The sequence below is a fragment of the Enoplosus armatus genome, chromosome 6, assembly GCF_043641665.1.
Source record: "Enoplosus armatus isolate fEnoArm2 chromosome 6, fEnoArm2.hap1, whole genome shotgun sequence".
Taxonomy (NCBI): domain Eukaryota; kingdom Metazoa; phylum Chordata; class Actinopteri; order Centrarchiformes; family Enoplosidae; genus Enoplosus; species Enoplosus armatus.
The window spans coordinates 21,477,120-21,549,208 of NC_092185.1; the positions used below are offsets into that span (position 1 = coordinate 21,477,120).

The 72,089-nt window shown below is 41.2% G+C and overlaps 1 protein-coding gene and 1 non-coding gene across 2 annotated transcripts; both read right to left on the minus strand.

Annotated features, from left to right (window-relative positions):
• Window positions 1–17,808: 17,808 nt before the first annotated feature.
• On the minus strand, window positions 17,809–35,109 carry n4bp1 (nedd4 binding protein 1). The gene is made up of 12 exons (XM_070907190.1): window positions 34,798–35,109; window positions 31,870–32,097; window positions 31,314–31,487; window positions 28,610–29,121; window positions 27,621–27,978; window positions 26,864–27,199; window positions 26,010–26,245; window positions 22,102–22,232; window positions 21,739–21,835; window positions 21,116–21,223; window positions 20,219–20,320; window positions 17,809–20,107 (listed from the first exon to the last, which is right to left on the minus strand). The coding sequence occupies exons 1-12, from the start codon at window positions 35,107–35,109 to the stop codon at window positions 19,717–19,719; spliced, it is 2,985 nt and encodes a 994-aa protein (XP_070763291.1). The 3' UTR covers window positions 17,809–19,716.
• Window positions 35,110–52,867: 17,758 nt separating this feature from the next.
• On the minus strand, window positions 52,868–52,939 carry trnap-agg (transfer RNA proline (anticodon AGG)). Its single transcript has one exon. It is a non-coding gene; the product is annotated as a tRNA-Pro (tRNA).
• Window positions 52,940–72,089: the final 19,150 nt, after the last annotated feature.

The following is a 72,089-nucleotide window of genomic DNA, read 5'->3' on the forward strand; positions in this document are numbered from 1 at the left end:
TGCTGTAGTCCCTCTGCTGTATTATCTTCTCCATCGTTACACTACATCTGTTCACATTATCACCAGACAATATAAACATAATGCAGTCTGAAATTCAGCAGCATGAAAAAAAATATGGGCACAAAGACAACCTGCTGTGACACACGTACACACTGTGAGCTATAAAACAGCACTAGTGACACTAGCCAATGCCAAAAGTGTGTTATTAAAGGGGCAGGGCAGCAGATACAACAATGAGCCATCTGGGCCAGGCAGCAGTTCACCACCAGAGACCCAAACACTTATTCACGTACAGCCAGGGGTTTCCAAAGGGGAAGACAGTGGGAGGGAGGGGAGACAGATTATTTAGACCTTAAACATGCTTCAGCCATGCAAATGTCTGAAAGTTGTCACGCCAATAAAGCATCACTGAACTGGGATTAAGAGAGCAAGAGAAACAATAAGACTAGTGAGTAGGAGATGTAAAAAGCCCGCCTTGGCAGGGAGGATGTAAAACTAGAAGCTAGAATAGAGTCCAGCACAAGTCCACATTTCCATATGAAATGACTCCTGCTGTCATTTCCATTTACCGTCCGGCTGGTACTAATCCGATGTGAGTCGCTGAAGCAAGGCCAAAATAAAAGCAAAGAAATATTTAAAAAAAAGTACATGCTTTCATTACATTGAGTCTCCTTTTGTATTTAAAAGCAATATAATCTGCCATTTAACAATGCTTTGGAAGATCTAATCATGATACTTGATGAGATTTCACTGGTCTCAATCAGTTCATCATTGCAGAGTATAACCTGATGCTAATTCTGGGGTGAATTCAACATCTGTTTCCAGTCTCAAGACATACTTTGTAAATACTACTACTGTAAATGCAGAATGACCCCTGCCTTCTAAGTCAAGTGTTTCACTGTAGACTGTTCTATACATATCTGTAGGCACTTTATGTGCATCACTCTGACAGAAAAAGTAAGAGAAAAGGCTGGACTGCTATGTAATGTGTGAGTGAACAAGCCAATGGTCGTTTTTAATGTACCAGTTAGGAGATTCACTTTAAACTGGGCGGCCGTGGCTCAGGAGGTAGAGTGGGTCGTCCACTGATCACAGGTTTGATCCCCAGCTCCTCCTGTCCACATGTCGAAGTGAACCCCAAATTGCTCCCGATAATTGGCCAGCACCCTGTGTGGTAGCTTGCTACCATCGGTGTGGGCATGAATGGGTGAATGAGTGTCACGCAGTGTCAATAACCTTGTCAAGCTATATAAAATGTAGCTATTACTACCATTAAATAAGAAGTAATGCCACCTGGCTTAGAGCTAGATAAGTTAACAAAAGGAAACCACTTTCTCTTAAAACAAACAGAAGTTGTTTAGCGAAGACAGACACAGATCCTTGGCATCTGGTACAAATGTTTAGATTCACAAAGAGGTCTAGTCAGAGGAAAGGGTCAACTATAGATTAGTCCTTGGTTGTTAATAGGACTCCTCGGCGGAAACAGACCTGCTTGCTGACACACAGAGCAGAGACTTGGTTCAAACTAGGTGAATGACAATTTCCTCAATGTACTCTGCCGTCCCACTCTTTGCATACTACAAGCTCAATGAGCTGTGTTTTGTGACATTTTTAGATTTAGTTAGATCTTCATACAGAGGACAACACTACGTATTCAAACTAAGGACATTTTGTAAACTACGTGTGTATGTGTGTTATGTGTGTGTGCAGCAGCCAGCCCTGGCCCAACATTTAATCCCTGAATGAAATAAAAACAACACATAAACATTTTCTTTGGGGGGTAATGTTGTGCCTTCTTTTACTTTGGCAGTCGCCACTTTTCCACAGCAGGAAAAACAGCGGAGTAACAGTGCAGCTTAACAGCTTGTTACCATGGAGAAGCCACACAGAGCAGGGATATCAGGGCAGAGGCAAAACCCAACTCCACACACACTCAGACATAGATGTGCACCATGTGTACACACACACACACAAAGAGAGCGGTAAAGCAAGCAGGGACTCCCTTTGGCATTAGTAACAGATCTAGAATTACCTCACTGTTACAGAGCCAATGAGTCACTCTGACTCTGACTCTTACTCAGACACACACACACCTGTCATTCTCGTGAGGAAGAGGTGAGCTCTATTCACTGGACATGTGCAGCTGATGTTGTACCAGGACAGTCTGCTGTCAAGCTAGGACACACACACACACACACACACACACACACACACACACACACACACACACACACACACACACACACACACACACACACACACACACACACAAATAGAGTTGCAAAGTGGGAGGAGTAATTTTCTGCACCTCTGGTTCTGAAAGTAAAAGTCTCAAGTTCTTCCCATCGACCATGCTACGCAACTCCCAGTTAGAGATCTATGGCATGGATCGCCATTAGACTCTTCAAAAGGTATTCGTATACGTTAACTACCAAGGTGGGGTCCATGCAAGCCACAGCTTTAGACCCATCTACAGAAATAAGTTGTGCTGTCGGCCCTATGTTCAAAACAAAGTGCAAGGGAAGAAATGAGCCAGTAAAATCTTTGGTTTTTCCCTGTGCCCTTTAAATGAACAAGAATACTGATTTTGTTATTGTTATAAAACATTATTAAGAGTGTACTGTGGATGGGGAGTGACTAGTCAATAAACATCCTACACCAGGTTAATTGTCCTTAGCATAGATATTCATCACATAACCAGCCTCAATTTCTTCTCTATGGCGGAGAGATGGGGCACAAAAGGTAAGAACTGAAAACCTCTAGGGTTGATGCGGCAGGTGTCTGAACCATCAGTGCAAGCATGCACCACTGCAACCTCAACTGTCAGCGCACGTATACCATGTGGTTAAATCAGCCTCACAATGAGTGAAATCAGCCACCAAACACTGTACCCACAGATAGGTGGTAGAATTTACCTCTGAGGAGAAAAACAAAACACAGTGCTGAAAACAGGTTCTAACCTCTAACGGTAACAAGCTGCTCGGCTGCACTGTCCCTCAGTTGTTTTTCCTGTTGACTGAAACCGAAAGGCCACATACTAACAAAAGCAACACCCGGATCAGCTGGAGAACATCCCACTTGTGGACCTACCTCAGCTGCAAGCAGCCTATTTTCTCTGTTGAAGGGAAATTCAAATTGTTGAGGAATGTAAGAATGGATCAAAATTCAGCACGCTGCTGATGGGTGTGCAAATGCTACTAAATCCCTGTGAACAAATACTGCACTGGACATATGATAAAAACAATATTAAAGTGAGCTGTTATGGCATGATTCCTCAAGAGGACCACAAACACCAGGCTGAGAAGCTCTACATACAAATATAAACAGGAGAGCAAACGTTTCTACATATATACACAGTTTTGCAATTCACCTGACAAATGTGTGTTTTTGATTTTTTTTTATTATCATTATTTACAAATGTTTGAGTGTATTAGTTAGAGCTGCAACGATTTGTCAATTAACATTATACTTTGTGAGGATTTGCAGCTTGTCTTCGTCATATATGACAGTAAATCTAAATATCTTTGGGACTGTTGGTCAGTCAAAACAAGCAAACCGACAGTCTGTACAATTGTACTTATTTATTTTCTTGCATTTTACAGAGCATGAGGATTTTGTGAGGATGAGTCTTTCCTGGCCATGACATAAATCCCCATCATCTTGGCATCTGTCAACATCCATCCACATATGAAAACCGGCCCGGTGGCTACATTACCAAACGACTAAGCCTCTCTAAAAGCTACAGAGAACCCTCGGGTCACAACAAGTTCATCTCTGCTGCAGCATTACAGACAACCAACACTGCACAGTCAGCAAAAAACCAGAGGCCAATTTTTTGCTCAGGATTGTATGTGTGTGTATTTGCTATTTTTGCCGATCAGACCTCATCTCAAGACTGTGACGGCATGAGCAGACTGACTGATCGACACACCTGATTCGCCTGCTAGTTTCCAACCTCAACCTTTTACCACCTGACTTTAAACTGCACAGAGGTCTGACCAGTCAGAATAGTGGATGATACGCATCCCAAGACCTTTTAAAGAAAAGAAATTCCACTAGGATTTTGTGGTCTAGCTTTAGGGCAGGTTTCCATTTGGGTCTGGAGAGCAGGCTACTGCCTGGATCTATTCCCACTACCACATCTTGTACTTTGTTGTAAATGTGTGATGTCTGGATCCTGAATACTCTTTAGTGCAGTTTCATTGCAGCAAAGTCTGTGTGGTGTGTTAACAAGTTTCTTAATACAAAACTCTAGACCTCAAGTCCATTCCTCCGGACCCAGAGCATCAGTGGTTCTCATTTCAGTCAGGGGTTGATTTACACTTGGGATTAATGTGAAGTTAAAATACATGTGAACATTTTTACAAGCTGTGGGCAGATGTGTTGCAATTCCAATCTTTATTAACAAACCCCTCTTCTAATCAATGCATGCAGCTCTTGTATGCATGAAATCTATATTTTTTCCAAGAAGAAATATGCCAAACAATACTTTAAGCTTTTAACATGGTGCTCCATTTGGAAAGATGGTACCTGCTTTCGCTGCGTCTGTTTAAAAAACTGAACTGATGGCCAAATTACTTTTTATGGTCATTAAAAACATCCAAAATGGATGCCTTAATATTTCTGCTCCATTTCAACAAGCTGTCTAATATGCTATAAGGAATAATCCAATTAATGTTATACAAAATCATTAAAAGCAATTTGTGTGCCATTAATAGTGGTAATGAAACCAGCAATTTAGGGATGACATCGAGGCTCTTCATCTACAGTTTGACAACACAGTCAAATATTTAATGAATATTAAACAACTCAGACTGACTCAGGGTCTTCTCCAGGAAATTGGTTAGCACAGCTTACATCCTCTATAGCAGTGAAACTCCACTTTAATGCTCTGTGGGACACCCTCTCTTCTGAAAACCTGCTTTGTTGTAAGCACAGCATCTATGCATTTGTGTAATATGCTATAGGCTAGGTTTACCAGCGTTTGTGTATTTTCCTTTGATGAGATAGAGTCAATAGGAGAGCTGAAATCACATTCAAGTACCTAATACACATCCACATGCCACTGCCATAAATGTGATGTCAGACTATACTGCAGCTGTACTTGTTGAGTTCTCTATCTCGGTCAGCGCAGACCACATCTCTCTCTCTTGCCCTTAAGACATTACTATTTTTCCCTATACAGTCATTTCTGGTCATTCAAAATATTACCAAACAGGCTCACCAGCACAATCCTATGACTTGTACTACACAATCACAAATTAAAAGTGTTGCATTTTGACTGTGAGCAGACTGCTTAAGTGCTTCCCTTTAATGTGAATACTGTGAAAACTTTCAGCTTTAGGATAAAAAAACAACAACAACAACAACTTTTCATTCTATATTTCAATGAGTAAATCATATCTCATCACTGCATCGCGCAGGCCAACGGCAAGAGCTTTCAAACTCGCACACCTAACATATAGCCCCAGTTTGCGCCTTTCATGTTACCGCATTTTAACAAGTGAAGCTTTTGCATTGATGATGACACTGGGACTCACTTCCATGTATAAAAGTTACCACGCTGATGATGCACATCTTAGCCCTGGGCAACATCCTGTACATCTTGACATTCTTTCGAGTTCAGTAAGTTTGGTGACCTCAGGTAATTCCCAGCATAGATCCATCAACCTGAGCAGAGACCTTAATACACAGAACAACAAACAAAAGTGGTCAATAATGAGGCTCCCTTACTTGGCTGGACTAAGTTAATCATAAGGTTATAGTGTGATGCCATTTGAGTTTCTGACAGCATCGTTCAGCACACCGACAGGTGTCCACGTTACCAACAATCATGCCTTCAACTGCTGCACTCGCAATGCACAGAGATGAGCGTGAAACGTTAATAAAGCAGATCAGAGCCATCTCAGGGACAATAACAACTAAAAGCTGACATTCACTCGTCCTCCCCTTTGAGACAGGTCAAACACACACACACACAGTCACGGTGGACCTCTGTCAGCAGCCACAGTCGTTCCTTAGAGTAAACATTAGTCATCACTTCCTCTACAGCCATCACTAAACCAGGTTATGCCAGTAACGCTGCTATACAAAACAATGCCATGATGGGTTTCTGTTGACCTGAACTAACCTGCTTTGAAAGCAAAATGGCCTTGTCTGGTAAGGCAGACAACGGCGTAGCCTAGCTAGCATGAACTGTTACAGGCATACAAGGCCTTGTCTTGCCGTAAAGCAGTACCCCGTAGCGTACTAGCTAGCTGAATCGGAGACTTGTTAGCTTAGCAAGTGTGTGAACAAGCTGAGAAACAGACAGCTTAACGTTTTCCATGCACAGTTCAGTGGACGATAACAGCCGTGTTTACTCGCCAGGCATGCCAATCGACTGCACACAGCAGACAAGCGTGCATTTCAAAACGTCAGGACAACAAACAAGCTACCGACAGGGATACCCAGCTTTTTTCCAAGCACAGCTAGCTAACAGCCAACATTAGCACCGCGCTAATGAAGGAAGCTAGCGTCTGCTACAGCGGGGCTGTTGTTTTTCCCGACACACACCACACTCGAAAATCCGATGTTTCACTCGCCACGGCACACCCGCTTACCTCGGACGAAATATCCTTCAGATCACTGCAGATAAGTGGGTGAATGTACGGCGAGGTGATAGACACAGAGTCCCTCTTTATCGTCTTTCATTCGTTAGCTCGGTGTACACATTCGCACTGCTCCAGTAGCAGAGACGAGACGCTAGGCTTTAAGTACCAGCCGCTCCAGAGCGCGCACAGTTGTTGAAGTTTGTCGCGGGAGCGCGCTCTGCACGAATCACAGACTGTACAAATTGGTCCAAAATGGAAATCACAACATAATTTCAAAATAAATACATGCATACATTCCTGCCTTATACTTGATTTGCTACTTTCATGTTGTTTTAATCTGTTTCAACCAAAATAATGATCTATGAATTCATAAATAATCCCACCCTCCTAAACACACACACACACACACACACACACACACACCTGCACTATCCCACGAGAATCAATGTTGGCAGTCAGCAGTACTGTTTACGTTTCACATTTCTTTCACTTCTCCAATTCATAGGCAGTATCATAAATGAAATTTCCCTTTGCCTCTGTGTTGTATTGTAATTAAAGGAAAAGTGCACATATTTACCATTTTTACCTTTTCGTATCATGTAAACTCTTTTGAGAATCTTAATTGCACTAGTGTGCATAGGAAAGTTCTAAAAACGTGACATTTTGATCACTGTGTCCCTTAATGGCACATAGCATTTGTTTTAAGAAATTAAAAAAACATCAAAACAAAAACTCTGTGTGATAAAAATCCCCTTAAATAAGAGAGTTTGGGGAGCTATCATAATATTTAACAGCAAATTAAAAAAAAAGGGTAACTCCTAGCGCAGCAGTCTGAGACTATCAGCTGTGATAGTTTCCAGTTGCTTGCAAACACAAAACCAGTGGCTCAGCAGTTGAGAATGAAGCCATGTGATTCAGTCTTGATACTGAGTATACATGTAACTGGGTGAGATTAAGATTAAGAGGTCATGTCACTTCTCTATAGTAATCTGGATATAAGTGAGTCCCCCCACCACCACCAACACCACCACCGCCAGCATCAGGAGGGGGAGAGATTGGAAGAGAGGAGAGGAGTGTGGGGTGGGGGTGGGAGGGGCCACACAGGCTGGGATTACAGAGAAGGATTTGTTATGTAAGTGCATTGTCCCAGTAGGCTAGCAGCAGCCTGAGCGCATGAGAGGGCGAGAGAGACTCAGACAGCAAGAAAAGTGAGAGAAAGAACAGACTTTTTGTAAATATAATCCTATTGTCCTGTCCTCAACAATGGCTTAGGCACTGTAAGTATACTTCATACTGTAATCATACTGAGTAACAACTCACTCCAAACATACTGAGTACTCTTCTTGAGTATGAGTATGGCTATAACTAATAAAAATAAAACACTTTTCCCAAATTCACAAAGTGCTTTATAGATAAAAGCAGACAATGCGGTAGGCTACTATAAAGTACACCAAATAAAACAGGAGCATCAAAGCATCAAATGAAATTCACACACTTTAAACTCTGGTGGTTAGAATAAAGAGAAGACTATAAAATAACAAATATTGGTAATAAAAAGATTCCATTAATGCTTATGAAGTAGATTTTTTTTAGGAGAGAATTAAAGGTCTTTGCTAACCCGATCTTAACTGGCCAGTTATTCTAAAAACAAGGGGTGACAGTAAAGGTTTGGTCACCTCAGTGGGACAACCAGAAAGGCGGCATCTGAGCGAAGAGTGAGCTGGCACATGTGGTCTGAAATGTACCAGGGTGCCAGGCTAATCACTAAAATCGCAAAATCATTTCTGACGTTGGCAGGTAGCCAGCAAAGCAGTGCAATGGTTTGTGCAATATGATCCTATTTCTTGGTACGTTGTAGCTGCACTTTAGCAATAAGCTGAAGGCAAACGAGAGACAATGTCTAAGTACAGGGAATTGCAGCAGGGCAACAATGATGACAGTTTGTCGGTTTTACTGGAGAAATGTTTTAATCTTTGAGATTTTCACAAGTTAAAGAAAGAAAAATACAAAAACACAATGCACATGTTTACCAAGGCAATGCAGCGTTCAAAAGCAAAACAAGGATTTCTACAGTGCAAAGACCGATGTGATTCAGAATGTCAGAATTCTGGCAATATAGACCAATTGCATGGATGTCAGTGTTTTCATCATTGTACTTGAAACTTTTTACAGTACAAAGAAGGAATGAAACCACAGAGAGAGCAGCAAGGAGTATGTGGGAGAGGAGAGGGGTTGGGGGAAGGAAGAGAGAGGAAGTGGGGAGATCCAAACCCAAGAGAATGTTAAGCTGTGCTGGAATGCTGTTGGAATCGGAATTTCTGGTCGGACATAACAACATACTCTACATATTGTTTTATTTTGTCTTAACCAAGTGAAAAAGAGAAAAGGGTGAGGAAAAGACGCTGAAAGACTGGTTTGAGGAAAGAGAAAATGTGGAATGAAGAGGTCAAGGGAGATAATTTGAAGAGGAAAGGGGGCTGAGAAGAGAGTTTGAGAGAAAGGGAGGAAGGAAGTGAGGAGACGGGGGTGATGTGGATGTAAGGAAGAGATGGGAGAAGAGTAGAGACAGGGGGAGGAGTGGAGAGACAAGTTAGAAAAAGGAAGAGGGTGAGGGAGAGGAAGACGGTGACTGGGAGCAGGCAGAACTGTTCATCAGCAAATTCCAGACGTAACGCTGCTTGGCAGTAGATTCTTATCCTGAAACCAATGCAGATTCTTAGCTTTGGATTTCTCAGGCTCCCCACTGAGGACTTTAGTTTACTGGTGAGATCAAGGTCAAACGTGGGAAACGACCCACGGACTATGAGGCAGGCAGCGAGTTGGACTGGGAATGGCATTTGAAACATTACTGGTTTGATGCTGCTGCTGCTGCTGCTGCTGCTGATGTGCCAATGTGCAAAAACACTTTCCTCACGTTTCCTCATGTTTGTCTGGAAATGAATGTGTTTTCCAACATTATCATATTTGTTAGTCATTATGATATGCCTATTGTGGCTGCATGTATAGTGAAGCTGTTGAAAGGACACCACCGTCATGTCTAAACATGAAGATACTGCTTGCAGCTGGTTAGCCTAGCATGGCATAAAGACTGGAAACAAGGGGAAACCAGCTAGTCTGGCTTTGTCCAAAGGTAATAAAGCATCTTATTACTAATTAGCGCATTATATTTCATTTGTTTAATATGTACACAAACTATTTCTCGGCTGGGCGCAGTGATTACCTTCTTAAGCCATTATAAAACCATAATTTGTTGTTTTTACTCTTCTGGTTTTTGTACAGATTAAACAAATTATAAAATTATAAACAGATATAACGTATTAGTGAGCTTTAGATCTGCTGGTAGGCAGATTTTGTTACCTTTGTATAGAGCCAGGCTAGCTGATTCCTCCTCTTTCCAGTCTTTATGCTAAGCTAAGCTAAGCTAAGCTAAGCTAACAGGCTGCTGGAAGCCTAATATTTAGCATACAGACATCAGAGTGCATCAATTTTCTCACCTAAGTCTTAGTATAAGCATATTTCCCAACATGTTGAACTGTTCATTTAAGTGTGACTTTTTGCCTGTGACAGTCTTGAGGGTGGTCTATTCAACTACAGAATGCGCCAAAGTACAGAATGGATCACATGACGTGGCTGTTGCATGTGGCTTCCCACATGATGACAAAAGAATTGACACTCAAGAAGCAAAAAGGCTTTAAGAAACTCTGTGTCACATTACATTACATGTCATGCATTTCCTCTCGCCAGCTCGCTGCGCAGCCTAAAGTCCTCTGGCCACCAACTAACTTTACGGTGGATTAATGTAATTATGTGATTATGGAATCCGGCCATTAAATTATGGTCTATGGGCAGTGATCAAAGCACAAGTGCAGCACAAACAGCATTGTTTATGTCTTTATAACCATAACTACTGGGTTGCGTATGACACACACATGACCACAGAGCAACAAGAAAGGCAATTATGGGTAGAGTCTGACTCAGAAAAACAGGGGAGCAGTGGCACAGACAGGGTTTTGGATTTGAGTGGCCTTATTAAGTGTGGAAAAACCACAAGTCTATAATGGGCATCAGCATTTCCCCATTTTCTGTTGAAGCGGTGGTAGGAGGCACAATCAAATCCTGTGCCCACAGGCCTGAAAGAGTCCTATTTTTGTTATACAGAGCATCTGACAGGTTGCCAGTTTGGTGATCAAATCTAGAATAGAAGAAATGACAAATGCCATCAAGAGATCAAAAATTTGCATTTTTAATGCAAATGTTAATACGTGCCAAGTGGCCAGCATGAATCCAGGCCAAATCAACCTGCTGACCACTAAATGTTCACCCATGTGTTTTATTGTTAATGTAGTATAACATAAAGAAGTCTCCTACATTGGATGAGACCCTGTGTAGTCCACAATTGTGTGAGTTGTTAAGTTGTAGCCTCAACTCTCTCATAAAAAGGTTTACTAAGGAACCCCAGCGTTTTATCCCTCAAATAAATTAAAGAGCCGTATCCACCAAAAGGCTCATTAGATTAGATTAGAACTGAAAACAACATTTTAGATTGTTTTTTTGACTTGCAACTGACTTTTAAATTAGTTCCATGGCCTTGGTCCTTTTAGGGCTAACTGTTAGCTAGTAAATTAGCATCAGAGTAGTCAACCTTCCAGGTAATGCTAAATATCAACTGCTGTGTGGTTTATCCCTCATTTTACTAACCTTACACATGTGTAACAATACAGGAAGTAGTTAAAATGAGGTGTATTCAGCTAACACTGCTTAAAAACGTACAACTTATAAAACCCATAAATGCTGTGTAAACAAAGACCTGGCTACATAGCTGTTAGTCAGAGTTTAACAAAACTGAAATAAATAATGAATGTAGGTTAGTGCAGTTTTAGCCTTGATGGCTCTTCTTTGTATCCGTGTCTCCTCCTTGTTTCTCTCTACTACCCGAGTAGATGAAGGTCCTGTACGGTGTCAATGAAATTTAGCCAATTTAATCATTTCACTCCAAATCCAATTTCAAACATTCCACAATAAAAATGACAAATATGCTCAATCATGTATATCATGTATATGCATTTAATTAATTCATCCTATTAATATCAATTTATTTTATTATTACATTTATGTTATATCTATATTATTATTATGATCATGGTCATGATCATTATTATTTAGTCAAATGGAAACTATGTGGTCTACAAGAACTTTTTAATGCTTATAAAGAGCCTCAATGGTTTATTCAGAAGAAAGTCAAGGGTTATGACTTTGGTTCGATATTGCACTGTTTATAGGACCTACAAAGTAGTTGTGCAATGTGGTCGAAGCGTTCAATGCTAAAAAGTCAGACAAAAATATTTTGTTCTCTCCAGCATGTTTTTTGTTCTCTTTTCCTGTAATCCAGAGTTTGGGTCAAGGCCTCATGTGTTACTGCCAAAATAGTTGTGCAGTAGCCATTTTCTTTGCATGCAAAGGCCTTTCATTGCAACAAGAAGCACCCCAATCTGCCCCAAATTAGACTGCCTGGCCTGCAGGGAGTTCTCCCGAAGCTATTTTTTGGCTGAAGCAGACCTGCTTATGATTAGCGTCAGTATTTTCCACTGCAGTTGAGGAATAATCTCTGGACACACACATTGTCGGTTTTGGCAAGTCACTTTGCCTGAAACACAAGCCACATGCATTTGCATAATGACAGCCAGGTTGCAAGAAGGATGTTGCTTATGTAATGTTGCACCTGATACGTGTTAGTGTTTGTTGTGTCTCTGGGGCCTGGGCCTTCCCTGGAAAATGGTGAATAAACAAATAAAATAAGGGATAGTATGATAATATGGCTCTTTCATGAATTGTTCTGTGTGAAAAAACTAAACAAAAGCATGTGTTTGCTGAGCAGGGATCAGGCTGAATCTGATCGGCCTGAAACACAGACCACACACACACATTCGCATGAAGGCAAATTGACTGAAAGGAATGTGCTCCTTATATAAGCATTTACCTCATAAGTGTGTGTGTCTATGCGATCCCCTGCACCTACAGGGCCTCCCTCTTAACACCCCTCCATATCCAATGTCAGGAAGTACAATATTAAGTTTCAGTCTGACTGGATTGATTTCCTTTTGGCGCTCGTCCTGTCTACATGGACACAGCCTTTAACCCTGGAACAGGCCACTGGCTTATTTGATAGGATGTTGCATATATTTTTCCTCTTCATAATCAAGTTTAAACAATGGAAATGGTTAAAAAAGAGAAACCTCACCGGCCTTAAATAGTCTAAAATTATTTGACCATACCAGCTGAATGATTTCGTTTTCTTTCATTTTTTGACAACATAAAGCAAAAGAAAGTGGCATGAATGTTGGTGGATACAAGTTGGGATGAGGGGGAATGCTACTTGTTCAAAGGCCTTTCACAACCAAACAGATGTTTTCAGTTAACATCGGACCTCTGCTCAGGTTGAAGTTGGGTGGAGCCGAGAGTTTCCTGAGGTCACCAAACTAAACGTGTGAAAAAAGAAAAAAAAAAAGGTGGAACATGTCAGTCGAGCACAGTCTGTACACGGCACACCCACACAGTCCGGAGGAAAGGTTTAATTAGGACAAATAAGTGAAAATAATACATATTCATGGATTCATGGATGTTTTTAAAAGGGACACTCCCTTTTTAAATATGGAAGGAGGGCAATGAAAATGGTGAATGAAAGCAGACATGAATGAGTGGGTGGAATGAATGAAAAGTAGGAGTTTCTCCACCACCTCCCTCTGCTGTGGGATTTGAACGTTTCAGTCTCTGGGGATGAACGAGCCACAGGGATACACTTGGGACCCAGGTCAAAAATAAAAGCGGATGCCATGGGGTCTCACAGGAACCTCTCCTGGTCCTGATTGACTGATTTAAGATACGTTTTTTTGTTTACAGCAGGGCTTTCTCAGGGCTTGTGTTTTGTTGACATTGGCTTTACATCCTCATTGTTTGAGGTCCTACAGATCTCACGCAAAAAATAATAACTGCAAAATCAACATTTTTTGCTCTTCTTCTGACCTTATTAAACCCAATACGTTAAAAATGTCGAACCCTTCCCTTTGCCAAAAAATACATCATAATGTGACAAAATACAGAAATGATCATAAAGCATTGTTATTACACCAAATAAGGAAATAAGAGGCCACAACAGTCAGTGTGGGTTAACTGCCATAATTGGCTATTTTTTATGAATGGGTACTAAAATACTCTGAAAAGGAAAAGGAGAAGACAGACAGTCGTACCACGGCCTGGACGCTAACCACACACTGGAGTGTTTTACCTGTGAAAAAATATAACACAAACCAAAATCCACATTTCAAACAACCACACCACACTAATAAAAGATGTCACCACAAACCAGATCACCTCTAACAGTGAGGGGACTCCCAGCAGAACGAAAACCCTCTTCCATCGAAAATCTGAAATGCCAAAAACAACACTAAAATAAAGACGAGTCAGCACTCTGCCTGTAAACAAACAGGGCACTGTTACAAATGTGGTGCAAGGTAAACATTGATCATTTGCAGGACTAAATTAAAACCTTACATACCTACATACAGTCAATCAGCTCTTTTCAGCTTCCCAACAAACAATAACAGTTATGGCAGACTCACGGTATCACAAAGATTCAGAAAGTACAATACCTTGCACCCAAACAATAAAATGCTAAAGTGAATAGAAAACATCGCTGATGATAAAAACCACAGGTTTGTCTTACCAGAGCCACAAGTGGAGGGAACACACAGAGCACCATAGTGGAGTGTGGAAGCTGCCTGCAGTCTCAGCAGCACACCTGCTGCTGCCCACGAGCCTACTTATTAGTTATTGGCTCTCACGTGATTGGCTAATGCCCCTCCTGCATGGTCCTAGTGCCTCCCTTCGACATATTCTACATATTGAACTAAATATATGATTTATTGATGCATTCAGTTATATTTTTGACTTGTATGACAACCTTTTTTTGAGGATCCATTCCTAATGACATGGGCTGTATATCCATTGTACGTAATGTACTCTCCAATCAAGGAGGTCAATTAAGAGTTTGAAACATCCACCCATAGGTTGACTTTTGCTTTTGGAGTGGAAAAATCGTGAAAAGAGACGTAGTCGTGTTATTTTTGAATGAGATATGATGGCCGTGTGGTTACATGCTAATCCATTATCTCTGTCGAGCCTCTGCAATCTGCCCACTTTCGTGCACTTGACGAATGTGTGGTCCCAGCTGGAATATATATGACATCTGGTGAAGCCAAAAGTTGTAAAGTGAAGTGACAAAAAAACTCCAGTAGCCACAGCTTAATGCACACTGACCCCTAGTGAACAGTCTGCAGAAGTGACTCAGACCTGCTGCGCTCTCAAAGCACATGACTGTTGCTTTTCAGGATGATTCAAATCTGATGCGGAAGCAGTGTGTTAGGACATGAGAGTCAAATACAGGGCTTGTGTTGTGTAAAAAATAATGTTTATGGATGCTTTAGAAATATCAAATAAGGCCAAATGTGTGTCTTAACTCTTCACTCCCTTTTAGTGGAATTCCACACATCTTCACTGCAGGTAAACACCAACAAAGGCACATGAGGATGGGTGTGTACTGTGCAAACACAAACACACAGTGTTCAACACTGCAGAGATCTGACTTGAACTCCCAGCAACGTGGCCTCCAGTATGACCGGGCTGTCCAGTCAACACAACTGGCAGTTTTCACTGGGGAGACATCAATAAGGCTCCTGGTTTTTGCATAACTGGGACTTTGGGAACCTGTGAACAGTTTTAACTGGAATTACTTTATGCCAAAGAAATGATCCCTATAAACTGTTGACATTGTGCTTCGTACTGTCGGATTCAAGTTCTTTTAATTGAATTTTTCAAAGCAGCAATCAGCAACTCTAACTGCATTGAAGTAGCAGCCGAAATAAGCGCCCCACCTTACGGAGAGAAGGCCTCTTCTGCATGTGCACCACACTTGTGCCATAGCATAGCATGTGTTATAGTATGAAGTCAGTAGGGGGCGCTCAGCTTACACACAGCTTTGCACGGGTAAACCCACTACTGCACCATGGCTTGGGATGTTGTTAAAAACTAAAAAGCGTGTATCTGTGAAAATACAGGGACACAGAGGAACTGTGTCTGGGCAGCCATAGCTTGCTTTATGCACACTTGTAAAATCTGTGGTCCTGTTCATCAGACCAAACGCTGACTAGTTGAGCAGAGGAGGATATCTGGTGCATGATCCTGCAGCTGTGGAACCAATTCTGTCTCCAGTTATCCACGACCTCAGCCATTTTCTTGCTTTTTGAACGCTAACAGAAAGTAATCAAGTTTGACGCCCCTAACGTGAAACACATTCACGCCAACCATCAAAGCTAGAGGGACACAAACTTGTCAGGCAACTGTACAGCACAAAGACAGGCTGAGATGATAGGGGCAAAGTGTGCACCTTTAAAACATTAAAAAGAATTTTAAGAAAGTACGATGGGGAACTTCTGCTTCTTATTCATTTATTTCTCTCATGTATTTTGCCTACGGTTGTGAGCAAATATTTAGCATCATGCGCACACACACACACACACACTCACACACACACAACTGAAACCATTCAGTCGCACATTTCACGCAATAATGGGGCGCCATCTTGTTGAAAATAGAACTACCCATCTGGTTTTGGATAAAAGATTGAAGAGCGGGAACCAATCAATGTTCATGGCAGTTGTTTAAAGTAATAATTCCTCTTGATGAAGACACAACCCTAAATGTGAACAGTTCCTGGATGTTTCATTGAACACTTGGCACCATGTATGAACGAGTATTACCTTTATTACCAAAATCAGGGAAAGGGAATTCATGTGAGAAAGTACTCCTTTATCTTCACCAGGACATTCATGATGTGTGTGACAACACTGCAAATATCAGCAGTATTTTTACATGAATCTTTGACATTCACGGTCCCCAGACGATGAAGCCCTCTGACTTTTTCTCTAGCGCCAGCAGCAGGTCAAAGGTTTCACTCATCCTATGAAATGTGTCAACTTCTACAAGACAGATTGGCTCAAGATTTTCTACAGACTTTTGTGGCTCTCACACAAGGAATCCCAATTTGGTGATTGCCTATCTTTTCCTGTGGCGCCACCATGAGGTTGACATTTGGTGTTTTGGGTCTATTGGGCTGTTGGATGGATTGCCATGTACACACACATGATGAGCTGTAAAGACTGTGGTGATCCCTTGACCTTTCACCTAGTGCCATCATCAGGTCAAAATGTTAATTTGAACAACAATGCAAAACTAATGACAATCCCATCAGCCTTGGCTGTACTTTGTGTTCAGTGCTAATTAGCAGACATAAACATGGTTAACATTACATCTGCTAAACATCAGCATGTTAGTATCATCATGCTGATGTTAGAATTTAGCTCCCGGCCTTGTTTGTGTGTATCTTTATTGTTCAATATTGTTAAAATATTATTCATGACTCATGGCAAGAATAAAATGGTAAATGTCATGGAAAAACATCTTGATCCAGGAAAAGAATTCAGGAAACGACTCAAAACTGGCAATGTATAAAAAAAAAAGTGTAGCTCAAAGTATTTTGGTAGTATATACATTATTCTTCATGAATAAACTAATAGAATGTAATTCACTTGCAACCACTATTAACACATTTAAAGGAATAGTTCCACATTTTAGGAAATACATTTATTTGCTTTCTTGCCAAGAATTAGATGAGAAGATTAATACCACTCTCATGTTTGTACAATAAATATGAAGCAGCCAGTTAGCATAGCTTAGCATAAAGACTGGAAACAGGGGGAAAGTTTGCCTGGCACAGTCCAAAGGTAATAAAATTCAACTACCAGCATCTCTAAAGCTCACTAATTAACACGTTGTAATTGTGTAAAAATGAGGGTTATGTCGATTTCTTGGCCAGGACCAGTAACTTCCTGAAGCTAAGCTAACCAGTTGCTTCATATTTTGCTGTACAGACACAAGATTAATATCAATCTTCTCATCTAGCTTTTCTAAAGAAAGCAAATGAGTGCATTTGCTAAATTTTCTTTGAAATTGGCTGAAAAATTCAAGAAACAATAATTTGTAATACTGTAGAGAAGAAGTGAATTAACAGTAAGCACTATACAGCAATGCGAAAAAAGTTTTATGGGGACTGCCGCATTTATTTCATTTTTTCACATACATAAAACCATATGTGCACTGTAGCCAAAAATGCTTGTATTTACAAAACGAAAATCAATATACACAAAAGAATTATAATACAACAAAAGAGGAAAAATAATCCTTCAGTAATCCTTACAACAACATTGCAAGTACGAACAAAACATATTTTTTGACACCTTGTAAAGTTTTTATGCAGATATTCTTTTATTACAAGGAAATAAAGTGTTTATATATTACAAAACTCAGATGCGCATCAAATATGCAAGCCGTGACCCACATTCTCTGGGTGTATGAGGGTAAAAAACCCCACTAAGTTTACTGAAGATTCATTAATTAAACCTTGTTTCACGCACTACACCATTACTTACCTTCAGTGCCTTAAATGTATCTATTAAACACTAATTACAAATGTAACTTCAGTAAATCTGATGTCTTTGCAAGATTTATTCTGGTGAGCAAATGTATGATGTTTGATTTCAAATGTAAGTGGGTCATTTAACTCAATCAACAAAAGGATAAATCCAAACTCTTGTAGTGTTTCCATCCAAAGCCAGATGCACTGACATACATACCTTTTGCATAAAGAAGGCGGATAACTCAAAACGCATCTCAGAACAAAATGCTGATAACTAGTGACTGGATCCTCCTGAAAACTCTGTTAAACAGCAGGTCTAACTGGAACAACAGATGCTGGCAACAGTTTCAACCAAATTTCAAATTCTCAGAGCAGCAAAGTACTCCTGAGTTCTTCCATACATTCTCAGAGAACATACAAAAACAGCAGGTTTCAAATTTACCTCTCAACATTCAGCCAATTTCTGCTGAAACAATGAAAGTCTAAAGCTCCTGATTCCTGGCTGAAAAGAACGGTCCTTTTGAAAACCACTTTAGGAATAATTGGTACTGTATAAGAGCATTGACTAGATTCAGCCAGGCAATAATTTGGAGAGAAGGCCATAAAGGTAACATTTTAAAAGGGACAGAGATGGGCAACGGTACTTTAATTATGGAAATGGATTGCTAATTAAAGATGAGTTCAGCCTGTATATATACACTCACATATAGTGAGCCAAATCTGAAGTAATGAGAAAACACATTGTCATAACTGCCCATCTATACACCCTCAAAATATTGGCCTTCCACATGCCTCTTAATGTGGTTCGCTAAATAACTGAAATTTAAGTTGCCTACTATCCAAATAAGGCCTTTTGGGATTTCTGTCCAACATTAACAGTCACTAATAGTGATTTTATGGTATTAAAGCCAGCGGTCTCATCATTCTTCCTGAAAGCACACAGTCAAGAAAATGGAAAAAAATCTGTGGTACTTTAACACTCAGCCGTCACTGTTGATGTTGAAAGATTTCAAAATGCTGAAACTGCTCACTGACATTGACTTCAATTACCTGCCACTGCCCGAGCGTATAACTAATACGTTGAAAAAATGAAAACATGCAAAAATCTTCAACGTCCCAAATTCTATCCAGAAAATGCTCAGAGCGTGTGTATTCAGAGATGTGTTGGAGTCTGATGGTAAACAAGGTTTGGCAGAAGAAGCCCAACAAGTTTCACAGTTCACTGCTCTTGGTCTTCTCACAGTGCTGGTCCCACATTCAAGGAACCTCTGAACTGTTGTCAAGGATCTGCAATGATTTATTACCATCTGAACAATATAGACTTTGTTGCTTGACAAATGTGGCGATTTGTTAATATTCTGCTTCTGTAAACACCAGTGTTGTTCACCTTAAATCAATTTAAGAGGAGGAGGGAGAGAAAAAAAATATCCATATTTTGCCAATAGCAGCTAGTTTGACGATCAGTCTTTATGTGAAATGATATTTAAAACAAGGTTCCCATGTCCTCCAGGCTGGAAGAAATAAATTATCTTTATGCTGACACGTATATTCTTGCATGTGTGTACTGTGTGTGTGTGTCTGCTGATTCTCAGTTATTTATCCCAGCAGCAGCCCAGACAGGGCGTTCAGGTCTCTCATGTACGGGTTGTCGCTGAGGATGCGGTCAATGCGTTGCTTCTGGTCGGGGAAGATGTCGTACAGCTTTCGTTTTAGTTCTGCTGTCTCCCCCGGTGACCGCTGGGGAGGGGGGGAGGGCGACGGGGAAGGGGAACGGCGTGGCGGGTGCCACTCGGGGGGACCAGAGTGGGGCCAGTGCGCAGTGGGGTGGGGTATCAGTGATGGAGGGGGCCGGGGTGTGGAGGCGGTGGTCCGGGGAGCAGAGTGGAGGGCCTGGACGTAAACCGGCTGCTGCGGCTGCTGCGGCTGCTGCTGGGAGGACGACCGGAAGTCTGGGGGTCTCAGAGGGGGGGGAGTGACTGGAGCCCTCCTGACAGAAGAAATGGAGAGAGAGAAGGGGAGTGTGAAAGGTGCAACAGGCCAGTCACTCACTGCAACACGATCAATCAAGGTCACAGGTTTCCTCTGGGCCCCAAAATACCTGTTGTCTTTACGCAGGAAGATGTCTAGATGAGGTCCGTTTTTCCCCAGAGGGTCATCAGGTATCATGAAGTGGTCCTCCACAAAAGTAAACTGAAGCAACCTAGTGAAAAGGAAAGAAATATGATTATTTTATAATGTGAAATATGATTGTTTTTTGTTTTTTTTACTATTTCTAAACAATAAATACATATTATGGCTTTAGAGGGTGGGGGCACAGTGTCAAAGCCTTTGCATAGAGGAGTTCAGATTCAGAAAAGACAAACACTGAGCGGGCGCTGTAATGTGGGTTTTTGCTTGTCCCTCCATGAATTTGTGTCTTGCTTGCAAGTTTTCAAATCCCAACTGTATTCAAAATATTTTGGGAAACTTAGGACATTTGACGTTTTATTTTCATGATTTCTATGATAAACCACATATCTACAAAGCCTGCATCTAAACAAAACCAATCGGAACAAGTGAACAGCACAAAGATGTGGCTGCTAAACCCCGTCAAACGCATTTAACAAATCAACTCGTAGTGAGCTGCTTTAATTGTCCTGTAACACACATACAAAACATTATAGTTGTAATTTCATTTGCTCATGATCTTAAAAATGTGAGATATATTTATAGTTATTTTGTATCCATTCGTTTTGAACAAACAAAAAAATCTATCATCTTTTTATTATTATTCATCAGACAACGCTTTTGTTACTGCTGTAACTTTTTTCCTCTTGCATGTTAATCAGGGTCTGTTTGTTTTTGATTGTAGGTAAATGTAAATATAACTGGCAGTAAATAAAAACTGCATCCTTAACACGTCACCCAGCTGGCAGTCTGCCTTGGTGGACTTTCCAGTATCACGTTGTAATGGAACGTTTAAGTGAATGACTGTGTACACACAACACACAGTCACCTCTCTTGAATGATCTTGCGCCAGGTGTCCGAGGTGTCGACAAAGTCCCTCAGGTTGTCGTTGGTTACGATGATCCCGTCCGTTTTTTCTGCTAGGTGGAGCAGGAACCTGACGGAGGGAGAGAGAGAGCGAGAGAGAGAGAGAGCGAGAGCGAGAGCGAGAGAGAATGTATTAGACACCCCCGGTGTTCAAAGGTCAGACACTCGTTCCCAGCTTGGCTCACAGGGGGGAACACCTTGCGTGCGGAGTCATTGGTTCATTTTTACAAACCCCTTAAACCCGCCTCATAAATCTGTGAGGACTGATATTTGTTGGATCTGTCCTGTAGTTAGTGAGCTTACTCATCTCTATTATGAAAACATAGCATGACTGTAGTTGGGGATGGGCGGGGTGAGAGTACGGGACACAGTGTTAGATATTTGCGTAGGAGGAGATGAAACCATAATGCACAGAGAAAACAGAGCGGTTCACAAAGAAGCATGTTCCCCCACCGCTCTACGTCTACACCTCTCTGTCTGCCTTCTTACGGCTGTCTGGATGTGAAGAATTCAAGATAGGTGGACTCTCTCCTGAAAGATGTCTGAATTAACCAAAGGTTTAACTGTGTGTGTGTGTGTGTGTACCTGTCGTCATGGGAGGATATCCTCTGGCCACAGACCTCTCTGGAGGGAGTGAATGAGAGCAGTCTCAGGTCTTCTAGCTGGTTTAGAAAATGTTGCTCTGAAATAAAATAACGATTACATTAATATTACATGATGATAAAATGGAATAGCAAGAAAATGCACACACAAATTGTTTACATCCTGCAGGCTCAAACATGCATGCACATAGATTGGTTGAAGAGATGGTTCAATAGTTTAAAGTGTTCTAGTTGTTATTACCAGGAGGCCTGAAATGATATCGTGTATAATAATGTGTACAGAAATACATGGTACTGGAGTAAAAACACAAATCAGTGTTCTTTTACTTGAAGACTGCATGTGTACCTGTTGTGAGTCGGTCTCTCTTCTGACGCCACTGAGGGACAAATACTGTGATCTCTCTGTGGCCCCGCCTCCAAAACGTCTCCACAGCCAGCGCTATTCCTCGACAGGAGAAGAACCGATGAAGACCGTGACTGGAGAGATGGGGAGGAAGAGAAGAAGAGGGACACAGTGAGGAGGAGGAGGAACATCACAGATAAATCAGGAATATGTTTGACGAGACTACAGTTTGCACTGTTGGAACTGCTGAGGTCCAAGACTTCATTTTAGTGAAGGTATAAATGTGGGAAAGAAAACAATCTTTGTACTGCACACAGAGTTTCCACTGATATGACTTGACATAGGAGGATGAAGGAGGAGGAACATTTTTTTGGACATACTGTATGTATAAAAACATCTTACTGTAGAGTCCCAAGTAAGCAGATACTAACAAAACAATAATTAACAGGAATTTTGGCCCAGGCAACTTAAGTAATGACCAACCTGCCAATCATTTTAGTGGTACTCAATACAAATCAGCACCCAAACACACACATACACATGCTGCACGTCAACACCATCAGCTGACCCAGATTGCTGGTGGTGACGTGCGCGGCCTTGTATGCGCACGTCAGACAGCTGTAAAACAACAAATGGGAAGCTAGGACAGAAAACCACAAAGCAACACAAACAACAAACACCAAACACCAACAGAGATGAGAAACTCCCTGAGAGCAGCCAGCCTCACCGAGCAGGAAGCCGCCGCCGCTGCTGCTGCTGCTGCTGCTGCTGCAAGCCACAGACCCAAAACACTGGTGACATCCTCGGCAATTATTTACTTTCAAATGTTTTTTTAGAGTATTTATTTTTATCAGTGCATTCCGGTACTTTATTTGATGGTCTCAGGTGTATGTGTTAAAGGAAATTCTCAAAACCCTTCCATTGATCATCACGTCAGGATAAATAGAGCTGTGATAATAAACCTATTTTTACGTTGGGGAAATCTACTCGTGGAGGATCTTTTTCAGGGGAAATGTTTGACTCTGTGTGTCAAATCTTTACAGTAGCAGTATAAGTGTTTTGTAACCCTTTAGCAGTGGAAAACTGGTAAGTAGGGCGAATCAAAAAAGCTACACTGGTGCTAGAAGAGTCATAATTTCAGAGAAATCATTTTTAAAAACTGTTCTACATGGTCTAATTGTTGCCTTATGAATGGAGCTTCTGTCCACTCTTCTTTCTTCTTCCTTGTCATGTGAATTTTGTCAGTTATGTCTCTACTAGCAACTTCCCTGTCCACTGTGTTACTTATCTTGATCAGCAATCTGGCCTCACATGAGCTGCGGTGAAGCAGAGACGCACAGCAAACAGTCTTGTATGGCTGCTTGCTACACACTCAGTGGTGTGACACAAAAAGGTTTAGCAGGTCTCCAGCAAGTGATGTAGGTCCGGCCAAACAACAGCAACAAATAAGGGTTCATAGGACCCCTGGCACAAATAGTGACGCAATAAGCTAAAGTTAGTCTGTTCAGCTGCTGATGCTGCTACAGCTGAATGTGGACGGCGTAGAAATACAATCCACAAACAGTATTGGCCTCAGCATGAATCCATATTGACACACTAACAACTTTCTTTTATGTGGATGACCACAAATGAGGGTGAGTAGACGGACTTGTTCTTCCTGAAAACAGCAGGAGAATTGCGGAAGTCAATGGAAGTGTTCCATCATGAAGTTTGATATTGCTCCGGCTCAAGTGTCTGGCCTGAATTTACCTTTTGAAGATGACAGCAGTGAAGTGTTAACACTGCAGAAGAGAACAAGATAATTTTCAGTGGTCAGAGTTGCAATGCAAATTCAAGGGAAGTTCCACCGACTGTTGAAAGAGAAAGTGATGAATGACACCACAGCAGGAAGAGATTATGCAACCAATAAAATTACCATGGAAACCTGGACGTAACCTGACGTAGGAAAACATCTCAGAGCTCATTAGAATAAGTTAACATAATCTAATAACCTCTTTTATGATTGGGACGTATCCTGATCCCCAAACCTGCACTAGACATCATCATCTTTTTCAAGCAGCTGGGGTATTTTGTTTTCAATGAAAACAAACTAGTGAATTTACACATACATGGAAATGTTTACAATATTTTGTAATCTTACAGTTTAGGCATACTTCTGGTAAGGAGGGAGGAAGGACGAAAGGGAAGAGGGAGGAAAAGTGGGAGTGAGAGAACGTGAAAGGAAGTGGTTGCTAAAGTGAGAAGTCAAGATAAGGTCATCCAGGATGAAGACTGTGAAGACACATCAGCAGAGAGGGAGGAGAAACAGCAACAGTCTGTGCTCCGTCCTTCCTTGTGTGACACACAAAAACGACAGCAGAGTCCCTCTGTGTTTGTAGTTGCTGTTTGATCCAGAAATTGTGCAACAGATTTTTACTAGAAAAGGCCTTTCTTCTCAAAAACACCCCCGTAGTACACCCCCACTCATCAATATCATGTCGTTACTACTGCTTTCGCTCTGCCGGGCGCGCACACACACACACACACACACACACACACACACACACACACACACACACACACACACACACACACACACACACACACACACACACACACACACACACACACACACACACACACACACACACACAGGTGATGAGTAACAACATTATGTGAATGCGTGGAATGAGTTTTGGTGCACCTACACAACAAGGTTGTAGCTGCGACCTACGCACTGTAACAGGTGGTTGGTTTAGTTTGAGAGTATGACTGAGAGTGTGTGTGTGGTCGGTCGGTCGGTCGGTCGGTTAACTGATGATGGCGATGTTGATGGGAAGGGGTGATGGCTTCACATGTAAAAGGAAAAACGTGGGGCATTCACTACAGGTGCGGTGTTATAATTGTCATCACAGGAGCTGCAACTCTCCGTCTTTACACTTAAACCTGGTACTTTGACTTTGTAATGTTCAGAAGAACTAATAAGGGATTCACATGAAAACATCTCTTAAAAAAATCCAAGAGTCATCTCAGTCACAGCTACGCCACTGGTAATAGTTAACACGTGCCGGTACACCCCAGACCCTTGTGGCCTGTCATGTTGATACCAAACAAGAGATTCAGCAGTAGACTGTTTCCCCGAGTCTGTTTCCTGCTGTCCATTTCCACAAACAGATGATAGAATGTTGAATTCCATAAATATCCAGCTTTTTAAACAAGAGCTGGACCAAAGTTTTAAAACAATGTCATACCAACGTGCAAATATGCAAAAAACAAACCAGAAAAAATGATATACGTTTCTACATGTGAACACACCTTTTCTGCAATTTTGTTTCCATTTTACACAAAAAAATGTTCCTTCAATGAAGGAAACTGAGCCTAAAAGTACCAGATGCGACACCAATATCCTCTGAGCTGAGCTAATGGCAAAAATAAACAAAAAATCCCCCGACCAAAACCCACAATGCTGTCACACTGACACCTGACCCAGAGGTGAGATAAGTGCCCAAGCTCACAGATGAGAGATTTTTCAACAGATCAAACTCACTTGGCTCCGTCTGAGGTGACGAGTCCCTCAATTCAAAGACACATACATACATACATTTGCTTAGTTGCTGAATCTGATGTGTTTTGATTTGATTGAACCCTTATTTCTGCATATTGGAATCAACAGCAAAGGTGGTTCTGACTTTTTTTCTGCCCCAGGAAAGTTTCTCATTTGTGTACAACTGACACACCATTACATACATTTCTTTAAATTATTTCTTTACATTTGGTAAGAATCGTTTGTGTTGATAGTGCTGCCTGCCCTTTACTTAAATGTACGTGCCATATGTCCATGTAGGGACAGATCCTGCTTTAAGCCAGAATAGCCTTTCTGGGAAAAGATGCAAGACCGCTTGTATTTGCTTGTGTGTGTGGTGCAGACTTACGCCATAGCCACGTTGCTGCCATCTATGATGATGTGTCTGAGCTCCGGACGTCCCGGCTCATTTGGCAGCTTCAGAGTGTAGGGGGTCCTCAGGGACTGATGGAAACGAGCCAAGCCAGTCACCGGGGGAGCTGGGGGGTCATTTGCAGGAGGAGTCCTGGCTCCGACTCCGTGAAACCCCACATGGCTGATGGTCTGATAGGGAGAGGCCGAGGGCCGGGTGATGGGCTGAGCCGACTGAGAAGGACGCACACAAAAAAATGACCTGGATCAGAACAACACCCACCCGATTCCCCGCCATGTTTAAGATCACAGCTCATTCCCAGCTCTGTCATGCAGAATTTGTGTGGAAGAACTGAGTGATATGGTGACATAAATAACTAAATATTTTAAGTCTTTTGACCTGTACAAATTTATTTTTTTGTACCCTGCATGTGTGTAGAGTTTTAGTACGAAGGTTGAAATTGTAAATGCAGATTTTTCTTCTGTTGCATACGTTTTCAGAGAAAAATCCCCCCCTGCCTAAAAAAAATGACACTCCTCAACAAGAGGACAGGTCAGATGAAATGCACTGATAAATATTGCAATTCCTCTCTGCCTATTTGTGTGGTCTACTAGCTCAGCTCTTTGTATAAGATACAACTAAATATAAATATCGTCTCATTTTGTTTCCATATTCATCAGTTTTACCCACAAGTAAAACAGATTTTTATAAACATCTCGTTGACAACCAGAAATGACTCATCCCTTAAAATCTTTCACATCATTCTGCAGAGTGAAGGTCAAACATCGGAGTGAAGCAACATTACGCAGACCACATGTATGAGTGGAGTGGGACTTTAAGGTAATACCTACACTGGGTGTCGAAGCTAAGGAAGTGGTGGTGGCAGTCAGCCACTGAGGCGTGCTGCGCAGCGCTGTCACACTCTCAACCTTCACTGATCCTCCCAAAGTCTGAGTCCCACCCCTCGACAGGTAGTCCCTCTGTGAGACTCCGCCCCCTCCCCGCGCCAAGTAGTCTGTTCTGGATCCTGACTGGGTGTCCAGGTGCGCCACGGTCATCATCCGGGACGTCCTGCTATCTGCCGTTTTGGTATTTGTGGCGATGACATCATCGTCATCGTCAATGGTAATAATCTCGTAGCTTCCTGCTCCTCCTTGAGCACTAGAGCTCCTCTTGATAGTGATGGCCTGAAATGAGATGTGAAATGATTTTTTTAAAATCTTTTGTTATTATTATTTACCTCATGTGAAAATGACATTTTTCGAACAATTAATTGTAAATGATTTGAGATGAAGAGAACAGAGTGCAGGGTAGAAGATTAAATGAGGAGAAGGCGGCTTCGAAGAAAACATTTAAATGTGCCATGGGAGTTAAGACGGGAGAGATGTAAATGTGAAATGGGGTGATAGATTAAATGCCTATTTCACAGGTTAAGTATTTCAGGTTATATTACCTGAAATGTATCATGCAACTCAGTCTACATCTAGACTGTATTTCAGAGCTTCAAACTCAGCCAGGAACTTAAAAATGGAGATTTGGTCTTTCTCTCATTTCCAGGTCAAAGGCACTACATTAAATTTGGGTGTTTTATCAAAGGGTTTTATATACCTGCTGAGTGCTGGTCTCGCTGCCGCTGCACTGCCTCCGGTGCCCCAGACCGTTACTGCTGCCACCATGCTGGCTGGGCTTAATGTTCTCTTTAGACCTGCCCGGGTCTACCAACGCTCTGCTCAGCTCGCGCTCCTTTTCTCTGAACCGAGAGACCGTAGAGGAGGACGACGACGATGAGGAGGGAGTGTCTGGGGAGCGCACAGAGTTCAACCGTCTTTCTTTCTCCCCTACTTTCGACCCCTCTTCACAACGCTTGGTTTCCTCAACGATTTTCTCCAGAATGAGGAAGGTATCTTCTGTCTGTCCCGTCTCCTTGACGACTCGCTCCACCACTTCCTGCTGGTAACCCATGGTTCTGAAGAAAATGTGTGTTTTTTTAACAATGTTTCATTTGGCAGTGAGAGAGATGTTGCAGAGTTAATGAGGGGATATGATCACATTTCAAGGCTGTCTATACTCACATGCCCGTATGTACACTGAGAGAGTTATTGCTCCTCTTGTCCACACTGGCTGTGAAGAAATACCTTCCTAACGTGATTCCAATGTAACAGATGGGGGACAGTTTCACAGTCCTTAATTTGTGCAAAATTTCAGCCAGAGCTAATATAAGGTTTAGACTTAGACGAATCAAGTGAGTATTTTAGTATATTAGCTTCAGCTGAACATTAGCATGCATTTTTGCACAGAACGATGACTGACTGAAATCGCGTAATGAAGGTATGTCTCCAAGGACAAGAGGAACATCTATGTACATATGGGGACATGAGCATTGTTTTAAGACTGACTTGACAAATGTAAACCTATTCTTTACCAACACAAAAGAAAAAAAGATGAACTATCCAAAACCCTGTATAGCCTGAAGAAAATTTAAACTCCCCATGTTCTACTTGACCAACAACATCACTTGGCCAACAAGTAATTCCTAACACCCTAAAGTAATAATGATGAATTCATTTGCACACATTTCAAACTATGATGACCTTTACCTGAAGAAATTGACCAAGCAGCGGAGGTTGGTTTCGGGGCTGACTGCCTCCCCGTCATCTGAGACTCCTTCACTGGCGTCCAACATGATCGTACCGACTACTGTGTTTGCTTTTGCCGAAGAGGAGAGGGACGATGAAGCAGAGGGGGTTTTGGATCTACAACTGCCACTGCCCCCCCGGCCTTCTCTGTCCTTCTGTCGATCCCTCTCTCTCGCCCTCTCCGGCGACTCGTCCCTGCGCTCCAGAGAGTACTGTCTCTTTGTGTCCCGAGTCTCGCTATCAGACGATCGCCGCTTGTGTGAGGGCCGAGTGCCGTTGAGCAGGACGGCCTCTGGGCATAATCCCATCACTCCTGCTTTACTGCCTCCAGAGATGGGTGCTGCTCCGGTCCCTTTCTCCTCAAAGCTGGTGTCCAGGATGCGGTTGGAGAGCTCCGTCACAGGGGTGCTACTCTGTGAGCGGTCCTGGTCGACCTCTGCCATGCTGGGATGCAGCGTCTGGTTGAGCTGAGCCTGGGAGAGGAAATACAATGGCAATCATCACAGTTAACAAAAGTCCAGTAAAAGTCCCCCTCAAACATGAACACTCGCCATGGTCATGGCTCACGTTGTACTTCCCTGCGTGCCCTACGTGGTTCTCCAAAAAGAGTTTGTGTCACAAATAAAGAGGCATGAAGTTGTCTCTTTTACTTCCTGCATGGCTGCCAAAATGATCTGACAAAGTTTCTCTGGATGAGAATGGCTGCTAAATTCCTAAGAGTAGCACAAAGAGGCATTTATAAACTTTTTACATGCTAGCAAGTTTAATCAAATTATGTTTCAAGTTAAAATGAAATCCGTTGTCAAAGCATTTTCAAAACTGAAAGAAGCATGACAAAAACTGAACACCTACATCTTAAGATCCCTGTAGTATTTAATTTGCACAAGTTTAATGACCCTGAGATTAGGCCACAACATAGGTACAACAATGTCAGCAAGTTTTCTGTAGAACAGCAACAATAACAACCTGCCTTGTTGTGTATAATATAAAAAGGTATCCTGCAGCCAAGGACAAGCAGGCCCACACAGCATTGGCGTAGGCAGAAAAAAACATTTGGGCAGGCCTGAAACTGAAAGGTCTACATTTTCCATGATCATCCTGCTATAAAAAGGTGATAGCAAAAAACAACAAAAGAAACTTAAACATTTCTTTAAAAAAAAATCAAATCAATATTACTGCCACATCATGAACACAGGCTTGACATAATAGGCTCTAACATGCACTTGGCATGCATAACTGTGATGAGCCCTGATAGTAAAAAACGGCAGCTGAGATGTACAGCCCTCCACACGAAGCCAAAGGAAAACCAACCAGACCTAAACTAAAACAACCCACCACCATCAAGCAGCTCGCAGTCTCCTCACATGTACCTCAAGAAAATGTATCACTCCATCATTTATGTAGGGAACACACACAGCAACCGGTTCACTTCAGACTTATCTTTGTAGTCACTTCAAGGTTGTATTTTGCAATGAACTTGAACAACTCCAAAAAGTTCCCTCCATTTAGAGCCTCCTCTGTCCCCCTGTGTCCTCTGAGTGGAATGTCTTGTTTGGCGCCAGGCATATCAATAGCCCTTTACCCAAATTCACGGTGACACTAAGAATATGGATTTTATAGAGAGAAACCGTCAGCAGGTTAAATACAGTGCCATGACTCTGTGGCCCATGGCTTTGCTTGTCAGCTTCCAATTCAGATAAAGCAGACTATTCCTGTCTAAATCCAGTTCTTGCAAATGTCAACTTGTCTCTGGAAAATTCCTACAGGCCTTGCAAAAGATTGCATCTTTTCCCTTAGTGTACTAGATTCATTTGAACAGATGATACCATTGTTTGGAAAAGCAACAAGGATTTTTCAGAGATAAGAAATGATACCAGTACAGGTTGGGTGAATGGCTCATCAAGGGGCCCATGGGCAAACAAATCTGATGGTGGCCCTGCAGACTCTGGAGTAGGAGGTGATGGTGGTAAAGCTGAGCTTGTCTGAGTTGTTGCGGGAGTGGTGGTAGCTGTCAGTCATCGTGCTTGTGTGTTTTAGCTCATTTAAGCTAGCCAAATCATCATTTGTTTCGTGCAGCTCTTCCTCCTTCAACCATGGTTTCTTTAAATATCTTGCTATGGATATTTGCTTTGACATTTTTTAACTAACTTAGTAGCTGTCAAACTTTCCATTTCACAGCAAAATTGGCAGGAAGTAAATTCATTTCAGCCAGGGTGAGAGAGTTCACTCCAATACATATACATCTAATCAAGACAACAACTATGTACAAAGGATGTCTGTTCTTTATTAAACCCAATTAAAACACCATAAATGTGTTTCTTTGAGCATTGAAATTATGAATACACTAACTAAGAATTTGTAGATTTCGGACTGAGCTTTGGCAGAACACACACACAGACACAGGGGTTTCACATATCACCCCATTTTCAAGAGCAGCAATGGTCCAGACAGGAACAGGACACCTCACCTTTCAGAACCTAAACTCTCACAGGCCACCGAGAAATCATACAGCATGAGATTATAATCTCATCTATCAAGCAGATACATTTTACTGTTTCCTAAATTTGCTGCAGTTTTCCAGAGACACTCTAGGGAAAGTCTCAGCTTGACACAGTGGTCATGCTGTACTGTAATACATCACGTTTTAAAAAAGGTATACACTAACCAGGGAGGAAGTGTTTGTGGTAGTGGGGCTATGAGCCAGTCCCAGTAACTCCTCCTTCAGGGCACTGGGCAGCAGAAGAAGCTCCATAGTGTACTTATCATCTCTCTCCTCCACAAAGGACTTGAATGCTCGTTTCACTGCAGGCTCTCTGTCACTCGGCAGACTTCGCTTCTCCTGGATACAACACACACAGACACACACAGACACACACAGAGAGATTTGAGTGTGCTGTACCACACAATGTAAATAGAGAGCAACTAATGATTATTTACATGATCAATTCATCTGCTGATTCATTTGTCTTTGAAAGGATTGACCATTTGGTCTAATAATGTCAGAAAATTGTGAACTTGTAATAGTTTCAGCTCTACTTCGGAAGATTTAAACATTTTCAATGGGACTAAGAAAGTGGCTGTAAAGCCTTCTATAATTATGGGGTTTACAGTCAAAATACATATTACAGATGACAGAAAAGTAAAGTGTGAAGGTAGCTGCCACTAAAGAGCTTTAACTACTGTAAAATAGAATTGTGTGTGATCATTATTACTACCCATACCTGGAATAGTGCTACAAATTGCTGAACTCTGCTCTGGGCCATCACTACGGGTTCAGCCCGACCCAACAACCGCAGGCGGCCTGGCTCAGGCACCACGACTTCAGCACTTGTGTCCCGAACGAGCCTGTCCAGGAAGAGGCCCCGGGCACCAGCAAAAATACAGTGCATGTCCACTGGGTACCGCTCTTCTTTCTGCAGTTCGGGGTCACAGAGTCCTCGAACATATTCCTGCACGACAAGGAGAAGAAAAAACACTTGTTATTGCACGTCAGTGTACAACAGCATCATTGATAAAACAACCATAATTCCTGTATATGACGGGAACTGCTTTTTGCAGCTTGACAGACAATTTCTCGAAAATAAGAAGAAAGTAAGAAGGCCACGAAAATGGCTATGGCATTTTAAAAAGCACTACAAAAGTACACATTAGTTGCTAAAAATGATCAGGTAAAAACTAAAGAAGCCAGGGCTCTCAAGTCCAACAGCAGCAATTTTTGTGATGGATTAAAATGTATCTGCTAATATATTTCGGCGAAATTCAGGATGAAGCACATTAAGCAAAATTACATACATACATTTATTTTCTCTTAGTTCAGAGGCACACACACACACATACTCACACCCCACCCTCGCTGTGGAGCAGTAGAGCTGACAGGTGCTGAAACTAAACACTTGTCGTTGATTCAGGGAATCTCCTGGCTATGGGAAATGTTCGGATGAATCAGCTGCAGGTGGGAGCGGTAACTTCCTTACAGATACTGTGTCACATTTCTTTAGTGTTAATGTGTAAGAAAAAAAAAAGCTCAGTACTGAGAATGTAAAATGACTCAACAATGACGCAGTGAGAGAGAATGAAAGAAAGGATGTCTGACGTGACAGAGAGCCAGATGACAAATATTTGGGTGTGGCCTTTAAAATCAAACAACCAATAAGATGAGTTGGGATTTCCAGCAGGTCTGGACCTCTGTAGTAACCTAATGGGCTGAAATAACTAGTACTTTGGGTTTTTAACAACTAGAAATACAACTAAAAATAGAATTCTGGTTTCAGATTTGGTACTAAACTCTTCTTGGGTTGCAGTAGATCTACTTAGTTTTGTTATTTTTAAACATACAAAAGCTTATCAGTGAGTATTTATACAATTGTTGTCATTTTTCAATATTGTGAGCACCAAAAACAAAATTCCATTCAGCTCCACTGTATTGCAGTGAAGGCAGAAATCTCAGAATATATAAACTATATGCATGTCTTTATTAATTTGAGTAAACCAACCCTGTAACAGGAAATGATTACAGCTTTACTTCATCCATTTTATCTTTTATCTAATTTTCCAGGGTAGTGCTTCTACAGTCTTGTAGAAGTGGAAACCATGAACAAAATCAACCTAAAACTAGCCATTGATTCATTTCCAATAAATCTAAATATAGTCGTTCACAAACTGTATTGTCCCTTCTGTAAGTCAAGCAGGCAGCTTTACATTGCCGACTTACTGATGCTGTGAGAAGCAGCTGCAAACTGTGGCATATTGTTGAAAGAGAAAATAACAATTAGGACTATTTTCAATCATGTGTGGCACTTTTCCCTTGCAAAACTACATTACAAGAAGGGTTGTTACGGGAATAATGACAGTGATTTCCCAAACTAGAGGAAGCCCCAACATAACTTAGTATGGCAATGCAGGAAGCCATTTATGACTCCTGTGTCATCCTTTTCATGACTTGAAACGGGCTGACAGTGAAAATTACCATTTCCACATCACATTCTCGGTTGACTGGCAGAGCTTGGAACAGCTGGTTACAGGGGGAGCAACTTACGCACAAAAGAGAGACCCATGACACAAGATGCAGAAGTGTGAAAGATTCTCGTGTATGGGAAAATCACACAGGAATAAATAAATGCTACAGATGTTGGCAGCTATTTTGCATGTGTAAGTGTAGTCTCTAAATAAATTGATGGCTGTGTTTCGAGTTGACTTTTTGTGTCGGATAATGTGATTCAGTCACCCTGAGCATTGTGTATTGAGAGTGCTGCCACATTGTCCCACAATTTTAGATGTCAAATTTGCTGGTTTTGAACCAAAGGGGCCCAGGAAGCCCTCCTCAAGAGCCTTTGAAGCGATTTGAGATAGTCTTCTACTTCCCATATGGACATCCCCAAGAGAAATTCTACAATAATTGAGAAAGAAAGTCATAGAATATGTTGTAATGTGTGTGCACATATCCCCAAAATGTCCAAATACATTTTCAAAATGCTGAAATGTAGGGACAAACAAAAAATAAATGAATATATTGTGATCTATCGATACATTATGTTTGCTTCTCATACTGCAAACAACTGAACTCTCAACTATTTACTTTCTGTCACTTTTAGCTTGTGGTTGCTTGATATTTTAAAATGTGGTGCAAAGAGACACACTTTGTTACATAACGATTGTCTAGTTAAGTAGCCTCCCAGAGATTTTCCAACAACATGTTGACTATTGATTGTTATTGTGATTGCACTGCATTGTGATTTAGGCTCCATTTCATCTAAATTAAGGGTGGGTGATATGTCATAGATAACCCTGCTTGCACTGCGGATGTGGTGGTGACTATATCCAATAGCTACAACAACTTTAACAAAGTTATCACGTTGTGGTGCAGCCTTTAAAAGACCAGGGAAACACAAACATAATAATCGCAATACGATACTGTCTCCCAGCCCTGGTGGTATATACATTTAAACAAGCTGGTAAGATGTGTGATAAAACAGCAGAACCTGGTACCCATCACGGGACACTGATAACTTCCACCTGTTCATCAGCCATAAACACGGACAGCGGGCGGTATTGCCAGCGTATATTATATTTGCTGAGAACAACTCTTTGACACAGAGGACTATCGATTCATCTATAGAAAATGCAAGTGAAACAGTACTACAGGAGCTCACCTTTGCCTTTGACACGTCTTCTCGGTTTCCTCTGAGCTGCAGCCATATCTGCCGTGATGTTTTGCTACCGTGCGGCTGTCCCGTGTGGTCCAACAGACCGATAATAGTGAACGTTACTTTAAAAACCTGCTCCACTCGAGGCTTGGCACATTTCAGCTCCTCTTCTTTATCCTCTAGCACTGTAAACTCATCCACTGTGGGGGCCTCTAGCTGCTGCCTCCCGGCTGACGCAGGGAGCCTGCTGGTCGGCTGCTCTAGGCACGTTAGCTCGGTGACTCGTCTCATTCCGAGGAGGGGCCGCGTTGTTGACATTCCGCCTCTCGGTCTTACCGTCGCTCCTGACAATGACGCCTCAATATTCAAACCTTTCGGCGCTGTTAGGAGCCTTTGGCGTTTTCATGGTCTCTTTTGGTGTGTACTCCAGAGCAACGAAGCGACGTTTACAGCGTCTAACGACATGAACACAGGGGTAGTGCTAGCTTAATAACTCGGAAGCCCCGAGTGACGTATCCGGAAAGTCCCAGTGAAGGCGTCATCAAAACACGACAGTTAAGCGTGCTCGAGCTCCTCACGGCGAGTCCAAGATGCTTATCTGTCAAGGTGTTGTGAAAACAAGCTAAAACAAGACGCAGAGTAATCTATATTCTTACGACATCAAAACCATAGATGGAGATCCTGTGAGATGAGACTGTCTATTTTATAATGCAGTCAATAAGCGTTTAGACAGCGTCTGTGTGCGAATATGATGACAGTTTGGTTGAATAAGAAAAGTGAGTGCAGCTGAACAGTCCAGACAATCCAAAAACATTACAGCCGCAAGATGTGCAGCTTTGCCCTCTTGTGGTTGTGCGAAGTCATTGATTGTTGCAATTAGTACAGCAAAAACTGAAACAGTTTTTTGAAAAACTGTAACAAGTCGTGCAAACCATCTCACCTGGCCTCCTTCTCAGCTGCAAGTGTTGGGTTATGGTTGAAATGAGCTAGCCAGCTAATGATCCAGCTGGATAGTGATGTGTATTATTTGATACTAAACATAAAAGGAATCTTTTCATAAAATGATATACAGTACAAAGTTGTCACGTATGCAGTGTTCCAGGTGGATAACTAGCAGATGTTGGGGCTCCATACTGATAAGACTCATTATAGTTTGGGAGTCTCCCTTGGAATGTGGGAGTTATACGATAGAGGTCTCTTGTCCTTGACCCCTAGACTGCTGTCCAAATAACTCGTATATCATAGGTTTTGGGGTACTGAGGGACACTAGGGAAAGATAAGTTTATAGATTTATGAGTTATAATAGGACCCTATGTATGCCTAAATGTATAAAGGACGAGGTTGAACAGTGTTCGAGGCAGCAGTACTGATTCGGCTACGGGTGCTGTCCAGGTTAAGATGCGCATGCCTGTTGATCCTGATCTTTGATGCAAATAAAGAATATTATGTGAAAAGTCAGTATCAGCGGAGTCTCCTTCCATCATCAAGTCATCGCCTACATCTGGGGAATGAAGAAGAAATTGACGACAGAACTTGGCGTCACGAACAGGATTTGCTGCATCCGAATTGACAGCTTAACCCACGAACTACCACATCAAGACGTCAGGTGAGGTTGGTTCGTTTGGTTAGAGCTGTTGGTTGCACTAATAAGAAGAATCTGTGTTGATGTGGTGGTGTGTTGGTGGTGAAAGTGAGACTCTGTCTAAATTAATGTAATACTAAGGATGTAAAAGATAGAAATAAGTGAAAAGAGAAATAAACGGTAGAAGAAAAAGGAATAATGTTTAAGGAAATAGCTATATGAGTAACAATAAAAGTGTGCTAAAATAACCATGCAGTCAGATTAATGAAGTACAGGGCCCGTATTCTTCTTTAACAGTCAGACATGTGTAAATTTAGACATTGTGTGAAAGTTAGCTTTGAATAGTCAAATTGGTATTGGTAAAAATAGTAAAATTAAGGATCCTGGGCCCAGGATAGATAGTTAGATAATTGGTTAAAAGAGAAATGGTTAAGAGAAAAATAGTTAAAAGAGAAATGATTAAAAGAGAAATGGTTAAAAGAGAAATGGTTAAAAGAGAAATAGTCAGTAAGATAGTTAGTTAAAAGAGAAATGGTTAAAAGAGAAATAGTTAGTAAGATAGTTATAAGAGAAAAATGGTTAAAAGATAAAGTGAAGATAGAAAATAAGAGAAGATAAAGATTAAGAAAAGTGAAAAGAGAAATGAGAAAAACATAAGGGAATAAGTTCAAGCGCTGGGGGTGTGTTTGAGAGCTGATGTGTGTGTGCTGGAGGATTTTTGCTGCTGGACAGTCTGCCTCTGTGTGTGTATGTTGTGTGTGGTATGGTAGTGTGTGTGTGAGGCTGTGGAATGTTTTTTGTAATGTGTACTTGATATATATGTAGTAGAATTTTTTAGACATATAGGTTGTGATTGGCTGCAGGAGATTAACAATTCATAAGGCAAGATATTTTTGTTGATACAGTGTTAAAAAACCAATGAGCTCTTTTCGAAGGGACTTTATAATGTGATGAAAACATGAGCCCAAAAAGGAGGACATTTACAATTGTATAAGAGAATGAGCCCATTCAGGGACATTAATAGTTTGATATAATTGTATAAGAGAATGAGCCCATTCAGGGACATTTATAGTTTGATAATATAATGAGCCTCTTTGGGACATTTTATGATAATAATAATAATAATAAGATATGAGCCTTTGCTAGGTCTGAAGACCGGCAGGGACAGTTTGTTTGCATAAACACTAGACAATAATTTGAGAACTTAAAAGGGAAAGAAAATCTCCTGATAAAAAGTATTAAAATGTGTTTTTCTGTGGTTGGTGGATTGTGCAGAAAGTAGAGGAGAAGATTGGATGGATAAAGGATAAATTCTGTATTTCGGCTGTTGATTGGGAAGATATGGTTCTGGCTTTTGAGTGTACCTCGTCTCTGTCTTTGTGCTTCATACACTGAGTTAATTTTTCTTGAGGAGAGTTGGGCCGGATGTTTGCTCCCCGACAGTCAGTGTAAACTGGAAGTCTTTGTTACTTTCAAGAGGCAGAGAAAAGGGTGGTGTCTCATTTTTGAAGGCGGCTTCTTCTAAAAAGAAGAGATCAGTGAGTGAGCCCCCCCACTTTTTTCTTTTTCTCTCTCTGTGTAAAACAGAAAGAGAAAAGGGACAGAGAACTAGAGGACACGCCAGATTGAAATTATATTAAAATACTTATTCTTTAAATTCATAAATTGATAAAAGTATGTATGAATATAATGAATTGTGATACATTTAATTAAGTTAAAATTGTTTAAAGAGAAACTCTTATAAAAATATACTCAATATGACAGAATAAAATAACCCGATGGTAAATAGAGTGTGCAAACCTCATTGAATTATTCATTGGCAGATATACAAAGAGCAAGGATAAGAATAAGACATTGAAATTGTTGTTTTGTTTTCTCTTTTTCTTCCTCTACCCAACTATGAGGGTATGAGAGTGGGGGAAGACAGGAGATGGAAAGTGTTTGAATTTGGACCCTCCAAGAGACAAATGAGAAAAACATCTGGCAGTTCTTCACATCCATCAATGCTTGCGGATGACAGCATGTGTGGATCCTGAATCCAGCTCAATCAAGGCCAGTGCATTTATCCACGAACTCTTTTAACAAATATCTGTAGTCACCTACATACATATACACTCACTTATAGCTAATATTATTTCAAAATAGTCATATAACTTTCCTTTTGAATTATTGGTATTTAGTTTGGGGTTCATAAAGTACATTTAGGGGATATATATATTACACTTGAAGGCTTGGCAACGGACTGATCAACTGATGCATTTAATCTAATAGTGGAGTAGTATTGATTTAATTACTTATTTGTGAACGGTTGATTTGATTCAAATGCAGTTGAAAGCTGCAGAAGAGGATTTCATTGTCTGAGCATGATCTTGTTTGATTTGAGTTAAGATTAAGTGTTGAAATAATTTGGCAATTTAAGATTTTGTTTTTGGACCACTAAACCTTTGGTTTCCTTTGAGGTTGGCAAATTCAGTAGTTTTTTCTGGATTGTTTTTGATAATAAGGTGCTTCATAAATGTACTTTTAATTTAGTTTTGATATAATACGAGAGTACAGGGAAGCCATCACAATGTCAAAGATGGACACTAAAATTATGAAAGCAATTACCCCTGTTGATGTAGTACAGAAGAATAATCCTCTTGTCAAAGGTGTTTCAGAAATGTCGAAAAAATGGAGCAAGCGTTGGCCGGACATTGATCAACCCTGGCCAGTGGAAGGCACTCTTAACCCAGATGTGATTAAAACAATGCAAGTGCTGGTGGCTACTTATAAAGTAGGGCAAAAGAAAGGTAAGAAGGGACAAAAACGTAAGGACAAGAGACAGACCGAGCTTGGCATTTTGCAGTTATTTGAGAGTGAGGGACAGAAAGTAGTAAAAGCCGCAAAGGAAAGGAGAGAAAGAACGGAAGAAGAAATAGGGAAAAATGTGAAGGAAACAGAAAAGTTAATGGCAAAGGTCAATGCTCCATTCTCACATACTGCCTCAGTAAAGAAGCCCCCACCTTATGAGGAAAAGGTGCAGCTCACTGATGTGTATCCTCAGCTCCCAGTGATCAGCCAGGAGGGCAATTACCACATCAAAGATGAAGATGAGCGAATAATCGAAATGGGAAAAGCCAAAACAACCATAAAAATGTCCGACCTCCAAATCCAAGAAGAAGAAGACACACCGAAGAGATTTGAGTAGACTGAGGTTCAAAAGGATGGAGTTGGGAGATGAGAGTCAAAATGACTCGGATGAGGCCATTGGGGGATATAGCCAAACAATCAAAAAGATATTGACTAAAGCAGAAGAAAGAGGATGTAGATCAGTCAGGAGTCCAGAGGAGAGTGACACGGATAAGAGCGAAGATGGAGCCAGTGATGAAGATTTGGAGGATGAGGGTCTTTCATTTCTTTTCCCTACAGCATCCAGTACTGGGAAGGAAGACGAGAGACAACAGGTCTTAAGAGAGGTTGAGAATACTCTGAGCAGATGTCAACTGGACCTTGAAGAATCTGTCAGCACAGAGCGCAGACAGGTATTGAAGAAGCAGATACAGGACCTGCGGGCAACGGGAAGAGAATTGCGAAAGAGAATAGTTCAAAAAGCAGACTCTTCAAAATATGCACTACGCCCAAGGAAGGAAAGGGATTTGGATAAGATGTGCCCAGTGGTCATTCGAGGTAGGAATCTGGAGTATAAGCCCTGGCAAAATACAGATATGTCTGACATTCTTGGAAAATTACCTACTCTTCAAGATGGAGCACATCCTTGGATCGCTAAAAGTTTTGGTGGGGACACAGCCTGCCATGGGAGACATTAAGAGACTTCTGGCCAGTCTCCTTGGGATCCCAACTATGCAAGAGATTCTGCAAAATGCAGGACTTGATCGATATATGGGGACTGCAGTAAACGATCCGGAGTTGTTTGCTGCAAGTAGAGGTCAATTTTGGAGAGCATTGAGAGACATGTTCCCAACAAATGTACATCCTGACAATATTCTCATTGAGCCATTGGGTTCACAGGAAAACCCGAGGGCTTACGTGTCAAGGGTTCATCAAGTTTGGAGAAATATAACAGGGAATGATCCGGATTTGAATCGAATGGAGCAATCAATCTTGCGAGTTAAGCTACAGAAAGGGCTGCCCCTGCCAGTGAGGAGCAAACTGGCCGAGGTGGTTGGACTCGGAAGCATGACAAGAGGTGTCTACATGGATCATATAGCACACCAAGTGGAACTATATCGGAAAAAGGAGCAAGACCAGAAAGAACAGGACCAGGAGACTCTCAGAAAACTTAATCAAATACAATTGGTAGATAACAAAAAGAAGGACAAAAACCAAGCCGTGGTTATGCAGAGTCAGTCCCAGCCAAATCAACCACCACAAACTCAGCCAGGACAGATCCAATTTCAATCACCACAGTCATCATTTGTGACTCCCGTTGCTCCCTTTTCACAACCAGGTTTTGGCCAGTCACAATTGTGGAGAGGAAGAGGACAAGGAAATCAAGGAAGAGGAAGAGGAGGATATTTTAATCCTAATTTCCAACAGTCGACTGAAGGATGTTATAATTGTGGACAGATGGACCACTTTGCTTGTGAATGCTACAGGTCAATAGGAGGCTTCAGAGGAGGCTTCAGAGGAGGCTACAGAGGCAGAAGCAGAGTTGGGTTTACCACTGTGCTACAGAGCAATGGTGGGAGTTCATTTGATGTATGACAAAGCATCAGCTGTGACTATGGGTTATCTTGTGACAATTCTTACCCATCACAGTCTCAGAAATCTTTTAAATTATGGCAAATATACATTGACAATGCCTAGGCTCAGAGACTATCATAGACTCTTGGAACAGGAAGATGTTACCCTGGCTAGATGTGCCACAGTAAATCCAGCTGAAAATTTGCCAACTCCAGAGGATGGGGAGCCACACGATTGTGTTCTAGAAGCAGAGAAATACTCAAGACTCAGGTCAGATTTGCAAGCTCTTCCATTGCAAGAGGCAGATCTGGAGTATTGGACTGATGGGTCCTGCTATCGAGTAGGAGACACATTGAGTGCTGGCTATGCAGTAGTGAAAGCACAAGGAACTGAATTTGTTGTTGAGAAAGCAGAAGTAATACCACAGCCTGCATCGGCACAACTTGCTGAGCTAGTGGGGCTGACAGAAGCATGTTTGTTGGCAGAAGGAAAACGGGTGACAATATATACAGATTCTGCTTATGCGCATAATGTGTGTCACTTGTTTGGAGCAGTGTGGAGAAATCGAGGATTTAAGAAAACGGATGGTTCTCCTATACAGCATCATGCTCAGATAATGAAGTTGTTGCATGCTATGATGAAGCCTAAAGAAATAGCAATAGCTAAGTGTGCTGCGCATAAAAAAGACATGTCAAGGGTCACACTCGGTAATAAAGCAGCAGATGAGGCTGCAAAAGCAGTCACAGGAGCAGATAAATTGGGCAAGGTCTTTCTGGTCACTCATGAGGTAGACTTGGAAGATAAAATTACACTCAGAGATGTGGTTTCAATGCAGGAAGCTGCCTCTAGGATAGATAAACAATTGTGGCAAGATCGAGGAGCCACTCAAGATTCCACTGGTCTGTGGCGAAACCATGAAGGATTGATGGTAGCACCACCAGACCTACTAGGTTTGATGATTCAAGAAGCACATGGGCTAGCTCATGTCTCAAGGGGGGAAGTAAGGAGAAAGATAACGAAAGAGTACGGTTTTTGGGCACCTTATTTGCTTGAACAAATTGATTATGTCATAGGCAGATGCACTATCTGTTTAAAAAATAATGTTCGGAGAGGTTTGACAGTCCCTCCTGGTCACATTCCAACTCCGACAGGTCCCATGCGTGAGTTGGTTGTGGATTTTGTTGACATGATAAAACCAATTGAAGGCAAAAGATACATGCTTGTTGTAGTGGATAGATTTTCACGATGGCCTGAGGCTTGTCCTACCAAGCGGAAGGATGCTCAGTCTGTTGCTAAGTTCTTGTGTCGTGAGGTCATAAGTAAATGGGGACTTCCAGATCGTATATCCTCAGATAATGGTAAAGAGTTTGTGGATAAAACGGTAAGATTGATTCTACAGAAATTGGGAATTAAACAGCGTCTAGGAGCTGTTTACCATCCGCAAAGCCAAGGAGCTTGTGAAAAAATGAATGGTGTGTTGAAAAATCGCATTGTTAAGATATGCCAACACACGGGTCTAACTTGGGATGATAAGTTTACATTCCAAATTGGATTTGGAATGGTAAAAGGGGGAAAAAGAAAATTGAATTGTAACATTTGTAAAATTTCTCTACATTCCATTATACATTTCATAAATATGCCATCATTTTGACAATAGGATTATGAACTGAACATGGTGAAAATATGAAAACAAGGTGAATTAATTGCAAACTACTATACTGCATCTGATGTTTTTGCAAAGATATTGGCTGGTGTTTTCTCTTTTCCCAGGACAATAATGGGGAGAGCAATGTGAAGGTGGAAGCTTGTCCAGGGATCCCCACAGTCTCCATGGACTCAAACACTCACACATGGACATTTTTAATTTTTTTCTGAGTATTCCTATACGTATTTGCTTAACATTCTGCTCTTACAGTATTTTTAGAACCCTTATTTCTTAATTAGCTTGGAGTGCCTGATCGGTGGTTGCCTTGGGCAGAGGGACCATGAGAGAGTTTTCCTGTCTTGATTGTTTGATGGATATTAAAGGAAAGATGGCTGCCAGACAGGTTTTTCGCTCTCATACTCCGCAAATATACCAAATTTCAAAATTTGTTATATTACAAAATTCATATATCACTGAGGCTATGCTGTAACAAGCATGGATGGAAGGGGTTTCATGAGTATTCTGTGTGTGTCATTAGATGACACTTACGTGGCCAATTGCAAATATGACTCTTTTATTTTTCATGTATTGCGGGACTTAAAAAGTCCCGAGGGGGGAAATATGATGTGTATTATTTGATACTAAACATAAAAGGAATCTTTTCATAAAATGATATACAGTACAAAGTTGTCACGTATGCAGTGTTCCAGGTGGATAACTAGCAGATGTTGGGGCTCCATACTGATAAGACTCATTATAGTTTGGGAGTCTCCCTTGGAATGTGGGAGTTATACGATAGAGGTCTCTTGTCCTTGACCCCTAGACTGCTGTCCAAATAACTCGTATATCATAGGTTTTGGGGTACTGAGGGACACTAGGGAAAGATAAGTTTATAGATTTATGAGTTATAATAGGACCCTATGTATGCCTAAATGTATAAAGGACGAGGTTGAACAGTGTTCGAGGCAGCAGTACTGATTCGGCTACGGGTGCTGTCCAGGTTAAGATGCGCATGCCTGTTGATCCTGATCTTTGATGCAAATAAAGAATATTATGTGAAAAGTCAGTATCAGCGGAGTCTCCTTCCATCATCAAGTCATCGCCTACATCTGGGGAATGAAGAAGAAATTGACGACAATAGCACCACAACGCAGCGAGAGTTGACAGTCGATTCCCTGCCAACAACCACTTCCTTTGGTTAATTTTCTGCCTAGGACTGTCAGGAGAGAGCAGTGGAGGAATGTAATTAAGTACATTTACTAAAGTACTGTACTTATGTACAATTTTTGGCTCTTACATTTTACTTTTAAAGAATAAAATTGACTTTTTATTCCACTGCATTTTTTTGCAACTATAGTTACTTTTCAGATCTAGATTTTAAATGTATGATCAAATGGGCAGTATTTAAAATATGCTGCATTATCATTAATAAAAACATAAATTAAAACTACCTGACATTATATAAAGTAGTATAATCCGCTCCATCACAACAGCATTGATGGGGTCCTCCAGTGATTTTGTGTTGCACTTCCTTTTAGTTGGTCTTCTCATAAACAGATTTTAAAAAGAGCAGCAGATGCAGTATTGTATTCATCTCCTGTATAGATCAGAGTGCAAAAATACAGGATCCTACATTTTCTATAATGCTGCTAGAGCGCATCTTTAGTTAGACCCTCGTCGTCTCAAGCTCAAACCAAGATAAGCCTGTTATCTGTATGTATGAGGGTTATTTTTTTTCAAACTTTGGAAAGCTACTTTCAGAGCCACAAAAGACACAAGTGTTTTTACAGGCTGTGTGGTAGCTACTCCTCGTGATGAGTAAACTGAACTGTTCCAAACTGTCCCTTAAAAGTGCTGCTTACAGTGCATGTTAATGCATCAATAATAATATATTGACTATTTCTACCCTTGATGCTTTTAGGTACTTTTACTGAATAAAAGTAAAGTGTTTTTATACTGTGTTATTAGAGCTACTTTCAGATCACAATACATCTCCCAACACTGGAGGAGAGCTAATAAATCCATTATCATGAAACACCCCTTTTTTTTTTAGTATTTACAGCTCTGATTGAGTCAATGATTCTCTATAGCGGCAGATGAGGCTTTTTACTGCTGTAGATGTTTAAGGTTGTGCTGAGTGTTCAAAATCACCAAATTTGGCGATACATTCACTGGACAGGAAGGGTTTCAAATATTGTAATCTAAAAGTAACTAAAGCTGTCAGACAAATGTGGTGGAGTATAAAGTGCAATGTTTGCCTATAGTATAAAGTTGCATAAAATAGTAAAGTAAGTACCTTAAATTCCATTAAGAGACCTGTGTTTTTTCCCCTCAGACTTTATTGAACTCTCAAGTTCACAAAAAATCAGAGCCCGAATTATCAACAGATATGAAACATGTGGTTAGTACAGTAAAATGAGATTCAAGAAACTTAAAGTCGTAATGCATTTTGTTTCCATACATTTAAAGAACCATACAATAGTCCACACGCTTTAAAGAAAACATAAAGAAACATGTTATTTGTGAGACAGAGTTTGTCATTGAAATTGAGGAAATTCAAGTCAAGTAAGTGAGGACTGAAGAAGATCTCTGGACATGGAAAAGGTGAGGGGAGACACCAGGACAGTGGAGACAGGGACTGGGCTAACAAACTAAACCTGTTTTTCAACAGATTCGATTCTGCCCAGTCTCCCTCCCCCACCTATCCTGCCCTCCACTCCACCCCCCTCCTTGTCCCCTTCCTTATCAACACCAGACCGTCACCAGTCCACAACTACCACCACCCCACCCCCCTCTCCTTAACAGCGGACCAGGTGAGAAGGGAGCTGAGATTCATCAAGGTGAGAAAGGCCTCAGGGCCGGACGGTATCAGCCCCAGACTCCTCAAGGACTGTGCAGACCAGCTATGTGGGGTGGTCATGCACATGTTCAATATGAGCCTCACTCTGAAGAAAGTCCCGGCCCTGTGGAAGACTTCCTGCGTGGTCCCGGTACCCAAAAAGGCGCACCCCAGGGAACTCAACCACTTCAGGCCTGTCGCCCTGACCTCTCACCTTATGAAGACCATGGAGAGGATCATCCTCAAACACCTGCGACCCCTGGTGAGCACAACGCTGGACCCCCTCCAGTTTGCTTACCTTTCGGAATTGGGGGCGATTCCCACCTGGAATACACTGGAAGCACTGTGAGGATCATGTTCTTTGACTTCTCCAGTGCCTTCAACAGGCTCAACAGACTGATTAGGCGAGCCGGCTCTGTTCTGGACTGCCCGCTGGACTCCAGTGAGGAGGCGGGGGATAGGAGGATGTTAGCCAAGCCGACATCCATCATGGACAACACCTCTCACCCCCTGCACGAGACTGTGGAGGCCCTGAGCAGCTCCTTCAGCAGCAGACTGTTACACCCACGGTGTAAGAAGGAGCGCTACCGCAGGTCGTTCATTCCGACTGCTATAAGACTGTTTAACAGCACTGCATAATTCTGTACATAAATCTGCACATCTGTACATATTTATATTCCCCGTGTTTATATCTATTTTTGTTCCCCATATTTTTTTATATCTGTATTTATTATATGTATATTGTTTTCAAAAAAAATACTTCTGGTTTTTATTGACACAGTGCTTGTCTGCTGTGTGTTTCTGCACCTTTCTGTCTTTGCTGCTGTGACTTGTAAATTTCCCTGCTGTGGGATAAATAAAGTCAAAGTCTAAAAAGTCTAAGTCTAATTCGTCTCAAGTATGATATCTTGTTGACTTTTGAGAAAAGGTCAGAAAAGGGGCCCAAGGCATAGCTGTAGCTTTATGAGCAGTTACTGCTGCAAAGAGGAATGTGATGTAAAAAAAAAAAATGCATGTCACAATCTCAAAAAAACCTTGTACAATCAATCAGATCTAAGGTCACATATAAAAGTGATCCAAATATAATGGGAAAGTATGAGATTTTTGTTCACTCTGCACACAAAAACCTGGGTTTGGGTCACATTTGCATGACACATAATTGACATAATTGAACCCCCATTTGATGGGTTTCAGTCATGTAAAACACATTTTGTTTCAGAAAAAAACTTGCACAATAGTTGCTTAGGTTTCTAGGACAACCGAGCCTATGTGTACAGATGTTCTCAGCTGTAATTGGACACTGTATGGACCTGTAATTGAACTTTTCAAACTGGTGATGTGGCAACTTGGTGATCCACATCTTGTCTAGTCCAACAGCACCCTCTGGTGGTCGCAATTATACATTCATCTTACTGTGCATGACATGCAACACAGAACCCTAAAAGCACTGATACTGATAGCTGCAAATAAGAGTCGCAAAGCAAGTGTCATTTGGTTTTGGCAATAGATAGCAGGACAAACCTGGCAGTTTGTGCTTTTTACTGGTGTAAGAGCCTGGGACATCTTTCAGGAGCAAGGCGACTTCAGAAACCTGTTGCCATTTTTAGCATTGCCTGTCCTTTTCTGAGCATTGCATTGTTGAACCATACTTATTCATGTGAGAAACCCATTTTTGCTCTTTTCATATAGGCTGTACTGACAATAACAAAAATATACATGCATGATACAAAATACACCAGATTTGTTTACCATTGTGAGTCACACATCTTTCTGTGACTATTTTGTAAATTACTATCATGTTTGGCAAGAGCAATCGACAATAATTCAGAAAACTCTTGTAGAAAATTAGGATTATGCTTCGGGGGTCTATAAATGCTTAATGCAAGAACGTATTGTTGAGTTCTAATAACCATGGCTAAATATTCAAAGGTTGAGAAATCTGCATTCAGTGCAGGTGAACAAGTTAGAAAAGATGGTTGCTATTCCACATTATTGTTATTTTGAGCAGTAGAGAAGTCTAAAATACTGTATACTTGCACATAAATGCCAGCCTGTTTACATTTAAGATGAAATTGTCTTGTGTTTTTTAATTTCATATCTTTGTTTCCTCTTTATTGTTTGATATTACGTACCAATGATTGGTTATTTATAACCCTATTGGATTGATGGACATTTCAAGCATTGTGAGCAAGTGAATTCTGACAATAACTTGTATGTGCTGCAACTGACTCTCGACCATTGTCGATTATAAATGATAAATTATGCAGGTCATAAAATCAGTTTTCCCAACAGTATCATCTTTAGCTTCAATCCACAATTAGCAGAATGCTTTGTGCCAGTAATCACTTTGGGAGTTGTAGTTGACTTCTCTGCTTCAGTTTTTGTGTCCACAGGCTTCTTGTACCTTTCACTTTTTATCAGAGAACCAGATGTTTTCTAACATCGTTGCTGGTGCATTTCCAAACTACAGGGTTAGAAATGCTTCAACTGTCAGTCACCTGACATCGTTTTTTCGGAAGAATGAATGAATTTCCGTAACCAGGGGCGACTGGGATAGCTCCTCCCACTTTTTCAGTCTACAGAGAAAAAGCTGTTAGAATGCTCCATCAAAGGAATGGAACCAACTATGATGCTTTGATGCAGGATTCTACAACTGCTTGAGTCATCACCACAGGCTTACATTAGGACACACACGGAGTGACATTAACTCATACCAACTACACACAACACACACGTTACCAGTCAAGTAGGATCTACTACAGAGACAATCTTCTCCACACAAATAAAGTCCACTTCAGACAAAGACAGTCTACAACAGATAAATACAGTCTGCTACAGACAAATAAAGTCCACTACAGATAAAGACAGTCCACTACAGACAAAGACAGTCTACAACAGATAAATGCAGTCTACCACAGACAAAGACAGTCTGCTACAGAAAAATAAAGTCTACTACAGACAAAGACAGTTTACTGCAGACAGTTCAATGGATCGAAGAATCAACCCAGGAAAAAGAGTTCGTTTTGTTGACGATGCTCGTCAGGGCCGTCCAACACCTCCCCTGAACTTACACTTTCTGCAACATGATCTTTATAACGCTCACCAGGAGATCTATCGCCTGAAAGAGCAGATAGACGACCTGTTGCAGAAAAACAAGAACTTACTGACCCAAAAGAGGACGCTTTCCCAGAAGAGCCACGATGGTCTTATTGAACTAAGGAGGCTGCAGGGGCTTTTAGAGGCCAAGGAGAAGTCGGAGGAAGACACACAAAAACTCTCACAGGAGCTGTTGAGAAGAGAAGCTGAATTCCTCGAGACTGAGAGCGCTTGGGAGGCAAAAATCAACGCTCTGGAGCAGAAATTCAAGGAAGAGCTGGCCGAGAAAGAACAGAGCTGGGAAACCAGACTAAAACAGGTCCAGGACGAGACGAAAGAACTGGTCGAGAAAGAACAGAGCTTGGAAACCAGTCTTAACCACGTGGAGGAAGAGAAGCAAGAACTGGCCGAGACAGAACAGAGCTCGGAAACCAGTCTAAAACAGGTCCAGGACGAGACAAAAGAACTGGCCGAGACAGAACAGAGCTTGGAAACCAGTCTTAACCACGTGGAGGAAGAGAAGCAAGAACTGGCCGAGACAGAACAGAGCTTGGAAACCAGTCTAAAACAGGTCCAGGACGAGACAAAAGAACTGGCCGAGACAGAACAGAGCTCGGAAACCAGTCTAAAACAGGTCCAGGACGAGACAAAAGAACTGGCCGAGACAGAACAGAGCTTGGAAACCAGTCTTAACCACGTGGAGGAAGAGAAGCAAGAACTGGCCGAGACAGAACAGAGCTTGGAAACCAGTCTAAAACAGGTCCAGGACGAGACAAAAGAACTGGCCGAGACAGAACAGAGCTTGGAAACCAGTCTTAACCACGTGGAGGAAGAGAAGCAAGAACTGGCCGAGACAGAACAGAGCTTGGAAACCAGTCTTAAACAGGTCCAGGACGAGACAAAAGAACTGGCCGAGACAGAACAGAGCTTGGAAACCAAAGTACAACAGGTCGAGGAAGAGAAGCAAGATCTGGAGCTCTGTCTGAAAATGCAGGAGAGGAGAAGTTTCTGGTCTCGCAAGAAGGTGATGACTGGACAGACAAAGGTTGAGAAAAAGAAAGAAAAGCAAGAGAAGGCAGAGATTAAAAAGAAAGAAAAACAAGAGAAGAAGGAGATGATAAAGAAAGAAAAGCAAGAGAAGAAGGAGATGATAAAGAAAGAAAAGCAAGAGAAGGCAGAGATTAAAAAGAAAGAAAAGCAAGAGAAGAAGGAGATGATAAAGAAAGAAAAGCAAGAGAAGAAGGAGATGATACAGAAAGAAAAGCAAGAGAAGGCAGAGATTAAAAAGAAAGAAAAGCAAGAGAAGAAGGAGATGATAAAGAAAGAAAAGCAAGAGAAGTCAGAGATTAAAAAGAAAGTACAGGAGGAGAAACATAAAAAGGGACAAGAGGTAATGACGGAGAACAAGAAGGGTTTTTGGAGCTGGATGCACAAGAAGAAGTGTGACAGCATCAGTGAAGTGGAGATGGAGGCTGCTGGATGTTTGGCTCAGGCTGGACAACAGTAGCTCTCCCTTCACCTCCCCACCCTCCCTCTCCTGACGCCCTCACCCGACCCTCCATCTTTCAACCCCTCTGACCTACTTCCTCTCTCCTACACCCCCCATCTTTCAACCCTCTGCCCTACTTCCTCTCTCCTACACCCTCTCTCTTAACACCCTTCCACTATCCTATCCCCCACCTGCCTCTATCTTCCTAACCCCTGCTCTCTTTCTACCCTCTAACCCCTTTCACCTCTATACCCCCCTCTCTCTTTCCACCCTCTAACCCCTTTCACCTCTATACCCTACCCTCTCTATCTCCCCTAACCCTTTCACCTCTATACCCCCCTCTCTCTTTCTACCCTCTAACCCCTTTCACCTCTATACCCTACCCTCTCTACTATCTCCCCTAACCCTTTCACCTCTATACCCTACCCTCTCTACTATCTCCCCTAACCCTTTCACCTCTATACCCTACCCTCTCTACTATCTCCCCTTACCCTTTCACCCCTATACTCTACCCTCTCTACTATCTCTCTTTCCACCTTTCACCCCTTTCAATCCCCCCCTCAGTGGACAGCACAGTGGCACAGTGATTAGCACTGCAGCCTCACAGAAACACCTCCATCTTGTTTCTGTGTGGAGTTTGTATGTTCCTCCCTGTGTTTGTGTGGGTTTACCCCTGGTACTCAGGTTTCCTCCCACAGTCCCAAGACATGCACATTAGGCTCATTGGAAACTCTAACTTGACCCCAAATACATTAAAAATCAAATAAACAATTAATCAAATAAAAATTCAATCATATTTCTGCATGTGTCTGCTTCTCTGAATAACAATATACAGTATAAATACAATCGTATGACATTATGGTTGGTATAAAGTACAAGTACTGGTGTCTGTCATCAAATAATGCTTTTATAAGTTGTGATTTAATCAACACTGAAATCCTCTTTGGACAGAATCAATGTTACGTAATAAAAGATGTCGTTCCAAATGAGCCAGAAGCTGGTTCTGTAATCGACAGACAGTGGTGGAAAGTATTTAGTCAACAGTAAATTATGTAACTGTACAAAGCAAAGGTGTATAATAGGGTTTGGCGATTGGACGAATATATCAGTGATTGGCTGAGTCCATCGCCGGCTGTTTTCTTTGGGAATGTATTTCTACTTCTACTCCACTACATCTTAGAGGGAATTTTGTACTTCTTAGTCCACTACATTTATTTGACTGCTTTCATTACTACTTACTTCATAAATTAATATTTTACATTAAAAACATATAAGTTTATAAAATAAGTCTAATTATTAATTATTACTTGTCACATTTCAGACATTTCTGAGTTGCTGTCAGTTCCACCAGAGAGACATTTCACCTCTAAACTTCTCATGTGGATTCATGTCAATAACTGTTCAAGGCCCAAAGAGATAAATGAATCAATAAATTAATTAACAAATATAAGTAAAATGTAAATGTTTTAACAAATATGTTTATTACGAAAGAAGCACATGTAATATTCACACCTCCCCAAAGTGACACAGTTCTTCCATGCCAGTGAATACAATTGCTAATAACCGATTGGACACTCAATGAACTTTAAGGCTTTTGGATTAGGCTTCGTGACAGTGTTTTCCAGGTGTGATAGTGTTTTCCTGTTTGTTTTTTTCTATAGATCCGTGAGCAGTAGTCCTTTCATCCACATTTCAAATGACTGTGCTTGCCAGTTTATACAGTGCCAACAGTAAAGAGGGAGGTGTATGTGTGTGTGTGGTGGGGGAGTGGGTCAAGGCCAGATATAGTTTTCATATCTAGATTTAACATGAAGATCAAATTCAGACCAGTTTTTTAAAGTATGATTGATGGGGTCCTCCAGTGATTTTGTGTTGCACTTCCTTTTAGTTGGTCTTCTCATAAACAGATTTTAAAAAGAGCAGCAGATGCAGTATTGTATTCATCTCCTGTATAGATCAGAGTGCAAAAATACAGGATCCTACATTTTCTATAATGCTGCTAGAGCGCATCTTTAGTTAGACCCTCGTCGTCTCAAGCTCAAACCAAGATAAGCCTGTTATCTGTATGTATGAGGGTTATTTTTTTTCAAACTTTGGAAAGCTACTTTCAGAGCCACAAAAGACACAAGTGTTTTTACAGGCTGTGTGGTAGCTACTCCTCGTGATGAGTAAACATTACATGTTAATGCATCAATAATAATATAATGACTATTTTTACTGAATAACAGTGTTTTTATACTGTGTTATCATAACTACTTTCAAATCACAATACTTCTCTCACTCTGAAAATACTCCTCAGTTACAGATAACACCATGAGCATCACCTGCATGCAAACATTAACAACAATTTATTTGTGAGACAGAGTTTGTCATTGAAATGGAGGAAATTCAAGTCAAGTAAGCATTCATCTCAAGTATGATATCTTGTGGACTTTTGAGAAAAGGCATAGCTGTAGCTTTATGAGCAGTTACTGCTGCAAAGAAGAATGTGATGTAAAAAAAAAAAAAAATGGATGTCCCAATCTCAAAAAACCTTGTACAATCAATCAGATCTAACGTCACATATAAAAGTGGTCCAAATATAAAGGGAAAATATGAGGTTTTTGTGTTCACTCTGCACACAAAAACCTGGGTTTGGGTCACATTTGCGTGACACATAAAACACATTTAACACATTTTGTTTCAGAAAAAAACTTGCACAATAGTTGCTTAGGTTTCTATGACAACCGAGACGTGACAAAAGGGCTCGTCCGGGATTTGAACCCGGGACCTCTCGCACCCTAAGCGAGAATCATACCCCTAGACCAACGAGCCTGTGTGTACAGATGTTCTCAGCTGTAATGATACGCTATATGGACCTGTAATTGAACTGTTCAAACTGGTGATGTGGCAACTTGGTGCTCCACATCTTGTCTAGTCCAACAGCACCCTCTGGTGGTCGCAATTATACATTCATCGTACTGTGCATGACATGCAGCACTGAACCCTAAAAGCACTGATACTGACAGCTATCGGCATGTGTTGCAGGCTCATAGGATCCCAGTCCCACTGCAGTTTTCTGAACTTCTCTGGGAAGTAGAGGGTAAATTAGTGGACACATCTTAACTGATTGTCTAACGTCTCGATTGATGGCGTGTCATGAATGTGGCTATGAAAAGTGTTCCTGACACAGTTCCTGTGACACTAATTAATGACTAATGACTAATTTCCTATTTCCACTGGCCCAGTATAAGAAAGCAGCATACATTTAGAAATAGAAGTATGTACAAAAGTATGAAAATAAGAAATAGAAAATACAAATACACACATTTACATTTACAACATTATATTATATTATGGCACCTCACAGGGGCGATAACCCTAAAGTGACAGTTACAGGGAGTGACAGAGCTGTGATAACATCCCTTCATATTGATGGGCTCAGTATTATATCCTTTTGAAAAAAGCTGGCTGTGTTCAGATTTCAGTACTTTTTTAGCGTTTGTGTGATCTGATATCAGAGGGTCTCTACCAGTTAACATGACATTTTGCCACGTGGTTTCTGTTAAAGAGCCCCATGATTTTGGTTTCAGTATGACAAAGACATTTCTTATGATTTAAAGCCTTTTATAAAATGCCAATTTGATGCATGTCTGGAATTACATTGCATTAAGGTGCTCACACACAAAGACTATCCATCTGTAGCCTTGGACTGTGCTATGAGCTCACTGTTTCCATAATTAAATGTAATTTTCCTGTACAAAGCTAACACCTCTTACCTACATTTAAAAACAAATTGTCTTATGGCTTTTACATGTTTGAATCTTTGTTTCCTCTTAGAGCACCATATAGTGTCTCAGTGATTGTTTTTTTTTTTTTTTTTACATAGAAAGAGCATTTTCAACAACTGTTTCCTGACAGTAGTGTATATATGCTGCTGTTGATTGACAACCATCACAGAACACACACGATGTAGTTTTGTGATATTCAACACAATGTATTATAATGAGGACTCGTGTGGGATTTGAACCCCGGACCACTCGCACCCTAAGCGAGCCTTGATACAACTGTCCTTAAAGTCCTAACAGCTCATTTAAAGGCACAGTTTCTGAATATGGGCTGTGTACATTTCTTCGTGGACTGAGCGGTTTAACACTTCCACAGTATTTATACAGCACCTAGAGCTGCTCTATAATCAAAATATAATCATTCTACTGGTAACAAATGTTCTCCTCTGCCCTTCAGACATTGCCTCCCTTCTGTAAAGGACAGAAAGGAGAAATGGTGTAACAGTGGCTCACAAACTCAATAAGACACAGAAGAAAAGACATTGTAAGAGCTACATGGATTGAGAGAAGGAAGAGGAGAAAGTAGACCTTGAAAAAGAGAGCACAAAGAGACATCTGCTGTCACCCAGCACTGCACGGCATTGAGATGGCGAAAAAGACAAACCAGATGCACACACTCCTACACACACACACACACACACACACACACACACACACACACCTCTTTCATACCAATGTCACCTACAAGGCTGTGTATCAAGCGAATGGTGAAGTCTTGACTATTTATTTGAGAAGTTTGGAGAATCAAAAGCCTCCAAAGTCAAGATGTCAGATGTGATTTTTCACCCTTGTGAGAGTATGTAGTATTTAATGGTGACTCCTTGTTTTCCTTCACAGCTTACAAAGCAAACAAGCAGCAACCAATGTATGAGATTTAAATACAAACACAAACTGAAGCCAAGTGACGGCATTTTATAAGGAATTCTTTTTGAGCTGTACGGCTGCCAGAGATGCCCATTAATTCTGTACAGATGTAAAGATGCTACTGTAGCATTTTGCACTTCTAAAACCTTAGACACCATTTTTAATATAAACCTGTTGTGCAGAAAATGCCCCCCCCCCCCCCCCCCCCGGAGGCACTTTGCGTTTGTTTTGACAAGAAGAATGATAGATGCGGACAAAGGCCTTTGGCCTCTGAAGACGTGAGCGTTGAAATTAAGCAGTTTGAATGATGGAACTGCGATAAGATTTCATGATAGTCACAAAGTAAAAACAGCTTTGTGTTGTAAAGCAATCAGCCTGTAAATGATTTTACAGTATTTCCCCTCATTCATGGAAACTACCCATCAAACCTGGGTGTAGGTCATTTGTCACGTAAAATGCCATGCAGAGAGGCTGTGAAGCGTATTGCTTGGTACCGATAGTAAAGTCTCAAACTGAATGTGTCGTGGTGTGTTGATGTTAATACATCACACAGCACCTTACAGTACAATGTATATCGTGCCACTTTCAATTATTGAATTCAGAAGCAACCACGCTGTAAACTGCAGAGCATTCACAAGTGGTTTTATCTGTTGTCCCGAAGACTCATCACTTATTTAAAGGCCTCATATTGTAGAAAGTGAGATGTCCATGTCTTGTTTGATTTAATAAACAGGTCTAGGTTCTGTATAAATACTGTGAAAGTATTGAAACGCTCAGTCCATGGAGAAATGCACACAGCTCATATTCAGACAATGTGCCTTTAAATGAACCGTCAGGACTTCTGTAAGGTTGTACTGTCACAACTATACAGTCACTCAGCCACGCCCCCAGCAGGTCATCTGCTCCAGGCGCAGCACCACCCACCAAGTACAGGGACGCTCATCCATCCGCTCAGTCTGAGTTATTGGAGCGCTCTGCTCAGGACGACTCTTCAGGTTTTTGGAGGTTGTTCAGTTTGTCTAAAACGGTTTGTTTCACACAGAGGCTGAACTGAGGGGCAAAGCTACTCTAGTGGAGTCCCCGAATAAAAATATAGAGCTCAAATGAGTACAATATGGGACCTGTAACATATTTTACAATTTTAAAAGTGTCCTCCCTACCAGATAATTTTAATCCAATGACATTTAAGTTTTTAAAATCAAATAACTTGATAAACCTGACTAAAATGTGTCCATGTAACTGGTCACTCTGACAATTATGGTATAACGGTTAATACTAAAATGTAGGTAAATACTAAAATGTAGTGTGTAGATGAAGAAGTAATGGAGACGAGTCACAAAGCCAACAAACAGACTCAGTCATACCACTTACACAGCAATATCTGGCTAACATTAGCCACCATAAGCTTCTTGTCATACCAGACCGAGTTAAGCTGTGGTGGCAAAAACCTCTGAGTGCACTTAACTGAGGGAGTGTGTGTTATTTCTTATGAATTCAACTCCTCATTATTAAGTTGGGTTGTACCAAGTTGATACTGTTATTATTTTGACATATTAGTGGGAGGTGGTGTTGGATTTCCAAAGAAAAGATTAGTAATGGTCGGGCGCTGTCTTGCTTTTTAAAAAGGTCAAACATCAGGGTCAGCTCTCCCCCCTACCCCCAATACTTTTCCTACAATCCCCAACCCATTAGTTCATGTTCACACTATAATATACTGAATATATTCTCTTTGGATGTCTCTGTCAATATGCTGCTGATGTTTCTGGTGAACTGATGACTGCACAGTGTGCTAACCATCAGTGATATTCAACACTGATATATTACAGTATATTATTGCACTGGCAGCATTACACTTTCTACAGGAAGCTGCGAGATGCATCACTGCGGCTCAGAGCCTGAAAGTAACAGCAGCCAAATGACAGTGAAAAAGCTTGTGATCTTGCCCACTTTTCGAACTATTTGATACTAAAAAAAAAGATAAAGAAAGCAGCTGTCACCATCGTGTCCTCTCCTTTAACAACCACTGCTACAGTACCGTTCACATAACCCCCTATCACGTTCAATGGACAGAATCATTTCTTCTCGGAAAATTACAGTTTGATATTTTGTCAGCTCATTACTTAAAAAGAAAAAAAAAAAACTCTTCCTGGGAATCAGGCCAATAAAAAATAAATTGCCTTTTAATAAATAAAACATACATTTAGATGAAGAACCATTTAAATTTTAGGTTTTTCAGATGAGTGATGCTTTTAGATCTCACTGTCCAAAGAAATCTGTGTACATGGCTAGTAGAGGACGGATCATTTTATTACAGCCTCATACTAAATAACGTGTGATTAAAGCACACATACACATATTAGACATGAAAAAAAAAAAATCCAAAGAAAATGATGTGGTCAATCTGAACAAAATCAAAAAGATAATGTCTTACACATACATTGTATTCAAATCTGCAAGACACGAGCCGTTGACCCATTGCTGCTACAAACGCTGTCTTCCAACCCCTCATCCTCAGCAGCCACTAGATGTTGCTGTAAGCTTCAGAATGGCAACGAGACGCTGAGCTCGCTTCTGTCCGGGCTCCCCGATGACAGAGAGTAATATCGACTTAAAGATGTTTCGAATCAATATTTTTCATTATTTGAGGCCCACACGCACGCAGCAAAGGAATATTGTCTTTATTAAAGTTCATTGTGTTGTATTATGTGGAGAGAGGGGGAGAAAGACAGAGACAGAGGTGACAGCAATATCCATAGTTAGGCTGCCGTAGTGTACCGCTTAGTTTTACTGTAATTTTGCCAGTGTTGATGGGATGTATTGTGCTCTCAGTGTGCAGACTTGCTAAAAATCCTGCCGGTGGCTTTGTGCAGAATACATTACACTTATCAGCCACTTTCTCCGGACAGGTAGACAAAAGAACTTGCCGTAACGTGTATTCATTCACCATAATTCAAAATTTAAGCATAAAGGAGAACACAGCAAACATTTTACAACAAAATAAAAAGTCAAATTCAGGCTCCAGTCTCAGTGCAAATATTAATAAGTCTAAATATAAAAATAGCACCGCCTGTGAAACATAATAAAAACTCTGCCAGTGCGTTCATGCTTCACCAGGGGGCTCCATACTGCAGTTACAGTGTGTGTGTGTGTGTGTGTGTGTGTGTGTGTGTGAACAGCTGTGACTGCCACCTGTGAGGTGAAAGGGAGGCTGACCTGCGACACATGCTCTCTTTAGTTCCACATGGCTGTGTGTGTGTGTGTGTGTGTGTGTGTGATAGAGACAGAGAGAGAGGCGGCTACAGTATCTTGGGGACCACTTAGTTAAAATGGCCTCGCCACATGAAATGAAAACCCAGCAGAATCCACGCGATTTGAATTTTGTAATAGTTTGAATATCCAAAGGAAGATGCAAGCAAGTGCCTGTAAGGCAGAATGAGGTCTTGGATCTTTATTAATAATTGCTTAAATTCTGGTTGCACTTGAATATGAATCAAAAAGCAAATATAACCCAAGAGAAGAACATTAAAGAGCGATCAGAGGAAGCTGACATTAATTATTTGAACATGAATCAACCTTTAAGCAAAACATGGCAACTTCACCCGTCATGTCCACTAGAAGTGGATGTGTGTTGAGCTCTATTACGTCTCTGCCGCAGCGCCAATGTCCACTGGAAGCGTTTCAGAAGCATCTTCAAGCTTCACGCAGTTTGTTTTTCAGCAGCCACGTTTCCAGTATTGTTTTGCTGGGTTTTACAAGCATGTTGACGAGCTTATTTATGGTGGACCTGGTAGCAGACTCCTTCTGGCTTGTTTTAATCACTGTCAGCAGCATGCTGTCTTATCTGGATCTTATCTGTGTGTCCTAAATAGTGTATATGAACAGAAGGAAAATGACAGAATTCCTTCTCCCGCTTTGCAGACATTGGTGAAAAAATGGCATACACAAACATGAAATATAGCGTAGCTCTGAATGTATGTTCGCTCAGTCTTCTGATTCACTTTACTGAAGCCTGAATGACGGACCAATTAAAGTGTCCATCGTTCAACTGTAACGTCACTATCATAAACTGTTGATAGTGTGTGATGGATATTTATCTATTAGCCACATCAGAGACGTGACATCATGTCCATTGTCAGGGTCAACTGCGGGTCAAGTTTTTTTTCGGCTGTTTCATTCACGTTTTGCAAAATTGTGTTTTGACATGTAACAGTGGCAGAAGCACAGGTGTAAATAACAAAATGAATGATGGCTGAATTCTATTTAGTTGCATCAGTTTCAGGGTCCTGGTATATGTTGTTCATGCTGGCTCACTGTCCCACTGTCATGACTGACTGGGACACTCGAATAGAACAGAGCCATAGTTGATGTTATTAGTAACACCTGTGTTTTTCCTACTATGACAAAAGGTCTGCTGGGAAAAAGCTCTGTTGTAACCTGACTCACTATTACTCTGCTGATACACTCAGGCCAATGCTATTTGCTGCTGTGGCTCCTTCTTCCACCCCTACCTCCTCCTTATGTGCTTGATTTTAGTCGGTAACAAATTGAATGCGTCGTAAAATAATAATTTCATGTCAATTGGCAATAGATAGAGGGATTAGTATACCGAGATGCAAGCTGGTCTGCGCGCATAGAGCTACAGTAGCAGATCAGAGGAAAGGGCTGCGAGTGAAACACAGGCAGTACATCGGCTCTGGCAGCCAAAACACAGCCGGGCGTGATTCAGGAAGTAGTGTGACTTATATTTAGCAGGGCGAAAAGTATGTGGTGTGTGGGGGTCGGGGTGGTGCATGGGTTGTACTACACGTACAACTGACTTTTGTGCCAAAGACCGAAGTTTGTGTATTTATCAACCCTGACCCTAACTTTAGCTAAGTGTTTTGGTTGCCTAACCCAAACCATACCTTCACCTTATGTTTATTTGTCACATGATCTTTCCTTAACTTGAACCATACCATAGTTGTCAGGCACAGATACTGCAGAAAATGGATATCGAATGGTCCGATATCGAGATTCTCGTCTCACGGTAGTTGGGCGGTTGTTCAGCCATGTCCGGTAGACATCGGAGGTCAGACAAAATCTGCTCACGAAAAAAAAAGAGAAAGCGTCCCACCATCAGCCGCCGGAGGTTGGAACCGGACCAAAGCGATTTGAATGGATCGAGCACCAGAATGAGCAACTATCCACAGTTCAGTGATCTCGCCAAAAAATTCAGTCGAATCCCAAATCATAGTAAGACAAAGATCTATCATCTACAAGAAGTTAAATTCTATTTGACCGTTTCAGTGTTTCAGAGAAAGGCAGGGAACACACATACACCAATCCCAAAACCTAACTTGTACAATGCTAGTAAGGACTGCATGGGGGGGGAGGAAGAAACGAGAAAGAGAGGGAAAAGCTAAATGTGTTCTGCAGGACTGCTGCGTGTGGTTTTTGGTCCTAATGGTTTAGAATCGAAGGTAACACTCACACAAACAAAAAAAAAAAAAACACTCACACACAAATACTCAACCACACCCGCCCACTTAACAAATTTATTTATGCACAGCTCAGCTAAAGCCTCCCACCCCCTCCAAACGCAGGAAGACACTGACTTTTCCCTCCTCCCTCTTTCTCTTGCAGGTCATGGGAGATAGCGAAGAGATAAATATCGCTGGCAATAAAAGGCCTGCATCATGAATAATAAAACAGCCGTAATCTCGACCAGTGATTTATACATCTACAGGCTGTGATGGCTGCACACACACACACACACACACACATGTACAGCAGCGAGTCACACATTGAGCGCTGTTAAATTGAGATGAATGGCGATGCAGAATGTGGGACTGGCGTTGGACACACACCCAAACAGTCACTTACACACACACACACACACACACACACACACACACACACACACACACACAGACAGACACCCGCCCACACGTGCTAAAGAAGAACACAAGAGATTCATGCTGAAAATATGGAGACGTGGAAAAACACACACACACACACACACACTCACACTGGCTCGGCGGTGGGTGAGAAGACAGAGAGAAGAAAGGAGAAAATTTACAGCGCTTTTCTGCTTAGAGTCGAGAACAGCATGGCTGATGGAGAGAGGATAGATAATGCTTACTTAGTGCAAATCTTCTCCCGCGGGTCCGTGTGCCAGTGATGGCGCGGGATGAGAGGTCACCGAAACTGTCCAGTGAACGAGTCACCTGCCGTGTGACTTCCTGTTTACAGCTCTGGGTTATTTGTGGCAGCGTGACCTGTGAACTGAAGTGCAACAATGGATCTTTTTCTGGAATGGCTGCGACAAAGCAAACAGTGATCACACCCTTCCACTTTTGATGACGTTCATCTTGGCGAAAGCTACGATTCCGACCAATTAACAGGAAGACGTGCTGCAAATAGAGAGACACAATGAGTTACACTGGGACTTTGCTGCAATACCAGGAAGATGTGTAATGTTTTGTTCACTCAGTAAGGTGTTGCTACAGTATAGTCTACATTTTGTCTACCACACCACAAATGGTGAAGTGATTGAAGAGAAGAGTTTGAGAGTTTTTTGAACCTCGACTAACTCTTTTGGCCACTTGAGGGCAGCAGAAACACAGCACTGAAATGTCATCACATTTTAAACCGGTATGGCAAACCTGTTAGCAAACAATTAAGATAAGGAGCAACATTGGCGTTCTTCTGGAGTCGTGTTTCTGGCCACCTGATGAATATCAATACAATACATTCTTCACCAACTCCTGAGCGAAATATCTGGCTCTTTAGCTACTACGTTCACCAGCCAGTCGCTACCTGTGTCTGTCTGCTGTTTGGTGCTGGGTAAGCAGTGTACAGTGGGTTTTTTTGGAGCTTTTTCGCTAAAAACAGGTTCCTTCTGCAGCTGAACGACACAGTGAGAGTGAACCAGTAAAACAGTGAACAGTAAAGTAGCGGCCTGGAAAACCAAAACAACGAGCTGAAAGATGCTAAAATGCGCCGTAGAGCTGAGGGGAACTCTAGAGTCGGGTGGTATTTCTCTGTGCGTTCATCACTGCGAGTGACTCCTTTTCCACACATATAGTCACATATTGATTCACTATAAATGTAAAATACTGATTTTAGCGGCTAAATGCTGTCTCAAAGCTTTCTCCACACCGCTAGGAATAAAACCCAGATGGGGAAATAATGAATCCTTTACTTATTGGCCTGAAAGTAGTCAGAACTAAATATATAGACTCTTAAAAATACTCGAATCAACCCATAAAATATCCACCATTGTAGAATTGAAACTCCCCATAGGTTCCTAAAAACCCCAAATTTCAGTACCAAGGACATGACGTCAGTGTCATCGAAAGCCGGATTTACATCTTCGTGCATTTCTTCACAGGCGTGTGTAAAGAGATCAAACCTGAGTAAATTATAAATTATAATTCATTTTTGTCAGTGTAATTCAATAACATAATTGTATTTTCTGTGCCTGTTCATTCTTTTATTTGATAATGACTTTATTAATAACCTCATGTGATTTCAAGTGAAACAGGCAGAGCACGTACAGGGCTGAATTGTTAGAGACTGTGGTATCGATAAGCTTTGCTTTATTTGACAGGACAGGAGAGACATGAAAGGTATATACATTTATATATATAATCTATATTGCTTTATAAAAAGTAACCATAAGCCAGCTGATTGTTTAGCTACAAATATGGGTGCGTTCATAACAAAAAAGAACCGATAAGTAATACAATTCCTCACTTTAACAGAGCAGAGATCAGACCAGGAGTGATGCATCCTACTATATATGTAGTCTTTGTTCACTTTTATTTCAGTATAAGCTCATCATGTCTTGTTAAATTGTCACATTAAAAATGCGCATAAACAGGTAATAACAAACATTACAAACTATGTGTAATAGAAGGCCACTAAGTACATTCTCTGCTTTATTGCCCATGTCAAGGACATTTGGTTTGGAGACAGGAATCAGAATAAAAACACAATTTGAAGGATAAAAACAATAAAAGACAATGACAAATCACCACAGCATTTAACAAGCCTCAGTTTGTAAGACATGGCAGGTAGTAAAACGTAAAATGTTGATTGTCAACGTTAAATACAAAGTACACTGGATGCTACATCAATTCATGTTTAATTTAACAGTGAATAATGACTTCCTGGATCTTTCAACCTTCTGTTTGTAAAAACTAGAAAGTTGTGAGTCTGACAGCAAAAAACTGCATCTTATTTATTGACAACCATTTAGTGTGGTAGGGCCACGGATGTATAAAGAGACCCATGTGATGGACCCGGAAGGGCCGGTTGTCAAAATGGCTTCAAAGTCCAGTGCACTCCCGGGGGGGGCTTGGGTGAGGCAGGTCTCTAATTTGAAGGTAATTAATTTTACACACCAATGGTCTGATTTTGGTGGAGGGGTGTTGTTTACACACAACAGCAAATTCCCAGGAGAAGTTTCACTTGGAACATATGGCTGTTTCACATTAGAAAGACTATATACCAATTAATAAATAGTTTATGGTTGACAATATAACACAGTCGTAATCATATAAAATGTCTTTATTCTTTATGTTAATGTGGAACATGAAGTTAACAAGACACTTATCATAATTTACTGTATTTATTTATTTATTTTTATATAGTATTTTTTCCACTTTTCATGACAACTGAGCAAATTCCATCCACTGATGAAGGCCATGAGATGCGTCTGAAAGTGCTGCAAAAATCGAATAAGTGGACCTTGAGGTAAGATTTTTAAACTGAACCGTGACACATTTTAAACCAGTGAACATTTCAAAAACAAGTATTTAATGCTTCATAACAAACTGTATTATGTGTCTAATCACATTACATTATATATAATTACACTTATATTATTCAGTGTTACTAATCACTCATTAATTGTTAACACACCAGTAATAGATGCTTCAGAGGAGGATTACATTATAATGCACTACAAACCATTTATTAAATGTTAATATACTGTTTATAAATGTTTAATGTTGGGGTTAAAGTAAAGTGTTACCACATTAGCATAATGTTAAGATATAGTACGTTTATTTTGTTGAAAGGGACAGTAAAAATATGACTTATTTACCTTTCAAATAACACTCCCGTTTTGTGATGCCAAAACGAATGACATGTTCTCGATGAAACCAACAGAAATTCCTTTCAGACAGGACCGCTGCTTTACATTAGTGAAGATATGAGACATTTTGACTTCATCTACAGTCTTATTAAGACTGTTGCATGTATCCAGCAGGTTTTAGGTTTTCAGCATGATGTTCCTTTGAGGTCGCATTTTTGTTTCTGGATACAAAAATAGACCAATAATGCACATTTTTAAAAATGATTTTATTTCTACGTAGTATAAATCACACAAATTGTATCTTGCATTAGGCTCAGTAAGATCATTTCTTAAGCTGTGTAGAAAATGACAGCTCCTTTTCATTCTCACCCACTCCTGGCCTTTATTCTGCTTGCTTTCCCTCTCCTCTGTCTCCTCCTCCTCCTCCTCTTCTTATCAGTTTCCTCCTCACAAGCTGAAAGGAGACAAGAGGGAAGAGACGAGAAAAGAGGTATTAGAGCAAACGACGGGAGAGAAAAAAAAACACACACAGAAGGGTAAAGGTATCACAGAGAATACAGAGAGATTAATAATGTGAAACTGTGGGATGAGAGGAAAAAGATATTGGACACCTGAGAGAAAGCGGTTCACACACATCAACCACCATCAGTATGTTAACGTACATGAACCGCGTTCATCCACCTGCATGTTGCGGCTCTTAATTGTCAAATATTAAGTCCACCTAACAAAACGACACGAGACAAATCTGCCTTGTTCCTCCGTCTTGTCCCCCTTCTCGTCTTCTGTTTTCATGAATTCTCTACAGGCCAGCGGCAGGAGGCACATTTCCTGCCTCTTTCTTCTTCTCCTGTCTTGCATTTCTCTCCTCCATCAGCTCCCTTCTTTCTCAGTCTAAGCATCCTGTTTTTCACCCCCCCTTGCTTTTCACTCTTCATCCTCTCTCTAGCCCAGTGCTCTCTTCTTCCTCTCCCTCTCTCTTCCCTCTCTCCTCCTCTTCTTCCCTCCCTCCCACTGGGCGATCCGTTGCAGACATGCCTGTTTGGTGCTACAACCCATTTAAGGCCCTGCTGCCGTGGCCACCAGGTAATTGGAGCTGGAGTCAGGACCAGCACAGAGAACATGGGACAGGGGGGTCGTAAAGATGTGTGTGTGTGTGTGTGTGTGTGTGTGTGAGTGTGTGTGTGTGGCAGAGAGAGAAAACAGAGGGAAGGAGCCAAAAAAAAAAAAAAAAAAGATAGGAGAGACAAAGGTAGTGACACATACTAACCACGTGTGTTTCTGAGCATGTCAGAGCTGCCTCGTGTGCCGACGTGCCTTTCACACCAACTGCAGCGTTCAGGAGAAGGAAGCTAAATGGAAAGAGGCAGAACGTGTCACACAATAGTCAGCTGCTACACACACGAGAAAAATCACAACAACAAGAAAACAACTATAAACACACACACACACACTGAGGTGGGCGGGCCATTTTTTCAGTCAAAAACTACGACTGCATAACAAACATAAGCAAGCAGATCTTTGCAATTGATGTTTGACTAAGCACACAAGAGAGCTTAATCACATTATGTTTTCACAGTTATTACTGTTTAAAACAACAAGTTTCCTCCTTTAATGTATGTAGACCAAAAGTTTTCAATATTAAAAAATTAAGACAGTATAAAATAAATAACGATAATAATAAATAGAAACAAAATACTCTGCTAAATAAGAGCTATTTCATACTGCTTCTTTGTTGCAGAGGTAAAATAAGAAAAATTCATTCCAGCAGTTTTTATTTCAAAATAAAATGTTTCCAAAGTCAGTGATTAGTAATGCATATCAGATGGGGAAAAAAGATCTCCATCAAAAAGTCATCCAAGTATGTAAATGATTTCAGTCAATTCATTTATTTTATTCGGTAAAAACAACTGTGGTTGCAGTAATTTTATTTTATCTACGACATCAAAAGAACATTTTATAGTTATAATATATATTATAAAATAAGATAACACACAACTTTTTGTTTTGTTGTGAAAACAAAATATTTATCTTGTTATAACGAGAGAATTAACCAACTATATTATCCCAAGATAAAGAAAAAAAAATGACTTGTGGTCTTGAAGAAACAGGATAAAATAAAATGATTGCAACAATGGCCATTCTCAGCTTCCACAGTTTATCACCACCCCACTGCCAAAAGACAAAAGTGTCTTTCATCTAACTGCATGTCCTATACTTTTACCTGGTGTTTTACCAGAGGTATAAAATGTTGAATGTTGAAAGTTATTCTCCACTTTTGTGTTACAAATAAATATTTTTCTTAGAAGGATCGTGCTCTCCATCGTGGGGTTCACACTATTGAAGACACCTGTTTGTACTATATACAAGTCTGGTTCTGCCTCTATATGATATTCTTTAAAGTTTAATTGTTTGACACAAATCAGCAGCTATAATGTGAACTGTTTGTGCTAAACACGTGATATTTGATCAAAATCAATGCCAACAGACTCGAGCTCAGAGGAGCGGGAGTACAATGTTACAACATATGTTAATGGGAAGACATTTTAAGATAAACACATGATATTTTTAGTCATGGCCAGAGGCAATATGTTTTCATCATTCTCATGAACGCGGTATCTCAGAAACACCTCCAGGGAATTTCTTCAAACCTGGCACAAACGCCCACTCGGACACAAGGATGAACTGATTAGAATTTGGTGGTCAAAGGTCAATGTATGAATTGGTGACAATTTTGACTCAAAGGTCAAAGGTCACGGTGACCTCAAAATTACCTTGAACACACAACCAAGCACAAACCTCCGGGTCTGAAAAGTGAAGCCAATGCAGAAGTGCCTTAAACCTGCAGTCTTTCTAATGGCCAGCAAAAAGATGTCAGATTGTATAGAAGGCTACTTCTCACTTGATAGTTTCAAGTCCTCTTCAATGCAGAGTGATGTTCATTTAATAAATGATGGTCCCATTTAGAGCAAAATAGACGATAAAGCAGGGTATGCTTTACGGCGTGGCTACCTTGTGATTGACAAGTCGCTACCACGGCGACCTGTCAATCAGGATAGAAGATTTTACACACGAGTAAACAATAACACAGTACGGGCTTTCCTCCATCTCGTCCATCCTGCTTTTCACTTCCTGCCTCATTTTGAATTTCGAGCGTCATCCGAATCACGTGACCGCAAATCGTGATCTGGTGAGTGAGTTTCACCTAAAATGCCAGGAGAAAACAAAAGCACCACATTCTGTATATACTGTATTATAATGTATTGCACACAGGTAGATGTGTGGATTGTCCATTTCGGTGTGTGTGGTCTACTGGGAGCAGTGCTGATTGTAGAGCCTGACTGCAGCCGGGAGGAAAGACCTGCGGTATCTCTCCTTCACACACTGCGGATATAATATGAGTCTGGACAGACATGGATGTAAACTGCAACTTGACTGGTTGGAGGAGGCATACAACCGCGGGGCGGTAATTCTAGTTAATATATGTTGTGTTGACAAATAAAGTGTTGTTGCAAAGACGCATTAGCACTATGGCTGTGGCAGGTTTGGTAATTGATGGAAAGACTTTTAGCTTTTGTTAAATGAAAAACAAAGTGTCAGAGCTTAACATCCTGTGACTTACAGACCATAGTGAAAAACTCACGTAAACAGAGTTATAATGTTTTATAGGTAAAATACTCAAGTGTCACCAGGCTTAGACATTAAAACTGAGCTGCAGTCATTTTGACTTTCTCTTTTTTTCCTCCTATCTTTCCTGTCACTTCCACTCTCAGCTCTTTTTTTAAAGGGAAATGCAATTAACCAGCTCATAAGACACGCACAAAGAAAACACATACACACAAAAAGAAGAAATTATACTGTATAGTTGATATGGCAGTCCAACGCTTGTTATGAAACCAGGATTATCATTGCATTTACACATACAGATATACACATATACAGTATATATACATATAAAGACTACCACACCTTCCCTTTAAATTGGTCTAAAATCAGGAATTGAATCAGGATTCAATAGTGCTGTGGTGCATTTACACCTGGATTTTACCCAGTCTACCCCAGCCTGTGAGGCCAGTTGTGAAATTGCCTTTTTTCCCAACAATGACAGGAACTCTAGTACATGGCGTACTTCCCTTTCAGATCCAGATTCATGTGAGAAGTTCAAATTCCACAGAGGAGGAAAAAAAAAATCCTTTTAACCACTCACAGTAACACAACAAAAAGACCAACAAACTATAAATATAATATAATAATAAATGCAGTGATAACTCATCCAGAGATCACATTTCCCCCTCTCCTCCCAGCTTCGTCTTCCTCTCCTTCCATTTTCCTCATCCACACCTCTTCTCTGTCTGCACCTCTCCCTCCCTCCCTCCCTCTTTTGCTCTCCTCCTCCCTCATCTCCTCTCTAATGTGTCCATCTTTCTCTCCCTATTCAGCGCAGTAGGGGAGAGCTGCTTTTGAAGCTCATTAAGTAAAGACCTACAGAGCTCTGTGGTGTGTGTGTGTGTGTTGGTTTCTCCTTACGCATTAAGAATTTATGACATGTAACTCCTCATATGTGTGTGTGTGTGTCTGCGGCACGACAAACAAACTGATACAAGATGTATTGTAAAGGATTTATTAATGATGCTGACATTTCAAAATAGTCCATTTCTGATTAATGATGAAAATTATTATTGGACAAATATGTTTATAAGTTTATTTGACGAAAGATTGATGAAGATTTGTTTAGTAAAAACCATCTGTTTCAGACGTGTTCCACATATCTGTCTTAAAGTGTAATTCTTCAGAATGCAGACTTAGTAGTATCACATTTAATTGGAGAATGGACCACTTAGTCATAAATCTGATGAGATCTGGAAGACGTGTAACATAAAGCCACAATGCTCAGGCTGCGTTCACGCTGACGGTAGAACTGTAGATTACCTTGTAATTCTACCCATACCAATTTGCAAACGTCTGGAACATTTTCGATTTATTTTCAGTTATCAACAGGCGCAGACCAAAATGCCTCTGGACGCTCCACATCAGCGGCCGCCATCTTGGTTGTTTACGAAAATGCCTCAGCGGCGCTTAAACCCGCCCCATATCAGATAGAAGGCTGTTAGTGGGCCGACCCGGGCCAGGTCGGCTGGAGATCTGTCTGAACAGGAGGGGGGGTCAGATGCATCTGCTAGAGCAAATAAAACATGAGCTCACAGATTAGTTTGGTTCCCAGGCTAGGTGTCCAGTCCATGAACAAATAAATGTCTCATGCCGGGATCAAACCTCACAATATCAGCCAGATGATGACAGACATGGGGCGTCAAGAACAAAAACAATGGCTGATGAGATCAACAAACTGTGAAATTTGTTTTACTGACTAGCTACTTGACTTGAAATAAGGTCGCACATTGCAGACACGCAAAAGTGGAGGTCTTCATGCCACAGTATCCCAGATTCTATTGATGTAACTCAGCTCGCATACTAACAGCTGCATAACAACATCCAGAACACGTTTATAACTGCAAACACATAAATGGGATGCTCCTCGATACCAGTGTGCTTGTACAGACCAATTTAAACTTTGTAAATGGACATGTGGTTATTTACTACTGGACCCAAACTGTTTCTTTTATTTCCAGTGACGCTATCTGTAGTTGCAGTTCTGCTGGGCTATTGCGTTTTTTTGCTTGTACCAAAATCATTTTAAATCCACTTTCGGCATCAAAAGATTCATGTCTTTTGCATACACCTCACATAAAGCTCTTCACCCTGTGGGCTTTGTTTTCGTTGCCCATCATCCCTCAGTTATCAACTGGTAGGGGGGAAATCACAAGTGTGTAAGTATGCTCTTCACTCTGCACATTACAAAGATTACGCACGTTACACAACAGACATGCATAGATGAAAAACATCTCATTAACAGTGCAGGAAGAAAACAACACTGACTCAATCGTGGAGTAAATGCTGGTACAATCATTAAGGACATACAGCATAGATGTAGATGAACAATTCCTGCTTTCTCTGCGTCATTCATAGTCTGTGCAGTATGGCATATGTGTGTGCCCATCATTGTTCCTGTGTGTGTGTGTGTGTGTGTGTGTGTGTGTGTGTGTGTGTGCGCGTGTGTGTAGCAGTGGGGGTTGAGGATGGGGAGGGGGCAGGTGAGAAGCTAAGCTGACAGAGATGGACCACTTCACTTACCTGAGACGACGGTTCCATCGTTAATGATGTTACACACATCCGGGGGGGCCCGTCACACACACACACACACACACACACACACACACACACACACACACACACACCTACAGTACATGCTCACCAAAGCTGCAGATGGCAGACAAATAAAGACAAATATGTGCACACACATATGGCACCAAGATTAGGGTCTGTTATTAATAACTTAAAGCGACAAGGACTGCTCCACTTCAGAGGGCTGATTTACGCTGTAATCACACCTACATTACCAAGTCACATACACACATCACCATACCTGCAGCTACCAGCTGCGCATATATGAGCAAGAGACAGAGACAGGGAGAAAGAGGGGTAAAGTGTAGCTTGAAACTTTGTTTGCTAATGTGTTATCAGGATGTACTGGAAGCAGATGAATTCACAGGGTGCTTTTTTTCTGTAGTTAAGGCGCAGGGTGCAAAGTGCAGTCAAGTGTGCGGTGCCCAGTAATCGAGGGAGCGGCAGCACACTTTTGTTGTTCCTTCGTGGTTGGAGATGCGCGGTGCACCTGGAGTGCACTTGTTAACAGGGCGGGGGAGTTTGCGGGCGGTACTAATCATTGCCAATCACGTCAGCTCCTCTCATCTAATTTAAAACAAGCGCTCTCCCACCATGACCATGTCATGACCCCATGCAGGGCTGGGGGACAGGGGAGGGAATCAAAATCTATCTAGATGTCCCAGTGATGTGCACCTGCCTTGGATACCATGATGGTTGGAAGAGATAACGTCGATATGAGTGAGTAACATCAAGTATTCATTCATCTTCTTGGGCATGACAAAAATAGGCTGTCTGTGCATAGTGCACATGAATATGTAGCATAACAGCATTTTCCCAGAGAGTCATATCTGCTAGCATTAATTTGGTCGTCATGATAACCAACCGCAATGGAAACCTGCTGCAGTGTGGACTGCTAGGGGAGCGTCTCTGTGTTCCCCAGCTCGGTATCCTCTTAATATGACACATTCAGGAGACCTTTCAAAGGTTAAATGTCAATGTATGTTTCCCTTGGGTCAATATGTTGAAATCACCCTCCTACAGCTTACAGCCGACTGCTGCTGTACTCCTTGAAACCTTTTTTCTCAACGCTGATATCTCCACAGAGGCAGAACAGATTTTTGCCGTTCAAACTGCATTTGAAACGTCCATCTCCCTTCGTTCTTTGGCAATTTGAACGGCGAAGATAACAGTTTAAATTGACAATGTCATCATTTCAATCTGTGAAATCATACATTTCAAAGGGCTTGTGAACACAAAAAAACACAATATGATCCCACCATTACTGTCACATCACACATTGAATAATGAAATAATACTGCTACCCTGCTGCTTATATTATTATTAGGGTGAAATTATTATTGAAGTAGGCTAAACATTCTAATCCAATTTAATATATGTTGAACGTCACACATTTGTTACAATTTACTGTGATACATTTAGCCGGTATTTGGCTTTATCGTTTTATTGAATCGGCTGAGTACAACCAAGATAAATCACCTTCTCTGCCACAGACCTTCAGTGTCAGCTTGTGATGGAAGATGATGGTACACATATGAAACACATGGATGAATCCCGTTACAGTGGACAGACCCTGTAGTGGCAACTTCCACAGACTGCTTACTGAGGTAGCTACATTTGGGAGTAGGATAGCTCACGTGTGCTTAAGGGGACTAACCCTAACCCCTAACCCATTTCTAGAGGGAAGGCGTTCACACAGCATGCTAGCTAATGTGGATGAGAAATACTTGCAAAAATCGGATATTAATCTTTGTTTTTTCTTAGAGAAAATATGTATTTTGTGTGCACTGTCTGCTGGTTTAGCATGTCGCGAATGAAAGTGACTTGAGAGGTTTACATTGGTGCATCTCCGCCGATCACAGTGACAAAAAATAATAAAAGTCGGACGCGGAAATCTTGACAACAAGGACACTTCCTCCTCTGTAGCATGCGGCAAGTCACCAAAAATACCAAA

What these genes read in the sequence shown, in the direction of transcription:
- n4bp1 (XM_070907190.1), bottom strand. Translation starts at nt 35,109, where the DNA reads ATGTCAACAACGCGGCCCCTCCTCGGAATGAGACGAGTCACCGAGCTA. An exon ending in TGCTTGGTCAATTTCTTCAG is followed by an intron (nt 27,979 to 28,609) that starts GTAAAGGTCATC and finishes CATTTTCTTCAG; the next exon opens with AACCATGGGTTACCAGCAGG. An exon ending in GAGAGACCGACTCACAACAG is followed by an intron (nt 21,836 to 22,101) that starts GTACACATGCAG and finishes ATTTTATTTCAG; the next exon opens with AGCAACATTTTCTAAACCAG.